Raw genomic sequence first — 71,412 nt, forward strand, 5'->3', positions numbered from 1 at the left:
AAATAATGGGCTATTGGCATACATCAATGCAGATCAAAAGAATGAAGAAGGGGGAAGGAAAAGCAAGTGTCTTTTTAAGAAAAAGAAAAGGGAGAAAGGATACACTTCTGTTTAATAAAGATATAGTAAGAACCACCAGTCATCTTTAACGAAGACTTAAAAAAATCTAACAAATCATTAAAGGCCAATACTCTTAGATATGAGGAAAAAACCCCTTAAATCCAAGGTTTCTCTGCTTATTAGACAAACAAAAATAAAATGAAATATTCAGAAATTAAAATATGAGTAAAATATAATTATTCAAATGTGAACATAAAGAAAGTCAGGTCTGGCAACATTAATATCAAGCAATGCACAGCTATACAAGTCAAAGAGTATGAAACTGTTAATTGCATTCCTTTATCTCCAGGCCCTTGGACAAGGAAGGTTGTAAATAGATATTAGCAAGATGTATTGTGGAAGTGGAAGTAATGGGCAAAATGTACATGGGAAGGGATGGCTTGTGTGCCAGGGCCCCTGGAGTGCAAGATCATTTTTTAACTAGAGAGAACACCTATTTTATCTTCCCAACTCACCTTCTGGGATCTGCTTCCTCCTCCTTCCTCTGTACACCCTGAACGCCTTTCTCCCAGCTATGATTCCTGCTGCTGTGTGATCCTGGATCCTACCCACAGTTGATGGGAGCCAACCTGAGCCCGGCAAACCACAGTACCTTGCCTCCTGACTTGCTTCCTTACTTTCAGGGAAGGCACCTGAACCAAGAAGGTGATGTCTTCAATGATGTCTTTTTTAACACTGAAGAAGAAGGCTGGTTCCTCTTTGATGATGGAAAAGTAAGATGGAGGTTCTCGGCTGCTATTGGTGGTCATGTTTCCTACCATGAGAAAGAAACTAGTCTATAATGAAAGACAGTGACGTCATATATTTAAAAAAATAGTTTCCTAGTGGCATGTGAATTTCTGGTTCCATTTGAACCTCAGGCCTAGCTATATACCTGCACTTCCCCTGTTTCAGTTATGTAATTTTTCCTTGAATCATCTATCCCTGTAGCTTCCTAAAAATTTCCCTTTTCTGCATTAGCTACAATTGGGTTTCTGTCACTTGCAACCAAAAGAGTTCTGGCTAATACAGTTACCTTGTTAAAGTTTTAAAATAGTGGTATGTCCTGACATATGATATTGTATTAGTCTACTGAACTGAAGTGTTAAGTTAGGTTTCCAGGTCCCACAATGAAAGGGAGCATACAATTAAGCTGAAAGCAAGCTGGACAACATGGTAATTTGGTTTGAAAATAAACGTCACCAGTTAGTGATTTTTTTTTTTGAAAATTACTAATATTTTTGGTGTACTGCTAGGCAGTTTTGCAACCTTTTCATATGTCTACGTTTTTCTGATTTTTTCCTTGTTTTTTTTTTTTTTTTTGCGGTACGTGGGCCTCTCACTGTTGTGGCCTCTCCCATTGCGGAGCACAGCCTCCGGACGCGCAGGCTCAGCGGCCATGGCTCACGGGCCTAGCTGCTCCGCGGCATGTGGGATCTTCCCAGACTGGGGCACGAACCCGTGTTCCCTGCATCGGCAGGTGGTCTCTCAACCACTGCACCACCAGGGAAGCCCATATTTTTTCCTTGTTTTTGCTTTTTAAAATTTTAAATATTTACTTTCAGAATTTAAAGTCAATTATTTTTCTGCTAGGTTGCTTGTAGTAGCAAACAGTTGGAGCAATCATAATATATAATAATTAGGGATTAATTAGAACAGACAATACTTCCTAAATAGGGCAATAGTTGGTAACACAAATGTCTAAAAGTACACTGTAAGAACATAAGTGACCAATAAGATTATTTTATGCTTTCTTTTATGTTTGAATTTTTTTATCTTATGAGAAAAATCAGCTTATGGTGTATCAGAAAATACAAGCAAACAAAAGAAAAATTTAATGCCTACGGCTTAATCACACCCACCTGGGGACAACCAATGTTATCACCTTGGTGTATATTCTATTAGAAACTTTTATAATTATATATATATATAAATATTCTCACATTTATTCATTTAGAAAACCTTTTCTATAAAAATGGGACTACATCACTTGTGCTTTTTTAAAAAACAACTCAATGAGGTATAATTTGCATGCAATAACATGCACTCATTTTAAGCATACATTTGATTTGTTCTGACAAATTTATACACCCTTATAACCACCACCATAATAAAGATATAGGACATTTCCATCATGTCAAAAAGTTCCTTTGTGCCCTTTCCTAGGCAATCTCTCTCTCTCCCTGGGCCACAGGCAAACAGTGATCAGCTTTCTGTCACTACAGATTAGCTTTGCTTTTTCTTTCCTTAAGGTTTCACATCCATGGAATCACACAATATGAACTCTTTTGTGTCTGACTTCTTTCACTCAGCATGTTTTTGAGATTCATCCACATCATTGTGCTTATCAGCATTTCATTCCTTTTTATTGCTGAGAAGTATCCCATCGTATGAATGTACCACAATTTGTTTATCCATTCACCTGTTGATGGACACTTAGATTTTCAGTTTTTGACTATTAATGGAAAAAGATGCTATGAATATTTGAATAAGTCTTTGTTTAGATATATGTTTCCACTTACTTTAGGCAAAATATCTAGAAGTGGAATTGCTGGGTCGTGTGGTAAGTGTCACATATAATTTTGTAAGAAACTATCAAACTGTTTTTCAAAGAGTTTATTCCATTTTCCATTCCTATCAGCAACGTGTGAGAATTCCAGGTGCTCCACAGTCTCACCATTTTTACTGAGTCTTTCATTTTATGGGTATGCACTGATACCTCATTGTAGTTTTAATTTGCATTTCTTTAATGACCAGTGATGTTGAACATCTTATCATGTGCTTATTGGCCACTTGTATAGCTTCTGTGAAATGGCCATTCAAATCTCTGCCCATTAAAAAATGTGGGTTGTTTGTTCTCTTACTATTGAGTTGTAAGACTTCTTTACATATCCTGGATGCAGGTCTTTACCAGATATATTAAATATTTTCTCCCAGGCTGTGACTTACTTGTTCTTTATTTTTTTTTAAAAAGATCACTGTCCTTTGAAGAGCAGTTTTTAATTTTGATGAAATCAACTTACCAATTTTCCCCTTTATGCTTTTTGTGTCCTATCAAAGAAATCTTTGCCTACCCCTGAGGTTATGGAGATTTTCTTCCATTTCCTTTTCTAACTTCTGCAGTCTAGCTTTTACATTTAGGCCTATGATACACTTCAAGTTCATTTTTGTATATAGTGTGACGTAAAGGTTGAGGTTCTTTTTTTTTCATACAGATACCCAATTGTTCTAGCGCCATTTCTTGAAAAGACTATCTTTTCCCCATTCAATTACCTCGGCACCTTTGGCAAGAATCAACTGCCCACATATGTGCAGATTTATTTTAGAACTCTATTCTGTTGGACTCATCTATTTGTGCATCCTTACTTCAGTACCACACCGTCCTGACTGCTGGGAAACCTGATATTGAGTTACACAATCCACAAACTGAGAGGGAAATACTACTTGTTGGGGTTGCTTAAACATTCTGTCCATCCCCCCATGGTGTGACTTTCCCTGGCGAAGGCAGACTTCCAATGCTACTCTTACTGGGATCCCAACAGACAGGGGCAATTCATCCTGACCTGTGAAAGATGGCCTTCATCCCTAAGAAGCTCATGGCATTCTACAGTTTACACATCAGCTTCACATCCTCTGTCTCACTCATATACTGATTCAGTCCTCTCACTAACTCTCTTCACAACCTCCCTATGGGGTGGGCTACTTAGAACCTGATTATACCCATTTTATAGATAAGGAAACCTAGACTTTAGAATTATCACCATGACACCTTCTCAATAGTTGTGGAACCCTGAAATTCTAGTTTAAGTAACACAGAAAAGCAAAGGCCATCTGACTTCATCAACTTAGCAGTCTGCTCTAATTCTGCCTGTAAAATTCTTGGGTGAGTGGCAGGTCACAAAGGTAAGTCACACCTGTGCTACACCTGTGCCCTCCCCCCCCAAACCCCCAACGCACACAGACACACACACATACATATACACACACATACATACACACAACCCCTGAGAGACTTCTAGGCTATATTTGTCTCAAATGACTTAAGTGCCTAGCCTAGTGACAGTGCTTCCTACAACACAGTTCAGCATTTGCTTGTGGTCCTGATTCTGGGTAACAAGACCAGTTAACCCTTATTGTGAGCTCCGCACAATCCCCAGTCCGCTGGACAAGGACACAGTGCTGGCTCTAGCAGCCCCTTGGCTCGGAGGCAGTGTGGTAAAATCGCTCCCTATCTCCCCTGCCAAGGGTTGCTGTTTAATCAGAGGACAGTTGTCACTGAGAAAGCTCCCCACCCCTCAGCTAGCAGGCAGGAGAGCTCTGGTGTCTGGGTGGTGGCACCCTCACAGGCTGTTGGGGACAGAGCTGCAGGGGACTGAGGTTAGGAATGAAGCAGTAAGAAGTTCAAAGGAAGTAGCAGGATATAAGGGGTTTTGGACAAAGTAGAGGTGGCGTGAGGGGCTTCAGAATGAAGTTAGAAGAGGGCTGCAATTGTCCCTCTGTGTGACCTCAGGCAGGTCCCTTTCTCTTTTTGGGCCTGTTTTCCCATCTGTGTAATAGTAAATTAGGTTGCGTGATATCTGGGGTCCTAGTAAGCTCTGAGTCTACTTGATTCAGGGAGTTGGAAATGCAAAGAAAGGAGGTTACAGGACAGTTAGTGATGTTGGCAGAGGTGGACAGAGAAGGGCTGATGGTCATGAACAGGGATGGGGGATGAGCAGAGAGTAGGGCAGTGGAGTGTCCAGGTGCCTCATTTTCTTTATGGAAGGAGAAGACAGTACAAGTGAAACTGGCATACTGGGCCCGTTAGAAGGTGGTGAGGCATTTACTGATGAGGCATCTGTAGTACAACTGAAAGAACTGTTGACTTGGTCCAGGGCTTCCTGGCTGTAAGCCTCAGCTTTTCAACAGTAAGCATAGCTACAATAATTGCCTGGAAAGATGCTGTGAAGGGCAAATGATACAACCTGGAAAGGGCTTTTTGCCAACTCTAAAGGCTGGCCGAATAGGGCTTCAGTATCATTAGTCATTAGATCCTTTCTAAACAGGAAGAACCGCAATACTGCTCCCCGTCAGCTGAGTGAGTGGATGTTTTCTAAGTACATGCCTCCAGCCCCACCTCCATCTCGTGTGTGTGTGTGTGTGTGTGTGTGTGTGTAATTTGAGCTAACTGGTGATCCATGGAAGGCAGTGAAGGGTCAGGGGTTGCATCCATGTGCACAGGTGAGTGAGCTGACACAGGAAAACAGTGACCTCTTTGAAAGAAGAGTGCATGGGAAAGAAGCTTCCATCTCCAGCTCACCCATCCTTGGATGGGGGTGGGGACGTGACAGTATTTTCTGGTGAGGATTTTTTCAAACACCCAACTCTTAAAACCTTTTGAGTTACAACAGCTTGCATTTCTGCTTTGTGCAAGGAAATGACCCTGATAACTCCACTAGGACTTTGAATGACCCGATGTCTGCAACAGTGAGGGCAGGTGGCATGGCCTCCAAGCTGCAGTTCTCACGGGGTTGGGATAGGGCAATGGGGTGGGTGTGGGACATCAGCACCTCTCTTAGGGTCAGAGCACTAATTTGAAGACAGAAAAGTGTCCTGTCCCCCAGCTTTGATTTGACTCAAAGAATGCTATATTTATGTTGAATTTCATAAAGTATTGAAGGACGTGTGATATTTATGATTGTCAAAGGGGAACTGGCTGAGAAATTCTGGTATGTGCCATCCTGGATGGGTCAGGTAATCATGGGTTGAATCCTGGTTCACTCACTTTTCAATTGTGCCCTTGAGCAAGTCTTTCATTTCTCTGAGCCTCTTTGTGTATAAAATGAGAGACAATCATACCCACCTCACAAAACTGCTCTGAAGATGAAAAGGGAAAATGAATAACAAAGTCTTTCTAAACCTGAGGACCTGAACAGGTGTGCCTGCAGTGGGGTAGAGGACTTTTGACTGAATACACACACAAGGAGCTTGGTCAGGGTGGAGGCAGACTGAAGAACGGTAAAGTGGTTGGACTTTGGAATCAAAGCCTTGAGATGCTGCCCATCCCTCCAGGCTGTGTGACACAGGCAACTGCTTAACCACACTCATCTCGAAAGGGAAGAGTACCAACACCTCATAGAACTGTTAGGATGAAATGAGTTGTCTGATATGTGTCTCATGGCCCACAGTTAAGTGCCAGAAGAATTACTACTGTTAAGATCCTGGACAGTTCACTTCAGTCTTCCATGTTTCTATTTCTCCTAACTTCACCTTAGTTCTGGAAGCTGTGAATACCTCCTATGGGCAAAGCTCCATCCTAGGTCCAAGATGCACCAGAGGCTGGAAGCTCAGGCAGGGCTTTGCATCCTTTCCAGATCTGTGGTCTTACTGTCACCTGCTGGGACCTCAGACAATGAAGGGAAGTTAAACTTAAAGCCCATGAACCCAGGTAGCCCATTTTGGAGGAATCTGCATAAAAATGGTCAAATAGGCAAAAGTTTTAGTGCTTGGAATGGGTAAGCATCAGTTATGGCTCAGCACATGACTGAGTCTGTCTGTCCTAAACCCAGTGGTCAGAGCCATCAGGCCTTTCTGGAAAGGCTGCAGTTCCCTGAGAAATACATGCACCAAGCCACAAAAGATGGGATGAGCTACTTTACTGGATGGTAAGCTTTCACGACGCCAAAGGAAAGAGAACTCAACTGAACTTTTCATTCCATAAAAGACTCAATAAACCTGACACTCTCGTTTTAGTGAACTCCTTACTGGTACAGTCATTTCATTTCATTAAAATGCTCCTGCAAGAATGCAATCTTTCTAAATGTAATGAAATGTTAATGAATACTAAGTCTGACAACATTAAATTTGGTAGTGATTTAAACATTAATAAAATAAAATAAAATACTCCTGTGGTATATACTGACGTGATAAATCACAACCTGAAACTTCATGCTCTAAAGAACCCCAAAGAACAATATAGTAGTGCAGCACGAAACCACACGGAACTTCGAGAGCTGATTTTTGATAACCCTAAATTGCAAAATAGCTAGTATTTATATAGCCCATACTATATGCCAACTACTATTTTTAGTACTTTACATATATTATGGTAATCCATCACAACCACCCTATGAGGAAAGTACAAGAGTAGTTACTCCACTTTACAGATGAAGAAGCTGAGGCCCAGACATTAAGCGATTTGCCCAAAGTCACACAGGCTGTTAGGCTCTCAAGTCTGTGCTCTTAGAGTTGATTAATGTGGAACCTTTGGCTAGTGATCTTTGCTATTTCTAAAAATGAATTTAGCTTTAAGGATATGTGGGAAAGTGCTTTATGTTTATTTGTACTTAGACCAATAGGTAAATAATGAACTCTAAGACTGGTCAGTGCCACCAGAAGGTCAGAGAAAGTGGAAGGGGAAGGTCACTTCCAGTTCGGGAGCTGGGTAGAGGGTCAAGGAAAGTTTCACAGCAGTGGCATGAGGCAGGCCTTGAAGGATAAAAAGCACTTGTGTCGGGCTTCCCTGGTGGCGCAGTGGTTGGGAGTCCACCTGCTGACGCAGGGGGCATGGGTTCGTGCCCCGGTTCGGGAGGATCCCGCGTGCCGCGGAGCGGCTGGGCCCGTGAGCCATGGCCGCTGAGCCTGCGCGTCCGGGGCCTGTGCTCCGCGGCGGAAGAGGCCACGGCAGTGAGGAGCCCGCATACCGCAAAAAAAAAAAAAAAAAGCACTTGTCTCTTACACTTAGCAGGCGCTTACTTAATAAAACACAAATATTAATGAAGCTAATGACTCAGATAACACTAGGAAACAAACCCTAACCAAGATGCACACTGCACACGTGACAATAGCCATTCATTCCAATATCCAGTTAACTCTAGTTTCTGATTCAGGCTTGGCTGTCTACAGTCCTAACACCACCACCATAGATCACAGAGGCCAAAATCTAGTATTTTGTCTCTTCCTATGATAAACATCATTTATTGTCATGTCTGTATGCAAAAACACAACAAATCATCTTTGTTAAAAAAAAAATACAAAGCATTCTTGCTATGGATCCAGGCAAAGGTATGACTAACAAAAATTTCCTAACAGAGGTCACTGAACACTGAGGTGGACTGATTCTGGAAACTACAGTAAGTGTCTTCTCATTACACTATGAAGCCAAATTAATCAACTTTGATGATGATACACTTAAAGTGTTAAAACCAAATAAGGCACAAAATAACTCAAAATTTATTCGTACAGCAACAATCTAGAGAACATATAATTAAAATATTCTGCTGAATGTGAAATTGTACCATATTTATATCTTAATCAACATTGTAAGACTCAGAATTATTACAGCCTAAAAGATACTATCTTTTTCTAAAAAAGCAGACTGGGAGATATGGGGGTACAGGAAGGTGATTCAGATTTAAGATTCAAGTATGTTAAAAAAAAAAAATCTCTTCTGCCCTAGATACTAGGCTTTTTTTCTTTGGTTTCAAAACTGGGTCAACAATCTACAAATGTGATGTTAATGAATACAGCATAAACACCTGAAAAAAATCTGATTATACCAGCAGCTTGGTGACATATTGGTAAAGCTGTTCTGTAAATGCTTCAGGGGAAAACTTCTCTTTCACCCTGGCTCTTCCGGCCAGTCCCATTGTGGCCTTTAAGGAAGGTTCATGGATGAACCTTTCTATTGCTTCTGAGAAGTCAACTGGGTCAGGCTCACACAGAAACCCTGTGACGCTGTGGACAATGGACTCCAAGGGCCCGCCTGAATTAACAGCAATGACTGGGCACTGCATGTACATGGCCTCCAAGGGAACGATGCCAAAGTGCTCATTGCTTGGTGTGTAAAGCACACACATGCAGCCGTGGAGGAGTGAGATTTTCTGTTTGTCCGAGCAAGACCGAAGGAAAGTCACGTACTGGCCTAGGTCAGACTGCTGGACCATTTTCTTCAATTCCTGGTAGTGTTGTACATTCTCCAGGACTCTCTCATCATAACCACCTGCAATGATCAGATGAACTTTGTCCCAATCTTGGGATGACAATCTTCCACGCAGCTTTACTAGGGCTTCTAGTGCCAAAGTCAGATTTTTCTTCCTTTCATATCTGTTGATGGAGAGGAGTATGAATTTTTTCCCCTTGGGGACTATGTCATCAAGCTTTTCAAGAACAGCTGAATCAAAGCTGGTGATATTCAGAGATGGGTAGAGGACATCGGGGTCTAGGTGAGACAGGGACTTGAACGTTTCCTTAAAAATGGCAGCTGTGAACCGGCTGTTGACCAAGATGCAGTCTGCCATGCCTGTGGTGTATTCCTCTACCCAGTCGATTGGGGCCCTGTATAGGCGTTTAATAAAAGAATCTCTCCTGGTGAGAAGCAGATCTGGGAAGTGACAGTAAAACAGGATTTTCTTACGCCGTCTGGCCAGCTTGAACACTGGGATACAGGCAGACACCTAGCCAAAGCAAAAATCAACAGCAGATGAAGTGACTGGTCAACTAAACTTCAACCAAATCAAAGAAACAGATACCTACCCTGCCTGCTAGTCTGTGGGCCCTTCATGGGCAATGTCTGGTTCTGTGTTGTGTGCCCCCAGACTCTCACCTGGTACAATGCCTGGTATACAGAAAGCTGGCAGACAGTTTCTGGATATGTGCTAAATATTTAAAGCTGCAAGTCCAGTGCTTTCCTCTAGAACAGCACTGTCCAATGGAAATAAAAATCTAGTCACTACACTAACAACTTCTTAAAGGTTAAATTAATTTTAATGTATTTTATCTAAAATACTATCACTTCAAAATGTAATTAATACTTAAAACGTTGATGAGATCTTCTATTGTTTCTTTTTCACATTAAATCTTTAAAATCAGATGTGTATTTTACACTTACTGCACATCTCAGTTCAGACTAGCCACATTTCAAGTGCTCAACAGCCACCTATGGCTAGTGGCTACCACACTGGACAGAGCCACTCCAGTATCTTCCTCGTCCTAAGGAAGTGAATGGATGAACTATAGTAGTTTAGAATGTAGGCTCTGGAATCAAGATTGACAGGGTTTGAATTTCAGCTCTACTAGCTAGCTGTGTGACCATGACCAAGTAATATACCTCTCTCTCTGGGCCTCAGTTTCTTCTTCTGTAAATTGGTGACAATTCCAGTTAAAAAAAAAAAACCCATATAGTTTTTGTCATTTTTAGATGCACTGGTGCATGTAAAACATGTAAGAATTTAGTACACACTATGTTCTCAGTATTTATTGAAATGTTAACCATAGTCATTACTAGAGACTTTCCTGTTGGGTAATCTTTACAAGTCAATCTCCGGCTCACTTAACACCTGAAAAAGGTGAGCTTTAGGGATATTGAGGGATTTATCCAAAGCTACTTAGAAAATAGCTGATATGGAACTTGAATTCAGGTCTCCCACTTCCAAGCTCGGTTTTTTCTCTATCCACTACAGTCTCAGCTGCCTCATGCTTACTAATTTTACACATGCAGGATATTTGGTAAATGTCCACGTTTCGCAAAAAGAAATAGCTTGTACACAAGCAAGGATGATCAAAAGTAACTCAGAAGTAATAATTAAACAAATACAAATACAAACGTGATGCCATTTCCACCTATTAGTTTGGCAAAGATTAAAATGCTGATAACATCCAATGTGAACAAAAGCATGGAGTAACAGGCTCTATCACTGTGGGAGAGTAGAATGACAGAATAGTAGAATGACAGAAGGCAAATTTGGCAAAAGCTATTGACATTTAAGATGTACAACTCTTTGATCTACCAATTTTGACCTACCAATTTTATTATTATGAATTTCAAAGGCTATGCTTGCAGAAGTACAAAAAAAAAAGGCATAAAGATGTTCATTACAACACTGATCTATTCACAAAAAACTGGTCACACTGATACTGTCCTTTAGCAGAAGAATGTATAAATGATGGTACAGTCAAACAAAAGCAAATTTTCCAGCCACTATGAAGAATGAAGTGAATCTCTAATATTGATATGTAAGGATGTCTCAAGTAAAAATTTTTGGTGAAAAAGAGCAAGTTGTCCAATAGTAGGTGTGTCATAATCCTAATTATTACAAATAAAATATGTCTATGAACAGACATAATATGCTGGTATAGCCACAGACAATTTCTGAAAGCATACAGAAGAAACTGTTAACAGTGGCTATCTTTAGGGAGTGGAACTGGAATGGGGCTTTTACATTCTAGTCTTTCTTATTATTTGAATTTTTAGTCCTGAGTGTTACTTTTTAAAATAAATATTTTTGGGGATAAAAAAACAAAACACAGAAAGAGTCTAGAATAGCTAGAGCCCAGATCCAGGTGGACATTATCTACCAAGGTAAAGAACCTGGACTTTTCTCCAAAGACTAATGGGGAGCCATGTTAAAGTTTTAATAGAGACATGACATGTTTAGCTTAGGGTTTCATTAAACACATGACACTGCTGAGGAGCGGAGTGGCCTGACAGCAAATGCTACAGTGGGATGCATGTGGCTTGGAACTAGTGTTGAGAGAAATAATGCAAAACAGGGAAGACATACAAAACAAGACTGAAGGCTGACTTCTAATGCTTGCGTTTCTTAGAGAGAGCACCAAGGCCCATATGCTTCAGAATCTCCCGATGATCCAGTGAAGATGCAGATTTCGGGGCCCCACCTCAGGGGCCCAGGATGAAAACACCTGAGGGTGGGGCCAAGCAATCTGCCACTTTAACGGGTCCACACTAAAGTTTGAGAACCACAGTCTCACTCCCACTTTGATCTCTCCAGATCAGTTCCGATCTTTCCGAACCACAGACAGGGAGAGGTCAGCAGAGGTCATGCGGCGCGCGCTCCGTAGTGAGAAAAAGAGGGGCGGCGAGGGCCGGTCGTGGCCACCTCACCTGGTCGCACACTACCACGTCGAACTCCTCGTCGCCAAGGAACAGCACGTATAGAGCCAGGAAGATCATGCGCACGTAGGCGCAGATAGCGGCGCCGCGGCCGCCCCAGCCCAGGCTGCGAGGCAGCCAGTCCCCGGCGCAGCGCACCGGCAGCTCGCTGCTCTCCGCGAAGCAGTGGCCGGGGTCGTAGTGCGCAGTCCAGATCTTCACGCTACATCCGCGCGCCCGCAGCGCCAGGGCTGCGTCTACAACCAGCCGCTCGGCGCCGCCCACACCCAGGTCCGGGTGCAGAAACAACACGGACGGCTTAGGACCCAGGTCCTCATCTTGGCCCTGCTCCTCCGCCATAGCCCGGGAGCCGCACCTTCACCTCTCACGCTTAAACGCTTCCGCGCATGCTCCTTCCTTCAGCTTCCCAGATGGCCCAAGACGGGGACCGACCACGCCCCGCGGCGCGTGCGTCGGTTAGGTCACGTCAGCGCAAATATGTAGGTGCCTAGTAACTGCCGGAGTAAATTTCTCGTCTCATCATGGCTAGATCCTCCCATTGGTTGAGACTGGACTCTAGGAAGGACGATGTGATCCAAAGGAAAAATACATGAGGTCTGTAATTCCCATACAGCAGCTCACAGGGTCTCCTCTTGCAAAATTCCTACAGGCATATCGTAGGACAGCCCAGACGTCCCTGGAGTCAGCGAGGACCCTGCCAGCAGGTCTGGGGGCGGGACCTGAGTCAATCCCTCCGGCCGCCGGGCTCTACCGCTTCTCCGCTGTCCACTTCAGCTTCCTGCCACCCTCCTGTCTCCAGCATGGTTTGTGGCCCCAGCCGTCCCTCCTTGTCCCGGGTTCTCCCAGGCGCCGAGATTCCTGCCTTACGCTTTGTCCTGCTTCCGCGGCTCCCTTGTTTTCCCCAGCCCCCCGTGCATGTCCCGGTCTCGGCCGTCAGAGCCTGGGGTCTGGGGGCCGGCCGGCGGCGCTCACCAGTCTCTCTCCTTGTCTCCCTCTACAGCCTGGTCCGACCCCCAGTGGTACTAACGTGGGCTCCTCAGGGCGCTCTCCCAGCAAAGCAGTGGCCGCCCGGGCGGCGGGATCCACAGTCCGGCAGAGGTAAGGATCTTGCGACCCTCTCGGCTGTGGGCTCCGAGGGACAGGGCCCAAGAATTCGTTGGTCCTGAGAAGGAGATCCCGGGATGTTAAGATTCATAAGGGCAGAACGAGCTAGCTGCCTGTGATGCGACCGTAGGGGTAGTTAAAGACTTCTTGGTCTTTTGCGTCTCGAGAGGGAGGCAATATTTTCTTCGCATTGCTCAGCTTTGAGTACCACTCTTGAAAAAGGAAAGTTAAACTGGAGTAAGGTCATAGACAGCATTGAGAAAACCGATGTCATTAAAATGGTGTCTTTAGAGCTGAGCTCTCCACTCACATTTCTATCTGGAAGTCCCATACACACTCGGTCTAACATGACTCGCCTAATGCGCAGCTCAGTCTTTCCTTTCACCTCAGCTCCCGCCGCCAATTATATCTCCCTACGTCCATAAAGCACTGCTGTAAACTCGTTCACTCAAAGCCAGAACTTCAGCGTCATCTTGGATTCTTTTAATGCTGTCTTTATCCAGTACGTTTATATTGTACATGAAGAACTTCTCATCCGTTTTTTCCTTCTCCATTTCTACTGCCTCAGTTTAGCCCTCAGTTTCTCACATCTAGAGAATATTCTACCTAACTCGCCTCCTCTCCAGATCATTTCCCCTCTAATGCATCTTCTGCTCTGATTCTGGCACACTGCTGGTTAGTTTCTTGTTGCTGAACTTAAACACGGTGGGGAGGGGGAGAGGGTTACCAAAGCTCTTGGTGGTGGGTTTTTTTTTCCCCCCAGCCTAATTGCTTCTCTTCTCTCTCTCCTGTGATCCAGCAACAGTGAGCTTATTACTGTTTTCTGAACTCACTAGACACCCCCCCCATCCCCACCCCTCCGGCCATTTGTGTATATTCTCCAAGACTAGGCTCAGGGATTATTTCCTCTTGAGGCCTTCCCTGACTCCAAAGGCAATAGCAGCTACTAGTCTTCTTTTTTACTCCCAAGCATTTTGTTCATACCCTTCTAATAGCATTTATGTTTCCATGTTTATCTCCTTCATTAGACTTTGACAAAAACTGCCCATCAGCTCTATCCTACCATAAGGCTGACACAATAAATGATGAGTGAGGGAAGGAATCAAGCCACCCTGTAATCTTGGGATTTTTTTGAAGGAACCAGTGGGGGTTTTATCTAGAGAGGAAAAGACCTTGAAAAGATACACAAAAACTATTCTCAAGGATGTGAAGAGGGATGAGACTTCTCTTGTTGGCTACAGTAGGTAAATCTAAAACTGATGATTTGAACTTACATGAGACAGATTTCATCACAGAGCAAAAACAATTCCAGTAGAACTGTGAGAAATGCTAAGATGACCCTGAATGATTGTGAGTTCCCTGTCATCAAGATGTTCAAGGTAAGGCTGGGATGGACCAGCTGGAAAGTGTGTCAGGCTGTGGTGTAGGTTATTTGGGCCTGGGGTGCTGTCTTGTTCCCACCCTGGATTTCAAAGATTCTTTGTGCTGGAATGGAAAACCTGTCCTATCGGTACAGTTCCTTGGGGAGTGGGTCTAGTTAAGGAGAATTGGTAACACTGTGGCAGAGAAGTTTGATCATCTGAAAACTCTTAAAAAAAAGAGAAATCTTGTGTTTATCAAATAAATGAAACAAGTATTTACTTAATAAAAAAAATTGAAGTAACTGCTGCACAAGTGAAATGGAGAAACAAACATTTGAGGACAGATGCAGCTTATCAAGTTGGGGGTGTTGATGTCTTTTAGAATTCACTACCGCTGGGGCCAGTGTAACTCAAAAGACCATGGTTGTATGTACTGAGACACCCTACAGAGTTCCCATCTAGAATCTTGGCACTCTTCTAAGTGTTACTTCATGAGTGTAATGTAATAGGTATTGACTGTTCAAGAATATATTCCCTCTTTGTGAGTCTGTAAGAAAAAGTTGAAGCTAACAGTTAATAATAGTGCTGTGGATTATGTAGTCCACAGATTTGCATTCTGTCTCATGTTCAATGAGGTAATAGAAGTAGAACCTTGAGAAGTAACTATGGGATTTAAGGTCAGGCCAGGGTTGGAGTCCTTGCTCTGTTACTACAGGATAAACGGAAGTTGCTAGGATGAAAAGGAGCAATAACACATGGTAAACTGTAAAGCCTTAAAATGCTTCAGTGTTCAGGATTTTCTTTTTTGAATTTCTTTCTATACAGCAGGTTCTTAGTATCTGTTTTATACGTATTAGTGTATACATGTCAATCCCAATCTCCCAATTCATCACAGCACCCCCCCCCACGCTTCCCCCCCTTGGTGTACGTACATTTGTTCTCTACATCTGTGTCTCTTTCTGCCTTGCAGACTGGCTCATCTGCACTATTTTTCTAGATTCCACATATATGCATTAATATATGATATTTGTTTCTCTTTCTGACTTCACTCTGTATGACAGTCTCTAGTGTTCAGGATTAATGGGAATCAGGCATAGTAAGGTGATGGACTAGCTGGGGTATTAAGGAAGTCATCAAATAGTTATTGAGGGTACATGCCAGGCACTGTTCCAGTCATGAGGCTGTATCTGTGGACAAGCTAGTCAGGGTTTGACCTCATGAACCTTATATTCCAATGTAAGAGACCATAAACAAGGCAAATAAATAGATAATTTCAGGCAGTAAGGCCAAGAAGAAAAATAAAGTTGTGTGGAGACTAGAGGGTGGGTGAGGATAGGGTGTTCAGAGTAGGTGACAGGTAAGTAGAGACCTAAAAGAGACAAGGGAGCAAATTATGCAATGGTCCGGGGAGGAATAGGCTTCCTAGACAGGAATAGTTAAGTGTAAAGACTCTGAGGTGGGAATGAGCTTGGCTTCTTTGAGGAACAGCCAGAAGACCACCATGTTAGAACAAAGTATGTTCAAGGTTGGTTATGAAAACCATTGCGTTAGGGTATAGGAGGAGGGAGCAGTTACACAGTGGCCAGAAAGAAAGGGTAAAATAGACCCCAAAAAGAAATTTAGGAGATTAAAATGGGCTCTGTTAACTTCTACCTAGCTTCCCAATAGGGGGGATGGGAGGTATTTTGAGTACATTTTTGGTATTTCTAGGTGGCCTGAATCCTCTGCTATGTCTGTGTGCCAGCAGATGTAAGAAATCTTCAAAGAGCACAGATTGATTCCTTGGGGGCTCCTGGAGATTTTGAAGACAGGAACTGGAGTTAGGTGGGTGTGGGAATAGTAGAAAGTACCTGGGTCCTAGTCTTGGCTCAGCCGATGACTTATTATGTCCACACTGGGTTTATCATCTAGCTCAAGTTCCTTTTTATGAACGAGGAAAATTTCACGTACCTACTCCACCAATTAGATGATGTGTATCTGTGTGTGTGAAAGCTCTTGTAAGTGTATGAATTACTCTGTAAATCCCTGTACAGTTTACAATCAGTTTTCCCATAGAAACAGTCATACAGATGGAGTTAGAAGTTCCCAGGTGACCATGTAGCCCATAATTAATGTGTCTGAAATGTAATCTTTATAGTACAGTACATCAGAATCATCGTTTGACACTAACTGTTTTTAGATTTCTAGCATGAACACAGCTCTTTTTGCTGGAGCCCACACTGAAACCGGGACTCCACTCTCCCACTCCATGCAGCAGGGCAGCCTCCCTGAGCTCTAGGCCAGTGCTTCTTGCATTCAGAGTGTGGAATCAAGTCTGTGGTAGGGTGAGGTGGGGATTAGGAACCAGAGTTGGGAGGCAAGAAGAGACGGTGGGGACAGGGTATTCACTTTTGGTTTCTCCCTGTTTGCCCGTCTTTTTTCAAAAATCCAGAACCAGCAGTCCATGGATAACTGGAATGGGATTTTGAGGGAGGGTGTGTTGGGATTCGGTTAATGGCGAGGGGTGGTGACGGGACAGGGCTTTCTCTCTCTTCCTTTCCCCTTCCCTAGAATTTCTGAGTTGGTGATAAATGGGCTGAAGGTTTCTTCTGCCCTGTCTCATACTTACTACTTATTTTTACGTGGTACCAGTTTTGCACTGAGGGGAAATGAGAAGTGGGATTGGAGGAGTGCTGTGTGGGAGAATAGCTGTTGGGGAGGGTTTCCTAGTGACCAAGGAGAGGAGGGAAAGGATTCCCTGGCTTCCTTCCTGGTCAGTGGCATTAGTGCTGTTCGCTGCTTCTGTGTGCCAGGGCTGCCTGCGCCACAGAGCTCACTTCACAAGCCTTGATCCCCTTGTGAGGGACAAGTTCTGGTTGGGTGTTTCCTGCATTTTTTTCACATCCTACCTCTGTCCAGGATCTATAGTTAGTATATCAAAATAATGAAAACAGATTGCAAAATAATATTTCATAAAATATATACTGTTTTGAGACTTGGATTACAATTACAACTTATGTTTTTTGTCTTTTTTGTAGAAAATACAGTAATTTAAAAACATTTTAAAGTAGTCATTTAAAAATCAGGTAATAAGGATTCAGGGTATTTTTAAGCAGGAGTTTTTTACTTGACTTCACAAAAATACATGTGAAGTGAAACTGAAGTGCACTGTCCAAATGAGGTGCCCATATGTGTGAGCAAGTGGATGGGCTCAAGTCAGAACTGGGTCCACAGCCGAGCGTGGCTGCCTGCTGGCTATGTGGCCTTCGGCACTTTGCCTAACCCTTTATGAGCCTCATTTTCCTCATTTATAAAATGGAGATGGTAAGTACTTTTCTGGGTTATTGTATGTATCAGTGTATGGTGGGTACTCAGTTCTTAGTGGTTATGATCAGTGGAGTAAAAGCAAGCAAAAGCAAGGAGGTATTAGCAAAGAAAAAGTTAATTTTTTGGTTCTTTACCAGTGTAATGGTAGCATATGTTATGATGCTCTGATAAGGGTTTCCAAGAAAAGGCCATTTGTCACATTTTTTCTCTTCACAGGAAAAATGCCAGCTGCGGAACGAGGAGCGCAGGCCGCACCACCTCAGCAGGCACTGGGGGGATGTGGCGATTCTACACAGAAGATTCACCGGGGCTCAAAGTGTAAGTCCTGGGAGCAGACCTTGTGTTTCTGTCCAGAATCACAGAGCCCTTTGGCAGCACTCTGTCTCTGCCACCAGTGGTGTTTGCTTTGATGAGATTTGTAATACACAGCAGCTTCCTTTGTGCCGGGTGGGTGGGGTCTGGTTTGTCCATATAGCAGCCAATTAGTTTAGGGCCTGGAATGACATCTGTTCATGGTTTGAGTGAAAGCAAGGGAACATCTTCATGTAGCTCTGTCAGAATAAATGATGGGAATAGAGAGAACTGGAGGGAAAACAGTTTAATTAGGTGAAATTGCTCATTTGGTGTTCTTGTCCCACACTGAGAAATAGAGGAGTAACCATTTGAATAGGAGCTAGGTGATTTTTCAAAGCTCTCCTGGAGGCATAGGCTGATATTATTGCAGTCTAATGGGAGTTTCTGCATTAGCCTGTGTTACCAAAAGTTCTTTGGCCTCCTTGTCGTTGGTGGGTGGTGACTGGACCTGTATCACTTCCCAAGTTCTAGGCCTGGGAATGCTCATTAGGTGATGGGATATGGGCATCTCGGGGAAGCCCTGTCCCCACGCCTCACCTCGCTTTCTGGTACTGTGAAACCTAATCCCACAGGTTTCTGACCAGGTAGGCTCTAGGACACCACTGCTTACAGCTGTTTCCTGACTGAATCCAGTGGATGAGGAATTGGAATAATGACAGCAGCTCTCATTCATATAGCACCTCAGGTTCAGAAGCCCAGATTCAGAGAGGCAAAGCTACTTGTCAAGGACAAACAGCCAGCAAGAGCTGGAGCCAGATATTCTGGGACTGTTAAATTCCATGCTCTTTCCATTCTGCCTGTTTGGTAACAGAGACACAATCAGATTTATTTGGATTAGTTTAATTAACTTGATCAGTAGCTTGACTTAGATCACAAATTTAATTTAGAAAGACTTGCCTAGAATTCTTGAGGTTTTGTTTTATTTATTGATTTTTTTTCCCCCCGTTATGACGAAGACTTACAAGGTGAGAATGTATTTCAGGAAATAATTCTTGGGGTTGGGGATGTGTGAGTTGGCAGCGTTTTGGTCCTTGTTAGAGGTAATTTTTCTGAATATTTCAGAGACAAATTTTGAAGCCCCTTGCTCTTCAGGGTATCCAGGGGACAACATTTTAAACCTTCTCGAGGTGGTGAAACAACTGTTCTCTTGTGGGTGAATCTGGCTTGTTCTTGCTTTGGGCTGTTGTGCAGCCAGGCTTGCTTGCTGCTGTTGTGAGTCCTAGGAATCGAGAGAAGCTATTCCTTTGCAGTGTCATAAACCACAGTCTCATACCAGAGAGAGAGGTTTTTGGTGAAAGGACATAGTTGGGAAATGGTATCCTCAAATTCACGTCTTGGAGCAGTCAGGTACCATCCTGGAGCTTGCTGTTGGCTCTTCCTGGGAGTTAGAATTTTTTTTCAGGTTGATAACAGTAGCATTTCCTGAGAGCTTACTAGAAGCCTACACCGTGTGTGTGTTAATATATTTAATACCTCAGCAACCCTATGAGAAAGGTGCTGTGATTATCCCCACTTTACAGACGAGGCAAATGATGTTTGGAGAAGGTGAGTCACAGGGCCACAGTCATATCAGCTTTATGCTTTATGGCTGATGTTACCTAACGGCGCTTTAAAGTAAGGCAGTATGATCCAGTGCATCGTGACGACCATCTCTTCCTAGGTACTTTTAAGTTTGTTTACTCCCATAATTGTACAAATTTTGGAAGAACAAAATAGTGTAGCAAGGACTTGGATCTCCATGCATTGATGATTGTCCACTAGTGGACTCTTGTTACCACCTGCTCCGCTGGGTTACTCTACTGCCCAAATTATAAAGATTCCTGGGGTCTTTTCCTGTGTCCACCCCCAGGTGTACCTGGGAGGTGAAGTGACATCTTGAATTCTCCAAAACTGTTGTTGGCAAGAGGAGTCAAAAAGACGAGGCCTTTGACTGACATCAGCATTGACAGGTTGTGTAAAATCAAGGAGTTCTAACTTTAAGAAACCCATGTACTAATTCTCAACCTGGAAAGCATTTGATTTAGGGAAGGGCTGATGAGTAAAATCTACTTCCTTTCTACAGTAAACTAAATATAAATCAAACTTAATGTTGCCTAGAATGTTTGCTCCCCTAAATATAGGAACCTTAAAGCAGTAAAATGAGCACAATGTGTGGAATCAGAAAACCTGAGTTCAGATCCCTCCTTTCCATTCTGGCTCTGTGTTCTTAGGCTCTATGTTCTCATTTCATAACATTAATATTTGTTTCATATGTGTCTTGAGCTTGTTAATCATATGGGATCATATATTTGAAAATGCTTCATAACTTATAATGGGATATTCATCTTTGTTATGCCTAGTTTATTGTAGTTAGACGATGAAGGTGGTCTTTATTAATTTGAAATAATAGTTTGGTAATTGGATCATTTGCACTTAAAGAGTTTGGGAAATTTTTTAAATTACTTTTTATTATGGAGAATATCAAATGCACGAAATTAAAGAGACTAGTGTCTCTAAGACATTAGATCCTTTTTTTGTATATATTTTAGTATGTTTCATTAAAAGATAAGGATTCCTCCTTTCTAAATAACCGCAATGCTGTCACCCTCAAAATATCCACAGTAATAATTTTTGGAATATTTTTAAATGTTGTAAATAATATTCTTCTACGGATCTTAGGTGCTTTCCCCTCCCTTTTCCCCTAGGCAGTCTTTAATATTACAAATATATTAATGTATTATTACTGAAACTAAGCCTGCCTTTTCTTATTTCCAGTGGCCCTGTTCCAGTATTGGTTATGAGTCTTCTGTTCATCGCTTCTGTATTTATGTTGCACATTTGGGGCAAGTACACTCGTTCATAGATTCCGCTACATCCATCTGTCTGTCATCTGAAGAAGAAAGGAAAAAAACCCCAACATATCTTGGACCAAAAGCATAGTGATTTTCTGTTCATGAGAAAGAAATTTTCTGTAAGCTTACTGTTTTACAGGGAACTTAATGAAAACTGATTTTAAGGAATCATTTTTTTCCTGTGGCTAATAAACTTTTAAATTCATATACCAAGTCTCATTGCTCATGCCTGGCTGCTAGGGCCCTTAGTCTCTCTACCTTTAGATTTACAAGTAAATATGCAGAAAGCATTTTGTGGAGATTGTTTTTTTGGTTGGATTGACAGTTTCTTATATGACCATGTAGTCATTCAAATGCACGATACTGTCAGTGGCCCTGGCTTGTTTTCTTCTAGGCATCTCTGTCTTGGTCATTGTTATTTTGGGTGTTCTGTGGTTTTCAAGGAGTGTGCCTATGACTCCATCAGGCAGATCTGTGTTCAAAGGCAGCTGGTACCCAGCGGAATCGTCAGAAATCATCCAGAAATCTTGGATGAAATGTTTGCTCATTCTATTCTTTGTCTCTAAAACCATACATAATATTTTTGCCTCTTCTTTCTGTCAGTTCTTAATTCTGTGGGTGTAGATGAGGGGTTTCAATCTATTTGTCACTTGTTGCTAAACCCCTTTTGAAAGAATTCATTTGATAAATTGGATTTCTTATATAAAATTTTGTTTTCATTTTGGAAATTAAAGACCTTAATAATCAGTGTGAGATACCATTTCTAAACTGAGTTGATATAATTCCAACCAAAAATAAAAATGTTTGACGTTTCACTTAGCTTATGCTGCCTTCTGGGTATGAGCATTCACTTTTTGGTAGACCATAGGAAATACCAAGAATAGCTCAAAGGTGCGCACTCCAGGAGTCTAGGACTCTAAGCCACAATTTCTAAAGATTGAGATCCATTTAAAACGCCCTAGTTGTCCGCCAGAATCACAAAATGATGAAGAGGTGTATTAGTTTAAAAAAATCAATAATTTGGAAAACATCTTTCTCTAAGCCTATTAAAAAAATTTTCTACAACAGTTTCGTAAGTGTTTTTCTTAAATCCTGGCTGAAAAGTAATTTTAGGTCCAAAGTGCCAAATTTAAGTGGTGAAAGTATGTATCTTTAAAAATGATTTCCTAGGGCAATATATGGGTGAGTGTGCTCTTGTAAATCCTAACAGATGGCAAATTATTGGGGGAAAAAATGATGAAAAACTGGTTCCCTTTGATCTTGGGAATTGATTATTGCATGAAATAAGTATCTTCATTTTGAAATCAGAGGAAAAAGTCTCAATTTTCATTTGGAAGAAATTAAAGATGATAGTAGCTATAATAGAATTTTTTTCTGATATTCTTGTTGACAGTACTAATAACAGTTAAAAGTTACACATTTAATTTGGAAAAGAAATCTGCTCCTCTGCAGGAGGGGTCTTTTTCTTTGGGGGAGAAGCTGAAGCCGCTTGGGGGAGCCATTTGGTTGTAAGGGGAGCACTCTTCACTGCACAGTGCTGCTGTTAGCCTCCTCTGCTTAGCAGTGGTCTCTAGTGGACTGATTGCTGAAAGTCACTGATTTTTCTGAGCTAGTGATTTATAAGAAAATGCTAGTTTTCAGTGGCAGAGCAAGATGCTTCATTCAGCAGAAGGAAAATTGGGGGTTGGGCATAAAAATGTACAACATTTATTATGTAGCTGTTTTTGGCTCTGATGAGACAATGCTAATACCATAGCTGAGAGTCTTAGTGTTCAAGCTGTTCCTTTTCCTCTCTTTTTCTTTTTTTCCAATTTTTAAAAATTGTGGTAAAATACACATAACATAAAAAGTACCATGTTGGCAGTTTTTAAACTGTGCAAGTCAGTGGTATTGAATACATTCAGATTTTTGTGCAGCCATCGCCACTATCCATCTCCAGATCTCTTTTTCATCTTGCAAAACTGAAATTCTAAGCCCAGTAAATAGTAACTCTACTCCCCCTCCCCCTTCCCCTCAGCCCCTGGCAACCACCATTCTACTTTCTGTCTCTATGAATTTGACTTTCTAAGTACCTCATATGAGTGGAATCATATAATATTTTTTCCTTTTGTGACTGACTCATTCCACTTAGCATAATGTCCTCAAGATTTGTCTACGTTTTAGCATATGTCAGAATTTCCTTCCTTTTCAAGGCTGAATAATATTCCACTTACGTATGTATCACATTTTATGTTCCTTTCTTTTTAAATAGGGATTCCTAGACTGTTGTTTCCTAGGGGATCATGAGCCATTTATAGTAATTTCAAAAACTTAACAAATTAGACCTTGACCTGCATTGAGGCTACCTTGGCCCAAAGAATCCTCAAGCTCCCTTGACTATGGGCTAAAATCTAGCCATTACTGAATGGACACAGCCCACACATGCTGAATAGAAGCTCTAAGTGATTAAAACTGGGAAAGTGAATTACATTATAACTGCAACTTGAGCTGAGCCTTATAAGTCACCGGGGAACAACCATATTAGGGAAAGCGCCCAAGAGTCCCTGAGGCTAGTGAGGGATGGAAAGACTAAGATCTCTGGGCCCAACAGTGCCTTGAACACATTCCAGTAAAAGAGTAGACGAGAAAAGATCTATTCCTGGGAGAGGCGAAACATGTTATATACCTTCTGTTTTCACACCTGTCCTAGTCTAGACTCCACTTTTTTTTCCAGGTGCTAATGTCCTCATAGGAAGAATTGAAAAAAACCTTCTGAAATGCAAATGTTGGCATCAAGTTAAAATGGATGAAAATGTCTACAAAGCTGGCTTCATTCAACAGGAAATACTGTACAGTATGTGGTGTTCCTATGCACAGGAACTCCAGAGCTGCACTGCCCCTCCCCTCAAGTGCTGCAGGAGGAGAGTTCCGGCCAGGACCAAGTTTTGCACAGGCTCCGGACGCGCAGGCTCAGCGGCCATGGCTCACGGGCCCAGCCACTCCGCGGCATGTGGGATCTTCCCGGACCAGGGCGCGAACCCATGTCCCCTGCATCGGCAGGCGGACTCTCAACCACTGCGCCACCAGGGAAGTCCCCAGGACCAAGTTTGTTTGACTCTCCTAGGAGGTCTAAACTTACTGCACTTACGACCCCATCTTCCAGGCTTGGAAGTGTTTCTGACCTGGGTTCAACTGCTGGCCCTGCCATTTACCAGTTGTGAGATCATGGGTGTCTCACCTCTGTTTTTTGGGTCTCATTTTCCTTAGCTGTAAATGACTATAGATATGATAGTTCCCACCAAATAGGAAGACTAAATGAGAAGAAAGATCCAAGAGTTGCTTTGTTAATTAGCTAAGAGTTAACACGTGCTTATTCTCAGTAATTTTGGAGATGTAGGTTTCTTGTTAAATCAACAACCTAATGAGGAATTTACTATTTGCCCCATTTTACACAAGAGGAAACTGAAGTTTAAACCACTCAGCTTGTAAGTGGAAGGGCTGGGATTTAACTCCAGATCTCTGACTTACCCACTGGAGTCACATAGATAGGATTATTAAGTATTTGGGTTGAGGGCTAGGGAAGGGTGTCACAATAGAGCTTACACACAGAGCTTTAAAAATAACACAACTGCAAGAAAAGCGCCATCATTTGGTGTACTCCAGACATTACATAGCTTCAGTTTGAGGTTTTGGTTCCGCAGAAGGAATTGGTTTCTCTATTTCAGTCCTGAGCTTTGTTCAGTCTATGGAACTCTTGTGTTTGTAGAGAAAGTGTAGTTGTTTATTCATTCAACAAACACTGATTACTGTGTGATATGCTTTTCTACTGGGGTTTTAGAAATGACCTGGTGAGGTGACTCATTGCTTTAAAAGGCTAGGCATTTGGATGTTAGGATCCTAGTCCCACTTGGGGCTAGTGGGGCTACAAGTCCTACATAACTGTTGATTATGGAGAAACCAGGCAGGGACCCCCTCAAGGGCCCCTCAACTATTGGTGAAATCAGTAGTTGGGACCACAGTTTAAGAACCAGTATGCTCATGGTGTGTGGGCAATGGTGCCAGGGATTGCAAAACTGGAACTACCTTCCAGGAAATCTATACTGTATGGCCACGTGTATAACAGAGGAAGACCGGGGAACCCTGGGATACTCTAGCTGGAAGGGCTGAGAGTTCACACTGTGTTCTCCCCATTGTACAACAGAGTTCTGGGGCCCCAGAGAGGAGGGGCTTGCCCAAGATTGTGCAGCAAGTCTGTAGTAGAGCAGAGGTCAGAACCAGGCTTCCTGTTTCCAGGCCAGGGCTCCACCTCCTAACTGCACTGTGAGCCCTATTTGGGGCCTCTGCATAAGCCAGCAGACCTCTCTGGAGGCTAGACTCTGGAACGAGGTAAGCCAAGTGATGGGCTTTGCTCAGTGGGCAGTGTTAATGAAAGGGAGAGGAGTAAAAGCAGCAAGGTTAGCTAGTAAAAATAAAATGAATAATGTTAGTAAATTTAGGAGAAAGTCAACGAGTTCCTAAGACTTGACAGAGAGACAAAATAGGGAGAAGCAGCCAGCAGAACTGCACTGTTTTGCACTCTTGTGACCACAAATGTTAGGTGAGCCAAGAACACAGCGAGATTGACCAACCAGGGTTAAAGTAAAGGCTAAACTTTTAAATACTATTCCTGGCCGCTCTGGCAACTAGGTCTCCTTCCCATGCTAAAGATAAAATAAAACATGCAAATTAACTGAATAGAAATCAAAGGTGTAGTCATAAACAGTCTAGATCACTCCATTTGGGTAAAGGGCTGGAAGTCTGTACCTCACAAAGCAAATGAAGACACGAGAAGAACTTGAATTACACATAAGAGGGTTAAATTAGCCCTGCGAAGTACTTGTTTTCCTCCCTATCGACGCTGGTCATAGGCGGTGCAGGTGGTAAATCCTGTTCTTGCCTGTCCCTATGGTCTCAAGCTGTTCTAACAGACAGTAGTTGCTGGGAAGAAAATGGAAGCTCATTCTCCCAGGGCCCTATCTAAACTGGTTTGGGCTGTAAAATTTAAACAGGGGTTCTCAAAGTTTAGCATGCACTGGAATCACCTCAGGATAATCTGCTTCTGCTCCATGGCAGATCTGGCTAGCCTCAGACTGGGCGTCCCAGCTCTCTAAAACACAAGTCACACAGTGGGGTTTATTCCAGGCCCATCTCAGGTACAAGTGTGTTAATTTTGTCCCCCTTTCTCTTTGAAGCTTTAACTATGGTGCTATTTGTTCTGAAGTCTCTGCACTGCATCTGGGGAAATCCACCTGCCTTGCGTGGCTTTGCATTTTGTGTATTTGTGACCTGGTGGTATGCACGGTCAGCTGGCAGTGGAGTGGAAGGCCCTGAGAGCCTGCAGAGCCCTGGTTCTCCCTTCAGTTCTCTTTGACTCAAGGCAGTACCTCTTTTCAGAGAGCATGTGCTGCCTGAATGAGCAAAACAAACTCTTGTCAGATTTCCTTTTGTGGTAGCCTTGCTGCACTGAAACCTTCAGTCAGCTCCAGGAGGCAGTAAAAACATGAAAGGTGCTGCAAGTCTTTCACGACTGTGCTGGCAGGGATTCCCTTACTGGGTGGGCCATTAGATACTGGCTTGGCACTCCCCCACGTCTGTCCATCCAGATGGTGTAAAAGGCTCTAGCCGGCACACGTCCCACCGTGGGAGAGCTGTCGGGTCCACCAGACTTGCGAACACTTCTATGAGACCCAAGTGATGGTGGGAGGGGCCAGCAAACATTTGCAGTGATGTGTGCATATCCTTTGCACTTCTTGTTGGTGCGTTTAGTAAACCGAAATTAAAGGAAATTTAGGTGAGTGGTGAGCTGTCATTCTCACCGATCTCTGAACCTGGTGCAGGCCTGATGGTCTGACCTTGCTCACTGCTCTTCCTCTTTTCCTCCTTCTCATTCCCCTCCTCCTCCTTTTCTTTTCGTTTTCTTCTTTCTCCTCTTCCCTTGACCCTCCCCCTCCCTTCTACCCTCCCATTACTCTCTTCTGTTCTACACAGCTTGAATATTCCTGGGCTATTGTTTGTACAAATACAATAAACTGTGCAAAGAAACACAATCCTCCAATGAAAGTTATTTAAAAGTAATTCTGATTTTCACTTACATTTTCCCAAGTTGCTATGGGTTGAATTGTGTGCTCCAAAATTTATATATTGAAGTCCTAAGCCCTAATACCTCAGGATGTGACCTTATTTGGAGATGAGGTCTTTACAGAGGTAATTAAGTTATACTGAGACATTCGCATAGTCCCTAATCTGATATGAACTGCATCCTTCTAAGAAGGAGAAGTTTGGACACAGGCAGCCATACAGGGAGAACACCTTGTGAACTTGAGGACATCCATCTACAAGCCAAGGAGAGAGGCCTGGAACAGGCTCTTTCCCTCATAGCCTTCAGATGGAACCAAACCTGTCAGCACCTCGACTTTGGACTTCTACCCTCCAGAACTGTGAGACAATGTGTTTCTATCGTTTAAGCTGCCCCGTTTGTGGTATTTGTTATGGCAGCCCTAGCAAACCAATACATACTAAAGGGGAAGCTAGTCCGTAATTCTCAGTGATGTTTTTAACCACCACCCTCCCTCCTGTCTTCCTAGTTCTCTCACGCCTGCAGCAGCTGTGGTACCTCTTGATCTCTAAACTCCAGAAACCCTTCCCCACCACTAGCTTGAATGACTTCTATTTTTCTAACACCTCTCCTGCTGAGCAAGAAATTAGCAAACTTTTATTCATTGCTCTGGTAACTTAACCTTGAGAAAGGTGGTGCCCCAAATTGGAAACACAAGCATTTTGGGTCACTGGAAGTGGATAGCCTTAATGTAAACGTAAATATGGCCTATTTCATGCACAAGGTGAGCACAATTTCTATTTGGATTGTTTAGTCCAGAGACTTGTTTATGTCATGGTGAACTGAGAAAACCCCAGTGTTCTGACTCAAGACCAAGAAGACCTTGGTTGGTGGTAAATTATTAGCAGGGAATTTGGTAGTGACCAGAGCTCGTTTAGCAGAGTGGATGGCATTCATACAGTAACCATAAGCCTGGACCAGTGAAGGCCTGGCACACCTAGCTAGGATTTGAGGGTATATACAGCAGCTTGGGTGTCCAGATTCAAGTTTTCACTTATGTGTATTATCCTTGCATTCCTAGAATGAGCTCCACTCTGTCACTGTAATAAAAGGAGTTAACATAGCAGGCTGAACACTGCTATTTTTAGAGGTTGGCCCCTGGCTGGTGGTCTGCAGACTTGGCATTTAAGGCTGATTGATGATGTGATTTCTCCTGTACACGAGCTTTCCTTCTGAGAGTCTGGAATTTTGGTAGTTGTGCCTAGGCAACCACTGCCAATAAAATCTTTGGGCACTGAGTCTTTAATGGGCTTTCTGGGCAGAAACATCGCACACATGGTTGCATTCTTCGCTGCTAGAGAAAGGATCATTCTTGATGTGTCCCTCACAGGAAGGAAAGAGTATAGGAAGCCTGCATGGATTTCTCCAGAACTCACCTGCGTCTTTTTCCTTCCATGATCCTATTTTGTATCCTTTTACTGTAATAAACCTGAGCCATGCTGTGAGTACAACTATGTGCTCAGTCCTGTGAGTCATTCTAGAAACTCAACAAACACGTGGGTGGTCTTGGGGAATCCCTCAAAGAGTCACGGTGTCTTGCTTTTTAATGTGTTGTTGCGTTGTGTCTGCTAATATTTTATGTTTTCTTTATTGATATTGTTCAGTTCAACTCCCATTTATCAAGCTTTTCTTCATGCACATTGTTCTAGACATTGACATATAGCAACTTCTTTAATCTTTTGAGGTGCCCAGGACAGCTCATTTTATAGGTGAGAAAGCTGAGGCCCACAGAGATGGAGTGACTCACTCAGAATCATGGAGCTCCTGACTGCACAGCAGAGCTGGGAACCAGGGCTATCTGCCTCTACGTTAGGGTGACCAGCAGTCCCAGTTTGCCCTCGACTGAGGGTTTCCTAGAGCATGGCACTCTGAGTACTAAAACTGCGACGGTCCTGGGCAAAATCAGGACACCTGGTCACCCTACTTCAAGTCCGCAGCTTTTTTTATACTTTATCCAACTAGATACTTCTATTTTCCTGAGGGAGAGCTTGTCCCCATTAGGAGGTGGCCTATTTAGACCCAAATTGGAAGAGCCAGACACCTGGTCTCTCAAGGAGACCAATTTCCAAAGACCTTGCCTTAGTGCCAAACACTCTGCACCTCCCAACCCGCCTTGCTCAGTCTGCTCTTTCCTCTTCTCCACCAAGTGCACCGCCCATCTCTGCCCACCACATTTTTCAGCATTACTGGTTTTAATTTCCTGCACCATCCCCTTTGCAAAAACTTCTTTCCTGATTTAATTACTATTTCTCTTAATTAAATTTCATTCTCTCGATTGTCGTTAAACTCCTGAAGTTGTTTCTCCAACGAATTTAACAGTGAGGCCCTGTGCTTAGAGATTAATTGTCGTCATTTTTCCCTCAAACACAGGTACTTTCTTACTTCTCTTCAATTATCTGTGGGCAAAAGGAAAGTGACCATCCTTCTTCCCAGGGCCTCTCTGAGAACAAACACCGCTGGGGGCTGCCGTGAGAGAGGGGGAGAGGGGGAGAGGGGGAGAGGGGGAGGGGGGAGAGGGGGAGGGGGGAGAGGGGGAGAGGGGGAGAGGGGGAGGGGGGAGAGGGGGAGAGGGGGAGAGGGGGAGAGGGGGGGGGGAGAGGGGGAGAGGGGGAGAGGGGAGGGGGGGAGAGGGGGAGAGGGGGAGGGGGGAGAGGGGGGAGGTGGGGAGAGGGGGAGAGAGGGAGGGAGGGAGGGAGGGAGAGAGGGAGAGAGGGAGGGAGGGAGGGAGGGAGAGAGGGAGAGAGGGAGGGAGGGAGGGAGAGAGAGAGGGAGGGAGGGAGGGAGAGAGAGAGGGAGAGAGAGAGAGAGGGAGAGAGGGAGGGAGAGAGAGGGAGAGAGAGAGGAGGAGAGAGAGGGAGAGGGAGGGCAGGGCGGTGGCGGGGGGGATGCCAAGTCTCTTGAATTTTTCTCCCACCTTCTACTGAGTCTAATCTCAGGGTAAGTAGCCAGAAAGCCCCAGGTGACTCAGGCGGGCTCGTGAACAGCCTGGCGGGGGTGGGGTGGTGGTGGGGAGGGGCTCCAGGGGCACAGCTCAGTTTTCAGAGATAATGGCTCCCTGCCAGGAGGGGTTTGGGATGGTGCGGAGGGATATAGGGGCTGCCTCTGGCCTCAAGCATTGCACCCAGCCAAGGTCTCTCAGAGGAACTAAGGCTGTGGCTCAAAGGAACAGAAACACTTCCGGCTAGAACTTCCCTTCCCTGGAACGCCCCTCTTAGGAAACCAAAGCTCCAGTGCTCTACCCTCTGATCACCTTTCTCACGGTCTCAGTACAGCAGCCTTTTGACCCTTCAGCCTCAAACTCCTGTTTTCCCAGCTCCATCACCCCAGACTCTCCTCTGTCTTTGTGCACAGACCCTTGAAAAACGGTGACTAGAGAAGGATGCATGGTTCCGGGTGGGGCCCAGTAAGCTTCCTGTATGAGCTAGTTGCTGCATCCTCTGGCCCTGTATGGGTGAAGCACCCGCAGAGGTACAAAGTACAGGCTCTGGGGCCCTCAGACCCAGCCTGGCACATACAGGCTGTGGGATCTTGTTTCTCCAATGCCCCAAGCCTCAGTTCCCTCGTCTGCAGATATTCAGATATAGTACCATGTGAAAGGGGTACAGGGCTGCCTTTTATTATATGTCAGGATTAAATGAAACAACGGAAGTAAAGAATTCAGCACAGTGCTTGGTGTGTAATTAGCCTTAAACAACAAGCAGTATTACTCACACTGAGTAGCATTTGCTCCTATATGTCACAGAATCCCCAGCTTTTAGGACTGAAAAGAAAACTGAAGTCCTTTAAGCCCTCTCATCTCCCCAGCCATTTGATTATGACATTTCTATTTGGTCTCTGACTCTGCTTGGGTACCTCCTGGGATGGCGAACACTGCTCTGGGGAATCCCTGCCTTCTTTGGGTTACTCTATAGATGTCAATTAGCTCTGTTTACAGGTGTGATGTATTTAAACTGCTTTCCAGTTGCAGGGAACAGGAAGCTGTCCCCTATTCAACTACAATAATGTAGGCTGCCAGAGAACAGGACACAAATGATCATTTGGAAGATAATTCAGCAAATAACTCAATGACATACTCACAGATGAAGGATTCAGGCTCTAGACTCTCTGCCTACCCAGTTCCTGGGAGGGGCGGGGTCCAGTCCAGCTGAAGATAAGGTCCTGAGAATGAGGTAGAACCCAGTTAATTCAGACACGTTTTATAGACAAGGCCTCAAAAATCCCGAAGGAACTTTTTTTTTTTTTTTTTTACATCTTTATTGGAGTATAATTGCTTTACAATGGTCCAAAGGAACCTTTGAAGTCACCCTTCTCCTGAGTTCACAGGACTCACAAACAATACCATCCATCCCTGGTTATTCATGCTCATTAAACGTCAGAATAAAGAGCTTAGAGCTCAGGAGGGGCTCCATCCCCATTACTCTGGGGCCGCTTAGCTGCATTTATGATGAGAAGGCCCTGGGGTGTCTAACTACCCGATTTGCTTAATAAAGTCCTCCCGGTCCTGCTGATGTTACCAGCTTCATGTCGCACATTCTTGTGCTATTGGGGTGGTGCCAGAATGTATTTAAATATCCCATTGTGTTTATTTCATTTTTATTTAAAGGAAATGAATTTCAAGGTTTAAAGCAGATTTTCTAATGCAAATGCACCTATGCAGCTAGGTGTGAGGAGCCAGAAGTAAGGGAACGGTTACAGTATAGGAACTGTAGGAGGCATTCAAGGCTCATCTAGCTGGAGGTCCTGTTCTCCTGTGAACTGTGGCTTGTGAGACGGTGGATTCTCATTGTTAGCAAGTACATATTTGTATAAACCTGAATTTTCATTTAGTGCTTAATAGATTTAATTTTACCTTAATGATATATTTTATTTCTTTTTTTTGGTATAAATTTACTTATTTATTTTTGGCTGTGTTGGGTCTTCATTGCTGTGTGCGGGCTTTCTCTAGTTGGGATGAGCGGGGGCTACTCTTCGTTGCGGTGCGTGGGCTTCTCATTGCGGTGGCTTCTCTTGTTGCGGTGGCTTCTCTTGTTGCGGAGTACGGGCTCTAGGCGTGTGGGCTTCAGTAGTTGTGGCTCACAGGCTCTAGAGTACAGGCTCAGTAGTTGTGGTGCATGGGCTTAGTTGCTCCGTGGCATGTGGGATCTTCCTGGACCAGGGCTCAAACCCGTGTCCCCTGCATTGGCAGGCGGATTCTTAACCACTGCGCCACCAGGGAAGCCCCAATGATATATTTTAAATGGACTCCTAGAAGGTTTGGATTGGACCTTAGAACTTAATTTGACCAATCCCTCCTGTTACAGATGAAAAAATTGAGGCCCAGAGAGGTTAAAGTTTTTTCCCCAAATCACACAGGTAGTAATAAATGTAGGGCTGGGATTCAAGTCTAGATTTTAAAATTTCAGATGGTATTGGTTCAAAACTCACCCCACGTGCAGTGAGATAAGCTTCTTTAGCAGTCTCTCTGGCATAAAAGGGAAGTGTTAATGTTTCCTCGTCCTCTAGCTCCGAGATCCTGTTTATTTGGAATTAGCTTGGTGGAAGGATCAACTTGCCTGCTCACAGCTGCTGTCCCTTCTCATGCCACATTGAAGAGGAACCACAACCCCCTCTCCTTGACCTCCCCTCACATGCTGCACACACGGCAGCTACATACGTACAGCAGACTTTATATGAAACTTGAGGAAACAGAGGTTTGTGTCACCATGTTGCTCGTTTCCCTTTCTTTTTAGAGCACGCTTCTGTAGGATTCATCCCAGAAATTCCCCCATTTCAAAGCACAGAGTAACATAGCTCATCAATTCCCTTTCACTCAGGACTACGTTTTGCTGCAACAGAGACCTGTAAAACAATGCCTTAAATAAGGTTTACAATTTTTCTCTCATGTAAGTCTGGAGGTAGGCATTCTAGGGCTGGTAAGGTAGTGCCACAATCTCATCAATGTCCTAACCTCCTCTCATCTTTCCATTTTGCCATCCTTAGCACAAGCCTACTGTCCTCAAGCAAGATCACCTCAGGACTGCAAAATGACTGCTGCAGCACAAGTCATTACATCCAAGTTTCAGGTAAAGGAAGAGGAAAGGCCAATAAGGGGCCTGCCAACAGAGTCAGTGCCCTTTTCAGGGAGCATTCCCAGAAGTCTCATACTATAGTTATTCTTTCATTCAATTGGCCAGAAGTTACTCTCATGGGCACTCTTCTCTGGAGGGAAGCCTGGGAAATCTAATTTTTCAGTTGGCACATTGCTACCTCCAACAAAATCAGGGCCCTGTGTAAGTAAGAAGAGAAGAATAAATTTTGGGTAGGCAACCAGAATGTCTGCCACAACCCCCAACTCAGGTCTGGACCTATCTTTGCATCCCAATGACTCATTATTCTATTAAACCTAAGAGGCCATCACAGGGCTGAAGGGAGGGAGCTGGAGTAAAAGAAATGGCTGAATCTTTCATCTGCTGTCTTCACTGACAGTCTCTGAAAGTGGATGGCAACAAAGAGATTTATTTGCCCACTGATACGAAATCTACCACCCTCCTTAGAAGGCAGAAGCGGTTACAGTTGCCTTTTATTTTCCTATTGCTACACCCAAGGATTGTTGTGAGAATGCAAAGACAGATATGAGACAGCATGTTATAAACTATAAAACACTATTCAGCAACAGAAATGATCGTTTATCATTATTATAAGTGTTGTCACGTCTTCTAAAGCCGTGCGCTCAGCTGAAGAAAAGGATTTTCTGAGAGAGAGCAAGAGAGCCAAAGAGAAAAGGAGAGAAAGAGTGAGGGGGAGGGGTAAGGGAGAAGGGAAATGGGGAGAGAGAAGAGTGGAGGCCCCTTTTCTATCAAAGGCAGAACAAAAATATATTGACATAATTGAATCCTATGTCTGACCCAAACACATATACAACTACCTGGGAGACAGCATCAAAGTTCTTTGCTCAGGGCTCTCTGATTATTTAAAAAATATCTCCCTCATTTTTAAGCAATATATGTATATTGAAGACTATTTGAACCATATGAAAAGGCACAAGGAAGTTTTTCTTAAAAACCTGCTTTATTGATAAATAATTGACAAAAACTGTGCACATTTCAAGTGTGTAATTTTATGTATTTTGACATAAGTATACACCCATGAATCCATCACTACCCTCAACATAATGAACACATCCGTCACCCCCAAAAGTTTCCTATGCTCCCTCTCTCCTGCCCCTTCCTGGTCAACCCCCTTCCTGCCAGGAATCAACTCCTCTGCTTTCTGCCACTCTAGATTCCTTTGCATTTTCTTGAATTTTATACAAATGGAATATAAAATTCCATAAAAACATGTACAATGTATGTACTCTTTTTTGTTTAGCTTCATTCACTTGGCATAATAATATGAAAACAAAAAAAAACAAAAAAATGCCAACAAACCTCACAACTTACAGAGACGTATAATTAATGACATAACACAGATCCACCAGGATTCAGAACAATTAGCCATATTCGCTTCAGCTCTCATTTTTTAATGTGATTTATACAAGAAAAAAATTGTAACAATTTGCATAATTCTATGAATAATTATAAAACAAACCCCTGTGGGCAACAAGTGAACGCTGTAAGCACCCTGTTATCTTCTGTGTCCCCTCCCTGACACCCATGTCTTCCCCCCCAATTCTAGGTCATCACTATCCCCACTTTTGGGAGACTCACTTTCTTGCTTGCCTTTCTGGTTTTATGACCTAGGTATCCGTCCCAGTAATGGTAGAGTTGAGCCACCTGTTTGTGAATTTTATATGAATGAAATATACTGTTTGTCTTCTTCTGTGACTTGTATTTTTTACCGTTATGTTTGGGAGATTAGCCATGTTGTGTCATGTGGCTGTGGTTTGTTCATTTTAATGGCTGTATTCAATTTTATGAATATACTGCAGCGTGGCATGGCCCACACTAGAAAGAAACCTTTTAAATGTGATCATCACTGTTTGGCCTGTGTTCGCACCCAAGCCTTGTACCCAACAGACAGTCGTCATAGGATAGAAACAAGTGAAACACCCCAACTCCTGCTGCTAGTCCCCTGACCACCACCCTGTGTCCATAGAAAGTTAATCCATTAATATTCACATATGCAAATCATAAATATTTACAACAATATCTTCTGTCCTGACATAGTATTCTTTCTGAAGAAGCAAAGCACAAAGCAGCTTCTAAAAAAAAAATCATGAACTTTATGTAATTTCATTAGTCAGCCCAGGCTAATAAAAAAGTACCACAGACTGGGTGGCTTAAACAACAGAAGTGTATTTTTTCTCATAGATCTGGAGGTTGGAAGTCCAGGATCAAGGAGTCAGTAGGTTTGGTTTCCACTGAAGCCTCTCTCTGGCTTACAAAGGGCTGCCTTCTCCCTGTTTCCTCATGTTTCTGTCTCCTCTGCCTTCTCACTGTATTCCCTCTTTCCTTCTGTTTCCTAATCTCCTCTTTAAAGACCCCAGTCAGATTAGATTAGGACCCATCCCAATGGCCACAGTTTACCTGTTTCAAGGCCCTGTTTCCAAATATGGTCATGGTCTGAGGTACTAGGGGTTAGGACTTCAAAACATGAATTTCAGCCCATAGCAGTTGCATTGATCTTAATACAGCCCATAGCAGTTGCACTGATCTTAATACACCTAGTTATATTCTCCATGGGAGAAAGAAAAACAAGGATGAGGTCAGACACTCTCCTTCTACAGCCTGCTCTTCCCTTTTCACTCTTTTCCTCAGGCCTTCAATCCAGAACGTCCTAGCTCACTGCTCCTAAACGATGCTCTCACTATAAATTGCATAGAAACATAAGACATCAAAACCTAGTTTTACGTTTCTTTGTGTATAAGAAATAGTAAGAGTCACTGAAGTCGGTGCTTGCAGTCTGAGACTTTTCTAAAAAGAGTTCAGTGCATTATTCAAGTTGAAAAAATAATAATTTGGACCTTAGCCTGTCTCCAGCAGATGGACGACGCTGCCCGTCCCCTGCCCTTTCTTAAGAAGTTCCCTTTATTCTGTGATACCCTAAAGTGTCTGCTGGCATGGTGGTTTACAAGCACCTTCTCACGTGGTGAATAATTAGGTCCTAATCACCACCCAGTGAAGTAGAGAAATAATTTGAATCCCTGTTGTACAGATGAGATAACTGGAGCATAAAGAATGTGGGATTTTCAAGGTCACACAGCAAGAAAGGCACAAAGCCAGCTTCCATTTCTCAGTCTAGGTAATATGAATTCCACAGTTCCATGTTGCCTTCTCTCCCCAAAGTGGCGGTCCATCCACCAAGTTTTTGTTTCAATTGAGGTGCAGTGGTGCTAGTCATTGGGAGGGGGAACAACTGAAAACACTATGATGACTCAGGGCAGTCAGTAAGAAAATGGACTTTCTCGGTGAGGCAGAGATGGGGAAGTAGTCATCTCTTTCTTCTGATAGCAGGGCGTACGTTTTGTTTTTCAATCGGCATGCTCACTGGATCCTTCTTATTACCCTTTGCCTTTCATGCTGTTAAAGCTTACCCACAAGCATTTTTTTCATTCCATCTGTATTTAGTAGTTGTTGTTCTACTACAAAGAAGACTTTCCTCTCTTCTCCATCTATTTGTGTACTCATTTATTAATTTATATCACTATAGTCTCACGGTTTCTTATTTTATTCAGTGAGTTTTTGTTTTATTCCACGGGTTTCGATGACCAGACTGTGCTTGTTCAGTGGGAACCCCTTCATTCTGGCTCCTGGGTCCTCTTGACATGTTCCCATAAGTCCATGAGCCTATCCTTACTTGGCACAAAAAGGTGTTCCACATTCTCATATTTTCACTGCCCCAGCCTTAAACTCACTGTATTTTGAGAACTGGTGGATACCACCCAGTGTTAAAAGTAGAAGTCTTGAACCACTGTAGGAGCCAGAGGAGACAGTGATTTCTCCTCAAATTATGACCCTTCTTGACCTTCAGATGAAAGGATTAAGAGGATGATTGCCCCCACGTGCTTGTAATTCATCCCAAGGATAAACAAATCTACTGTCTTAAGTTTCTCATGATTTCCATTTCATGGAAGAGAATTTCAAACTAAGCCTCAGAGACACTAGGCGGGAAATGGGAATTCAAATCTGTGGGATAGGGTAACGGGAGATCAATACGGAACGGACTGCCGCCCTTACTAACAGTGACCCTGACCCACACAAGCCTGTGTGTGGGAGGAGCTTGGGCTCCTCCCAAGGAGCCTGCAGAGCCGGCGGCGAGCAGGAAGCCTCAGAGTACAGAGGACCATGTCACTCTTAACTCCCAGATGGTGAGAGGTAAGCCTCTGTCCTGGGGACACCGGAGTGGGCGGGGTGTCCTTTCTACACTCACAGGTGCAGCCAGAGCTGACTCTAAGATAAGACAGGTTTGATCATGGCTCGTTTTCCTTTCCATTAAAAATAATTTCAATTAGGAAAGACTTTAAGTTTACAGAAAGTTACAGATAAAAATGTCATAAGCACCAATGTACCCATCACCAGACGGAGGAAATGTTAACATTAGCCTTAGATCCTTTTAGAAAGAAAATAAAGCTACAGATAAAATTGAAACCCAATTGCCCTCCCTCTCTCTCCAGAGATAACTCTCAAGTTAGTACGCAGCTTCTCGGTGCTCAATATTACTTTGTTTTCACGTGGGTAAACACCAATATATAGTATTGCCTTGTGTACTTAAAACATTTCATAAGCAGTATTGTTACCCACGCTATGCAGCCAAGGCTCCAGGCGCGGAAACTGTTTTCTTTTTTTCAATCATACAGGTTAGTTGTTTTTTTATCAACAGGAAGCCACGAAGGCCAGAAACAAAACCAGACTGAACCAGCTAGGTCCAAGATGGCGGGCAAAGTAGGCTAAAGGTCACTGCTTTCCTTGCCTTGATTTATCTCTGCGTTTCCATACCAACCCCTGAAAGCTGAAAGATACTTACCCTGATTTATCTCTGTGTTTGTTTCAAAAGTACCTGGTGTTTGGCAGAGATGCTTCGCGGGCTGTACTTTGAGAGATACACACTGGTCAACCATCCCAAACCAGCTCTGACGACCACGGGAACACGCCTGCGCAGATGAAACCAGGGGGCTGTCCCAGCATTACCTTCGCTTCATTACCTTGCTAACATCTCCGCCCAAAGCGGGGATTTGTGCTCTGCTAGGCACAATTTGTTCCACGTGCAAAGGAGCGTGGCAGACTGCGCATGACCTGGCTGCCCCTGGAAATCTCCACCCCTTTCCTAGAGCCCTGATGACCTTCTCCCTCCTAACCCTAAAATTCCCTTACTCCCCTCTTTGGGGAGAAGGTGCTTCTAGAGTTTGAGCTTCCCTTCTCCATTCTCTGGCCTTTGGGTAAAAGCCTGTTTTGCTTGCACCAAACTCAATTTCATTATTGGGAGCTCGAAACTGAGTGGGAAAGAACTCCCTGTCTGATAGGGGTTGGGGGAAGGGAGAGCTTAGGTTTAGCTAGGGCACCAAGAGTGGGGGGTCTCACGTCTAATTCAGTAACATTACCATACTGCTTGTATCCGTTTTCAACTGGCTTTTTTTTTTTTCGGTACGTGGGCTTCTCACTGTTGTGGCCTCTCCCGTTGCGGAGCACAGGCTCCACACACGCAGGCTCAGCGGCCATGGCTCACGGGCCTAGCCGCTCCGCGGCATGTGGGATCTTCCCGGACCGGGACACGAACCCGTGTCCCCTGTATCGGCGGGTGGACTCTCAACCACTGCGCCACCAGGGAAGTCCTCAACTGGCTTTTGATTTTCACCTAACAGTGAGATTTATTGATATTAATAATGTAGATCTAGTTCATTCATTTTATCTGATAGTATTTTGTTGTATGACATTTTTATAATGATATATGATATTACTCTTAATAGTCCTAATGCTTTGTATATTGGATTTTCTTTGAAGATAATAAACTCACCTGGAATAATGACAGTTTTGTTTCTTACTTTCTATTCCTAAATCTTATTTCTATTTTTAGTATAATGTTGGCTAGGAGTTCAAGTGGGGATTATTTTCTTGTTCTTCTTCTGGTTTAAAAGAGATTTTAAGGTTTGCATTTTTAGGTATGATGCTTGTGGTAGGTTTTTGGTAGTTACCTTTTTACCAGGTTAAGGAACCTACCTCCTAGTACTATTTTGCCCAAGGTGTTTTTTCCCAAAGTCCATTCATGACTGACTTCATTATGTTTCTTTTTCTGAACCTATTGACATGATTATATAATTTTCTCCTTCTAATTTCCCAGTTTAGTAAATTACATCAGTAGATTTCCTAATGTTAAAGTATTCTATATTTTTAAGGAAAAGATAAGATAGAGGACCGTCCTCTATTTGATCATGATGTATTTCTTTTTATACATTGCTCAATTAAGTTTGCTATCCAGCTGTCTATCTATGTATGTATTTAAAAAATTCTTGTATTTGGGTACATGTTTGAAGTGGGGGGCCTGTATATATTTCCCCCCTGTCTGGTTTGTTATCTAGACTATATTGGCTTCATAAAATAAGTTGAGGAGTTTCATCTTTATTTACTGTCTGGAAGAATTTATATATAATTGGAATTATCTGTTATATGAAAGTTTAGAGGATCCACCTGGAGAGCCATCTGTAACCTATAATTTCTTTGTGGGAAAATTGAAAATCTATTAATTCAAGTTCTTATTTTGTTATAAAAACAATTGGGTTTTCCATTTCTTCTCAAGTTAGTAATGGCAAATATGGTACTTTACATTGGGGCAGACAAACTATGGCCTGTGAGCCAAATGCAGCAGCTTTTTGTTTTTGTAAATAAAGTTTGATTGGAACACAGCCATGCAATTCATTTATATATTGTCTATGGCTGATTAGGCTGTGCTCCCCTAATCAATCCCCAGTACCTATCCTCTATCTCCTTGAATCTCAGAGCTTTTCTATTCTCAGTATAGATGGAAGAGTTTAAGAGTTAAATTTTCAACTCACTTCATCCAACCATTTACTCATCCATCCATCCTTCCATTCAGTGACTATTTACTGGGTGTCTACATTCTCAACATTATTCTAAAGCACTGGGGATATAGCAATGAACAAACAATTCCATGCCCTCATGAGGCTTACATTCAAAGATGGAGACTCAGACAATAGACAAATAAGATAGTACATATACAATATGCCTGGTGTATTTGGGAGAAAAGTAGAAAGTCTTTGGCTACCGTTTCCATTTCTGTAACATTCTTTGGTCTATTCAAGTTCTTTTTGTATCAATATTGCATTTTCTATATTTTACAATTTAACAGTTTCATGTAGGTTTTCAAATTTATTACTGTGGAGGGTTTCATTCTTCTATTTTCAACTTTTTGTACCATTGTCTTTTGTAGATAACATATTGTTGGATTTTATTTTTTTAAAGCCCAGTCTGACTCTTTTTCTCTTCTAATTGGGACAGTTAGCCCATTTATATTTATTTTATATAGTTAAACTTAGTTGCCATCTTTTTTCATATTTTCCATTTATATGTCTTATTTCTTTTTATTCTTACTTATCACTGGGTGTATTGAATTTTCTTCTGCTGGTTTAAAAGTTATACTCTAGACAGATACACCAGAAACACATCTACGCGTGGAACAACTCCTACGGAGCGCCTACTGAACGCTGGCAGAAGACCTCAGACCTCCCAAAAGGCAAGGAACCCCCCACGTGCCAGGTTAGGGCAAAAGAAAAAAATAAACAGAGACAAAAGGATAAGGACGGGTCCTGCACCAGCGGGAGAGAGCTGTGAAGGACGAAAAGTGTCCACACACTAGGAAGCCCCTTCGCGGGCGGAGACTTCGGGTGGCAGAGTGGGGGAGCTTCGGAGGCGGAGACTGCGGGTGGCGGAGACTGCGGGTGGCGGAGTGGGGGAGCTTGGGAGCCGCGGAGGAGAGCACAGCAACAGGGGTGCGGAGGGCAAAGCGGAGAGATTCCAGCGCAGAGGATCGGGCGACCGGCACTCACCAGCCTGAGAGGCTTGTCTGCTCGCCCGCCGGGGCGGGCGGGGCTGGGAGCTGAGGCTCCGGCTTCTGTCGGAGCACAGGGAGAGGACTGGGGTTGGCGGCGTGAACACAGCCTGCAGGGCGTTAGTGCACCGCGGCTAGCCGGGAGGGAGTCCGGGCAAAAGTCTGGACCTGCCGAAGAGGCAAGAGACTTTTTCTTCCCTCTTTGTTTCCTGGTGCACGAGGAGAGGGGATTAAGAACGCTGCTTAAGAGAGCTCCAGAGACGGGCGCGAGCCTCGGCTAAAAGTGCGGAGCCCAGAGACAGACATGAGACGCTAAGGCCGCTGCTGCCGCCACCAAGAAGCCTGTGTGCGAACACAGGTCACTATCCACACCCCCTTCCGGGGAGCCTGTGCAGCCCGCCACTGCCAGGGTCCCGAGATCCAGGGACAACTCCCCCGGGAGAACGCACGGTGCGCCTCAGCCGGCCTCTGCCGCCGCAGGCCCGCCCCACACTCCGTGACCCTCCCTACCCCCCCGGCCTGAGTGAGCCAGAGCCTCCGAATCAGCGGCTCCTTTAACCCCGTCCTGTCTGAGCAAAGAACAGACGCCCTCCGGCGACCTACACGCACAGGCGGGGCCAAATCCAAAGCTGAGCCCCTGGGAGCTGTGAGAACAAAGAAGAGAAAGGGAAATCTCTCCCAGCAGCCTCAGAAGCAGCGGATTAAAGCTCCACAATCAACTTGATGTACCCTGCATCTGTGGAATACATAAATAGACAACGAATCATCCCAAATTAAGGAGCCCTGTGGATGAAAGGCTCTTGGTGCTGCAGCCAGGAGTCAGTGCTGTGCCTCTGAGGTGGGAGAGCCAACTTCAGGACACAGGTCCACAAGAGGCCTCCAAGCTGCACATAATATCAAACAGCGAAAATCTCCCAGAGATCTCCATCTCAACGCCAGCACCCAGCTTCACTCAACGACCAGCAAGCTACAGTGCTGGACATCCTATGCCAAACAACTAGCAAGACAGGAACACAACCCCACCCATTAGCAGAGAGGCTGCCCAAAATCATAATAAGTCTAAAGACACCCCAAAACACACCACCAGACGTGGACCTACCCACCAGAAAGATAAGATCCAGCCTCATCCACCAGAACACAGGCACTAATACCCTCTACCAGGAAGCCTACACAACCCACTGAACCAACCTTAGCCACTGGGGACAGACACAAAAAACAACAGGAACTACGAACCTTCAGCCTGCAAAAAAGAGACCCCAAACACAGTAAGATAAGCAAAATGAAAAGACAGAAAAACACACAGCAGATGAAGGAGCAAGATAAAAACCCACAAGACCTAACAAATGAAGAGGAAATAGGCAGTCTACCTGAAAAAGAATTCAGAATAATGATAGTAAAGATGATCCAAAATCTTGGAAATAGAATAGACAAAATGCAAGAATCAGTTAACAAGGACCTAGAAGAACTAAAGATGAAACAAACAATGATGAACAACACAATAAATGAAATTAAAAATACTCTAGATGGGATCAATAGCAGAATAACTGAGGCAGAAGAACGGATAAGTGACCTGGAAGATAAAATAGTGGAAATAACTACTGCAGAGCAGAATAAAGAAAAAAGAATGAAAAGAACTGAGGACAGTCTCAGAGACCTCTGGGACAACATTAAACGCACCAACATTCGAATTATAGGGGTTCCAGAAGAAGAAGAGAAAAAGAAAGGGACTGAGAAAATATTTGAAGAGATTATAGTTGAAAACTTCCCTAATATGGGAAAGGAAATAGTTAATCAAGTCCAGGAAGCACAGAGAGTCCCATACAGGATAAATCTAAGGAGAAATACGCCAAGACACATATTAATCAAACTGTCAAAAATTAAATACAAAGAAAAAATATTAAAAGCAGCAAGGGACAAACAACAAATAACACACAAGGGAATCCCCATAAGGTGAACAGCTGATCTTTCAGCAGAAACTCTGCAAGTCAGAAGGGAGTGGCAGGACATATTGAAAGTGTTGAAGGAGAAAAACCTGCAACCAAGATTACTCTACCCAGCAAGGATCTCATTCAGATTTGATGGAGAAATTAAAACCTTTACAGACAAGCAAAATCTGAGAGAGTTCAGCACCACCAAACCAGCTCTACAACAACTGCTAAAGGATCTTCTCTAGGCAAGAAACACAAAAGAAGGAAAAGACCTACAATAATGATCCCAAAACAATTAAGAAAATGGGAATGGGAACACACATATCGATAATTACCTTAAATGTAAATGGACTAAATGCTCCCACCAAAAGACACAGATTGGCTGAATGGATATAAAAACAAGACGCATATATTTGCTGTCTACAAGAGACCCACTTCAGACCTAGAGACACATACAGACTGAAAGTAAGGGGATGGAAAAGGTATTTCATGCAAATGGAAACCAAAAGAAAGCTGGAGTAGCAATTCTCATATCAGACAAAATAGACTTTAAAACAAAGACTATTAGAAGAGACAAAGAAGGACACTACATAATGATCAAGGGATCGATCCAAGAAGAAGATATAACAATTGTAAATATTTATGCACCCAACATAGGAGCACCTCAATACATAAGGCAAACACTGACAGCCATAAAAGGGGAAATCGACAGTAACACATTCATAGTAGGGGACTTAAACACCCCACTTTCACCCATGGACAGATCATACAAAATGAAAGTAAATAAGGAAACACAAGCTTTAAATGATACATTAAACGAGATGGAGTTAATTGATATTTATAGGACATTCCATCCAAAAGCAACAGAATACACATTTTTCTCAAGTTCTCATGGAACATTCTCCAGGATAGATCATATCTTGGGTCACAAATCAAGCCTTGGTAAATTTAAGAAAATTGAAATTGTATCAAGTATCTTTTCCGACCACAACGCTATGAGACTAGATATCAATTACAGGAAAAGATCTGTAAAAAATACAAACACGTGGAGGCTAAACAATACACTACTTAATAACGAAGTGATCACTGAAGAAATCAAAGAGGAAATCAAAAAATACCTAGAAACAAATGACAATGGAGACACGACGACTCAGAATCTATGGGATGCAGCAAAAGCAGTTCTAAGAGGGACGTTTATAGCAATACAATCCTACCTTAAGAAACAGGAAACATCTCGAATAAACAACCTAACCTTGCACCTAAAGCAATTAGAGAAAGAAGAACAAAAAAACCCCAAAGTTAGCAGAAGGAAAGAAATCATAAAGATCAGATCAGAAATAAATGAAAAAGAAATGAAGGAAATGATAGCAAAGATCAATAAAACTAAAAGCTGGTTCTTTGAAAGGATAAACAAAATTGATAAACCATTAGCCAGACTCATCAAGAAAAAAAGGGAGAAGACTCAAATCAATAGAATAAGAAATGAAAAAGGAGAAGTAACAACTGACACTGCAGAAATACAAAAGATCATGAGAGATTACTACAAGCAACTGTATGCCAATAAAATGGACAACCTGGAAGAAATGGACAAATTCTTAGAAAGGCACAACCTGCCAAGACTGAATCAGGAAGAACTAGAAAATGTGAACAGACCAATCACAAGCACTGAAATTGAAACTGTGATTAAAAATCTTCCAACAAACAAAAGCCCAGGACCAGATGGCTTCACAGGCGAATTCTATCAAACATTTAGAGAAGAGCTATCACCTATCCTTCTCAAACTCTTCCAAAATATAGCAGAGGGAGGAACACTCCCCAACTCATTCTATGAGGCCACCATCACCCTGATACCAAAACCAGACAAGGATGTCACAAAGAAAGAAAACTACAGGCCAATATCACTGATGAACATAGATGCAAAAATCCTCAACAAAATACTAGCAAACAGAATCCAACAGCACATTAAACGGATCATACACCATGATCAAGTGGGGTTTATTCCAGGAATGCAAGGATTCTTCAATATACGCAAATCAATCAACGTGATACACCATACTAACAAACTGAAGGAGAAAAACCATATGATTATCTCAACAGATGCAGAGAAAGCTTTTGAAAAAATTCAACACCCATTTATGATAAAAACCCTGCAGAAAGTAGGCATAGAGGGAACTTTCCTCAACATAATGAAGGCCATATATGACAAACCCGCAGCCAACATCGTCCTCAATGGTGAAAAAACTGAAAGCATTTCCACTAAGATCAGGAACAAGACAAGGTTGCCCACTCTCACCACTCTTATTCAACATAGTTTTGGAAGTTTTAGCCACAGCAATCAGAGAAGAAAAGGAAATAAAAGGAATCCAAATTGGAAAAGAAGAAGTAAAGCTGTCACTCTTTGCAGATGACATGATACTATAAATAGAGAATCCTAAAGATGCTACTAGAAAACTACTAGAGCTAATCAATGAATTTGGTAAAGTAGCAGGATACAAAATTAATGCACAGAAATCTCTGGCATTCCTATACACTAAGGATGAAAAATCTGAAAGTGAAATCAAGAAAACACTCCCATTTACCATTGCAACAAAAAGAATAAAATTCCTAGGAATAAACCTACCTAAGGAGACAAAAGACCTGTATGCAGAAAATGATAAGACACTGATGAAAGAAATTAAAGATGATACAAATAGATGGAGAGATATACCATGTTCTTGGATTGGAAGAATCAACATTGTGAAAATGACTCTACTACCCAAAGCAATCTACAGATTCAATGCAATCCCTATCAAACTACCACTGGCATTTTTCACAGAACTAGAACAAAAAAATTCACAACTTGTATGGAAACACAAAAGACCCTGAATAGCCTAAGCAATCTTGAGAACGAAAAACGGAGCTGGAGGAATCAGGCTTCCTGACTTCAGACTATACTACAAAGCTACAGTAATCAAGACAGTATGGTACTGGCACAAAAACAGAAATATAGATCAATGGAACAGGATAGAAAGCCCAGAGATAAACCCACGCACATATGGTCACCTTATCTTTGACAAAGGAGGCAGGAATGTACAGTGGAGAAAGGACAGCCTCTTCAATAAGTGGTGCTGGGAAAACTGGACACCTACATGTAAAAGTATGAGATTAGATCACTCCCTAACACCATACACAAAAATAAGCTCAAAATGGATTAAAGACCTAAATATAAGGCCAGAAACTATCAAACTCTTAGAGGAAAACATAGGCAGGACACTCTGACATAAATCACAGCAAGGTCTTTTTTGAGCCACCTCCTAGAGAAATGGAAATAAAAACAAAAGTAAACAAATGGGAACTAATGAAACTTAAAAGCTTTTGCGCAGCAAAGGAAACCATAAACAAGACCAAAAGACAACCCTCAGAATGGGAGAAAATATTTGCAAGTGAAGCAACTGACAAAGGATTAATCTCCAAAATTTACAAGCAGCTCATGCAGCTTAATAACAAAAAAACAAACAACCCAATCCAAAAATGGGCAGAAGACCTAAATAGACATTTCTCCAAAGAAGATATACAGAGTGCCAACAAACACATGAAAGAATGCTCAACATCACTAATCATTAGAGAAATGCAAATCAAAACTACAATGAGATATCATCTCACACCAGTCAGAATGGCCATCATCAAAAAATCTAGAAACAATAAATGCTGGAGAGGGTGTGGAGAAAAGGGAACCCTCTTACACTGTTGGTGGGAATGTAAATTGATACAGCCACTGTGGAGAACAGTATGGAGGTTCCTTAAAAAACTACAAATAGAACTACCATATGACCCAGCAATCCCACTACTGGGCATATACCCTGAGAAAACCATAATTCAAAAAGAGTCATGTACCAAAATGTTCATTGCAGCTCTATTTACAATAGCCCAGAGATGGAAACAACTTAAGTGTCCATCATCGGATGAATGGATAAAGAAGATGTGGCACATATATACAATGGAATATTATTCAGCCATAAAAAGAAACGAAATTGAGCTATTTGTAATGAGGTGGATAGATCTAGAGTCTGTCATACAGAGTGAAGTAAGTCAGAAAGAGAGAGACAAATACCGTATGCTAACACATATATATGGAATTTAAGGAAAAAAATGTCATGAAAAACCTAGGGGTGAAACAGGAATAAAGACACAGACTTACTAGAGAATGGACTTGAGGCTATGGGGAGGGGAAAGGGTAAAAAAATAAAAAATAAAAAAAAAATAAAAGTTATACTCTATTTTGTGCATCTGATGATTGCTTTAAACTTAAGACTAATATATATTTAAAAACTTTCCCCTATTAATCTGTTAAACTTGTCAGTATTTATGTCTTTCCCCTAAAAAGACAAATACTCTAGTCTGCTCTCATATCCTTCAGTTTCTTCCCCACCCCCTTCCTATGCCATCATTATATGAAAATGATTTTGTTTCCTTTTTCAATCATGCTAGATTTTTTTTATTACCTTCCTAGATTTATGTGTCTAAAATTTTGAGTACTTTTTCCAAAATTATTTTCAATGTGTGGTAACCCTTTTGGTACCTTGTATGCCTGAGAATGTTTTTTACTACCCTTCATATGTTAATGCCAATTTTTGGATATAAAGTTCTACCTTCCAGATTATTTTCTTTCAATTAAAAAAAATTACTTTCATCTTGTATCCAACACTTCTTCTGCAAAGACTAATGCTTCTCTGTAGATAGTCTACTCTTTCTCTAGGTATTTCTCTGCTTTGTCTAGGTAGGTATTCTCTACCCTTGGAAGTCTTTTCAAATTTTACCTTTGTCTTTGGGACAATTAAAAAGAATATTACTACAATCTAAGTATGGGTTTTCATTCTCTGTCTACTTTCAATGTGACATCCTTCATCTTTCCTTGATTCTAGAAAATTAATGTCCATTTATTTGTTCAAATATTTTCACCTTTCTGTTTTTGTTTTCCTCGCTCGTTAGAACTCCTATTTGGATGTTGAAAATTTTACATCTAATCTCTTTATTTCTTAGAATTTTTTTCTTATGTGTTTCTTTAAAAAATTTTTTTTTTCTGTTGACATCTGGAAGAATTCCTCATTTTAATCTTTCAGTTCACTAATATATTCTTCAGCTAAATCTGTCCTATCATTTATCTGCATCTGTCTGATCTAATGTGAATATTTCCACTTGGTTTTAAAATAATTTGTTGTCCTTGTCTCATTATCCAAATATTTATTATGTTTATTTTAAATTTTTGGTCTATTCTTCTGTTTCATATAGTCCACAGTGTTCTATTTGCCATTTTTATTGTAATTTTGTTTTGTAGTCTTTTTTTCAGATGTCTATTTTTTTTCCCCAGTGAACTCATGCTACTCTGGTAATGTCTATTGGGGGATTTCCAACAAAGAGTTCTAGTCTCTATCTGTCCCTGTGAATATAAAGTGTGGGTAGTGGATAGTGTAACCACAGGTCCACTATTGATCACTCCTGATTGCTAACTCCTCATAAGGCAACCCTTTGGTTCAGGGTTTCAACTTTAAACCTTTCAGGACAAGATGCAACATAGTATCTTGGATTGGATCTTGGAAAAGAATAAGGACAATAATGGAAAAAGCCTGGCAAAATCTGAATGTAGTTTTGTTAATAGTGATGTACCCATGTTAATTGTACTGCAGTTATGCAAGACATTAACATGAGTAGAAACTGGGTGAAGGGAGTACAGGAAACTTTTCTGCAAATCTAACATTATTCCAAAATAAAAAGTTTTTATAAATATTTTTGATAAGTGAGCTGGACACTCATGATATGTGTAATTATCTATAGGTGTATTTCACTTTAAATGAAACATTTAAAAAATGTAACACACACACGTGCACACACACACACGTGCACACACACACACACACACTCATACCCCTTAAAAACCCTTTCAGTCGAAGCACCAGTGGGAAGACAAAACCACCCTTGGTTGTAATCCTCCGGCTTTGAGGTTCTGAAAGGGGAGGGTTGGAAGAGTGAAAGCTCAAGGCAAGCTGGTCCATCTTCACTTGAAGTTGCCCCACAGTTCACTGATGCTCTTCTTATTTTTAAAAGTTCTATTCGGGCTTCCCTCGTGGCGCAGTGGTTGAAAGTCCGCCTGCCGATGCAGGGGACGCGGGTTCATGCCCCGGTCTGGGAAGATCCCACATGCCGCAGAGCAGCTAGGCCCGTGAGCCATGGCCGCTCGGCCTGCACGTCCGGAGCCTGTGCTCCGCAACGGGAGAGGCCACAACAGTGAGAGGCCCGCGTACCGCAAAAAAAAAAAAAAAAAAAAAAAAAAAAAAAGTTCTATTTTCTCAAGTTCACTAACCTTTTTTTCTGCACTGTCTAATCCACTGTTAATCCAATTTTAAAATACTGTATTTTAAAATCTCAGACATAGTTTTCATCTCTAGAAGTCTTATTTGGGTCTTTTGAATATTCTCCATGTCTACTTAACTTTTTGAATGTTGGGAGTACAGTTCTAATACCTGCTAAGGTCTTTCTCTGCTGATTCTAACATCTGTGTTACTTCTGAGTTGGTTTTCATTGGTTGGCCTCACTATGGGTCACATTTCCCTGATTTTTTGCATGTCTGGTAATCTCTGATTGGATATCAGACATTGTGAATTTTACCTTGTTGGAGTTGGATATGTTGTATCCCTATATATCTCCAGTTTTGACCTTGGATATAGTTAAGTATTGGAAACATTGTGATTCTCTCAGGTCTAACTTTTACAATTCGCTAGGTGGGTCTAGAGCAGCACAGTTTGTGACTAGTCATTCCTCACTGCTGAGGCAAGACCCTCCTGAGCACTTCACCCCATGTGCCGTGAATTATGAGCTTTTTTAGTCTGACTGGTGGCTGTAGGCACTGTTCCCAGTCCTGTGTGAGCACCAGGCCTTTTTTCTTCCAGTCCTTTCAGGTGGTTCTTTCCTCCACTTCAGGTAGTTTCTTCACATGATGTGTCGTTGATGCATGCACGGAGGGTTCTATGCAGATTTCTGAGGTCCTCTCACTGTGCGTTCTCTCCTCTCTGGTGCTCTGTATTACGAACTCTGGTTGCTTTGGTCCCCTGGACTCTCAGCTCCATCTCCTCGACTCAGGGAGTCTGCAGGCTCTGCCTCAATTCCCCCTCAGGTGCCACAGCCAGAGAACTGTCATAGGCAGTACATTGGGACAGTTTGCTTCTGGTCTCTCAGGCATGGTTGTCTTCTGTTTTGTGACTTCTATGTCTTGAAAATCACTGTTTTATGTACTGTCTTCCTTCCTTCCTTCCTTTCTTTCTTCTTTCCTTCCTTTCTCTCTTTCTTTCTTTTCTCTCTCTCTCTCTCTCTCCCTCTCCCTCCCCCTCCCTCCCTCTCTCTCTCTCTCTCTCTCTCTCCCCCTTTCTCTCTCTCCCTCCCTCCATCTCTTTCTCGCCCTCTTCTCTCTTTCTTTCTTGTTTCGTAAAAGAGGGTAAATTGGTCCCTGTTACTCCATCTTGGCTGGAAGCAGAAGTCCCACATTCTTTTTTTGTTCCCTCATTTAAACAGTGTGTTTAGGGAGGTTTCTGTGGTGAGAGCAAAGAGGGGCCAGGACAGCTATCCCAGTTTCAAAGCTCAGTGGCTCCCTCTGCCATTGTTACCACAAAGAACTCAAAATGTGGCCTCTCTGTGTAGCCACTTAGTCTCTCAGAGCTAAGCTTTCTGCCCGCAGACAGTGTTTCCTAGAGCTTCACAGGCCTTACTCTCCAAGGTGGACAGGGCGCAGGTTTTTTAAAATAGAGAAAACAAAAGATTGTGTTGAAGGGGACACCGTTTGTGAAATGGCAGGGCTGAGGGAGATGCCAGTGCAGATGCAGAGGTGAGGTGGAGGCAGAGGCCAAGGCCCAAGAGATGAAGATGCCAACCTGGGGCCAAACGCAAGGCCACATGACAGCCATGTCTAAGGAAAAGTCCATTCATTCACATACTCCATGTCTGGGCAGGGGCAGGCACAGAGTAGAGGAGGCAGTCATGTACAAGAAAAGGCCCACATGTGTCTATGCAGGATGTTGAGCAATGGAGAAGAACTTGGTGTTTGCAACACTTACATTCTTTTGCAGGGCTCCCAGGAAGGGCACTGTGGAGAGGCTGCCTGCTTAGGAACTACATTCCCAGTCCCCTTTGTAGGTGGACATGCGGCTTAGAGGCAGGCCACAGAAGGCGCCACTGATGTTCACCTCCCACGCAGGCTAATCCACATGCCTCTCCCCTTCCAGCTGGTTGGAATGGAGACCCCTGGAGACAGTAGGTGACAATGGCAGAGCCTGCAATATCTCGGGACTAGCCCACCTAACTAGGGCATGAACAATTTTTGCTATCATGATGGTGAAACTGCAATGTTATGCTAAGAACATTTTCAGTAATGAAGTGACTTGATCATTTGGTAAATTGACCTTTGACAATCCAATTTCCAGCAAATTCTTCCTTGAGGGTATATATATATATATGAATAACTTTGGCTTGCTTCCTTTAGAAAGACCAAGTGGTGTTTTGAGTAGAATAACACACCAGTTTTAGCTAAGAGCTGATTTTACTCATAGATTTGCATATTTTATAGTTTTTTTTACCCTGTGGTTAGATGAGGAAGGACTTGCCTCCATTCTTGTCCTTCCATTCACAGTATGCCAAGCCCCCTCTCATGCTCCCCCTACTATTACAAGGAAGACAACTTAAGAGGAAGAAACCAAGGGAACTAGAGAGAGGGAGAGATGGCAATCACAGAGGAAATTCACTCAGTGTTGTCAAACCTAGACTAACGTAGATGAGAGAGACTCAAGGGGAAAAGAACATTTTGCCCCATCCGTGTGTGTGTGTGTGTGTGTGTGTCTGTGTGTGTGTGTGTGCGCGCACACACACATACTTGATTGTTGAATTACTAAAACATGTCCAGTAATGTCCTGTCCTTCTTAATGTTAGAGGCATAACAATGGACTTATAGGTCTAACTCCTTTATTTTATAGATGGACAAGCTGAGACCCATATAGACACAGGGCTGCTCAAGGTCACTGTTCATAAGTTGCAGATTTGGGCTTTCCCAAATTCACTTGATTCAGACTTCACAGAGGCCCCCTCCCACTCCTCATGCCCAAATGCACATTCGAGCTATGGAACTTGCCTCTCTGTGAGCTGGTGAAAACCACAGGGCGAGCCTGCAGGGAGATAAGCTCCCCATCATCACTAGGCTGCCACCCAAACAGACTGCACAGTGCAGGGAGAATGACATGGCAGAGAGAAGCTTCCCACACAGGGCCCCCCACCAGTGCCCCCCTCCGTTGCATTTTTCAGGGGAATCCCTCCTGTCTTCAGCTGGTGGCCCCAGGAGGCAAAGGTCTTGAGTCACTCTGGCCGCAGCACTGGGCTGGTGACCACAGAGGGTGACCACAGGTCTGGGGAGCTGAGGCTGTCTGGAAAGCAGTTTCTCTTTTAATGTCTCTCTAGAGGCGGTCCTGTCTGCCCTTCCCAGCCTCCTCCCAGGCTGACTGCTCTCAGCCACGCTGTGACCCTATCTTCCCTGGAGCCCATGTCAGTGGCATGCAAATGTTCCAGGACATTCAGGAACCTCTCCAGCCCACTGAGGCTACCTCTGTGTGTCTCACATGTCCGGGGCCTTTCGCTATTTCCAGAGAACACCAGTTGCTTTCGTACGTCTGTGCTTTAGTACAAGATGTTTCTTCTGTCTAGACTTCTCTCTCCAACCCGGACTGCTTAGAACACTCCCTCCTCATTCTTTTATTTTTTACAATTATTTATCTTTAAAAGTTGGGTAAAATATACATAACATAAAGTTTAATATTTTAACCTTTTTTTTTTTCAGTGACGGTTCAGTGGCATTAAGAACATTCACGTGGTTGTGCAACCATCACCACCATCTGTCTCCAGAACTGAAACTCTGCATCACTTAATAATTCCCCATTCCTTCCCCCAGCCCCTGGCAACCACTGTTCTACTCTCTGTCTCTATGAATTTGACTACTTTAGGTAACTCATAGGGGTGGAATCATACAGTGTTTGTCCTTTGTGACTGACATTGCACCTAGCATAATGTCTTCAAGATTCATCCATGCTATTGCATGTGTCAGAATTTCCTTCTTTTTTAAGGCTGAATAGTATTCCATTGTATGTATACATCACATTTTGTTTATCCATTCATCTGTTGATGGACACTGGGTTGATTCCATCTTTTGGCTATTGAGACATAATTTGTGGCCTAACATATGGTCTGTCCTGGACAATATCCCACGTGTACTCAAGAAGAATGTATATGCTGCTGTTGTTGGGCAGAGCGTTCTGAGTTATGTCTGTTAGATCTAGTTGGTTTATTCAGTTGTCCCAGTCCTCTAGTTCCTTACTTGTCTTCTGTCTGGTTATTCTATCCATTCTATCGAGAGTGGGGCATTGAAGTCTCCAACTTTTATTGTAGAATTGTCTATTTCTCCCTTCAATTCTTTGTCAGTTTTTGCCTCATACACCTTGATGGTCTGTTACTGGGTGTGTAAATGTTCCTCCTCATGCTTAAGCCTCTATCCAGACACTCCCTCCTCGGGTGCCCTCACCCCTGCCTCCCTCTATCCTGGGCAGGGTCACTCTCCTCTGTGCTCTCACCATAACTTGGATACACCTCTGTGTCCCACATTCTGCTATCCTGAGTAACTTACATGTTTCTCGTCCCATTTAGTTTGTCTTGGAGGTCACAGAGTTTTGTCTTCTTTATGTTTGCATCTTCAGAATCTGGCACAGTAGGTGCCCAGTGAATGTTTGTTGAACGGACATTTGTCATTGAATGCAATTGTTGCGTCATCCATGTTCTTCCTGGGATAAAAATAACTGTAGTCAGAAATTCTCAACACACCATTGCTTTTGGTATCAGTAACGTATAGCCTCCAAGGTGCTTGTTCTTCTCCCTCGTTTGATCCGCACCCCAACCCTATAAGGGAGGTAGGGCGGGGTTTACAGCTCCACTCTACGGGTAAGGAAACTGAGACTCAGAGGCTCAGGCTGAGCGTCTTGCTAGAGGTCGAGATGGCAAGAGGCAGAGCTAGGACTTGAGCCCAGGTTAGTCTGGCTTCTGACCAGGACTCCTTTCTCTGCCCACTGCCCTGGTGGGCTTGGCTCTTTGTGGCTGCCCTGGATGGGATCACAGCCTGTGTGTGTGGAGGCCGAGCCTCTTTTCTCTTGGGGAATTTGAAGTTTGCCTTTGGATGTGTTACGAGGAGTTCTGAGCGTCTCTGAGATACACCTCATGAGATTATTTTAGAGATAGTGAATGCTGAGTATCTTGCTTGCTGAGGCACAGCGGGGAGCTGAGGCTCCAGTCTGGGCTTCCCTGACTCCAGGTTTGATGTGCTTGCCATTTGACCTAATGTACCCTGGGCAGTCTTAGGATAGTCAAGAAGCTTTTTCATGTTTTGAGCTAAAATAGGTCCAGTGTGTCCACCCTCCCACTCTGGCCTCTGGAGCCCTTCAGAGTGAATCTGCTCTCTCTGCTCCTAACACCCTTCCAGGGATGTGCATGTGTTTCCCTGAGTTTTTTTTCCTCAGGCTGTACAGCACCAGTGCCTTCAAGTTCCTCCACTGCTTTTCTAGAGACCTCCCTCTCCGGGCCACCTCCCTCCCTCCAGTTTGTCTATTGGCTGGGTCTGAGTCACAGGGAGAGCACACCCATAACAGGGCATCACTGGGCTGGCAGGGAGACTGCAGAGGCTCTAACTGCAGCTTCCTCAAATGGACAGGCAGCTGGCTGTCAGGCAGAGAGCGGGGGTGTGGGGAGGAGAGGCAAAGAGAGCCCTGGCGTGTGTGATGGAACAAAAATAGAGGGGCTGGGGTTACTGTGGGCCAAGCTTCTTCCCAGCACATGTTTGCAGGGAGACTCTGGTTCAGGTGAGCCCACCAGGTCCTGTGCTGGTTGTAGGGTGAGCCCCCCCGGGGGGGGAGCGCTGGATGCTCCCAGGCTGTTCTGCTTCAGTGGTCGGAGCAGGGTTCGGAATGATGTTTAGCAGAGTCCGTATTGTGGTCCTTGAGACCTCGGGCAACTGGAATTCTGTTTATAGCTCCCTTCCTTTCTGTTCCCGGGGTGCTCTAGAGATGTCTGGTTTTACTGGTCCATTGACTGGATGTGACAGTGAGGGGATAACAAGGACAAGGGATGACTAGAGGGGGTCCAGTGAAGGCCTCCTGGTTAATTTTCAAGTAAATGATGGTAATAATTACACTTACCTTATAGGATTGCTGAACATATTAAAAAAGGCAATGCATATATATGCTTTGTGCAATCCCAGCTCTGTACAGGGCAACTACACTTAGTACTCACCCCGTGAGGGCACCTGGTGGCTCTTAGCAATGTTTCCCTCATGACCCTTTGGGGGCCAGAGTGACATCTGTCACCTCCACGCTCTGAAAGCATTTGTGGGCTGAGAACTGGACTGAACAGCAGGGCTGGATTTTAGCCCTGGCTGTAAGTTGCTGTGTGACCCAGGGAAAACTCCTTCCCCTCTCTGGGCCTCTGTTTTCTTTCCTGTTCCATGAAGGACTTGGGCTAGAAGATCTTTGAGGTCCTTTGGCCTACAGAAGCTGGGGGATCTGGGCCATGGGCCAGGGTGCTACTTTCTGATGCTCTGGACTCTTTCTTTAGGGAAAGGAACCTCTCTCCGCTCTACCTTTTGCCGAGCTGGTCTGCTGGTTTCCTAGACTGGTCCAGCAATGCTGGACATGGGTCTGGAATGGGGGTTCTGAGGTCAAGACGGTTTCCCTTGCATGAGGGCAGGCGCCAGGACCAGTGCCTCCTTGCTGCATTGCCTGACAACACCCCCAGGAAAGGGGTGCTGCCTGGATTGCTTTCAGTGACCTTGCCCCACCTGCCCCAGACAGCCCAAGCCATGTCCTCAAGTCACAGGGAGAGTTTAGCATGTCTTGCTGTGACACATGGCCAGAAGGCAGTAAAACCCAAGCCCTCCTGGTGGGCAGGTGATCTTCATAGAGCTAGCCAGGCCTGACTCAGAGCCTCAGCCTGCCACCCTCCAACCAGCTGTTCCCTGGGCCACCATACAGAAATCACGCCATGGGGGATGGCATCGGGCTGCAGGAAAGCGTGTCCCTGGCTCGGGGGCCAAGGAGAGGAATGCAATATCAGCCTGGCACCAACTGGTCCGAAAGAACAGCTGACTCTCCGTAGGGAAAGCTGAGATGAAGTCCCAAGTTCAGGACTGGCCGGTAGCCCCAGGACAGGGATGGCTGATAGTCTGAGCAACTGCTGAGGAGAGAGCTGGACCAGACCCTCTGAGGCCACGCTCCTAACTCCACCCTCCACCTGACGGTGCATGACCTTCACTTGATTCCTGCCCCCTTCTTCGGACCTCGGCTTCCCCATCTGGGCTGAATATGAAGGTCTTAAGAGAACAAATTTTGTGGTGTCTTTACTTAAAATTTGGGGACCCTGTTCCTCCAGCCTTTAGCAGAAATGCTACTACGAAGGGTGAGTGTCTGACATGTCATTTTGTGCTGCCTGGGACGTTCTCCCTCTTCACCCAGACTCCCCTTTCCTTACCACGTCCTAATCTGAGCTGGTACACATTCTCCTGTTTTCTAGAAGGAATACTACCTTAATTCTGGATTATACGGAATGACAATCTAGACATTTCAGCGTCTAGTTGAAGATGGGCTAACCAAGGAGGTTTTATTTCTAGTTCCAGCTCTCCCTGTGAGGTCTTGAGCAATTCTCTTCCCTGTCTGGGCCTCAGTTTCCTTCTTTGTAGTGGGAGGTGTTTGAGGCAGGTGATCCCAAGACTTCTTTCCAGTTTTGCCTCAGGGTCTCTAATTTCCCCTTGGAAATTTAACCTTTTTTTTCTCTGTTTGTCTCAAATGACTGAGACAGTCAACAGGGATTAAATGACTGAGAAGCAAAACAACTTGGCTATAAACCGTCTCAGAAGGACAAGGAGACCTCTCACCCTAATGTGGAGGGCAGTTAGAGAAATGCAGCCCCACTCCCGCTGGTAAAAAGAGATGGGGTGCTTACTGTTCATATCTCACCCACGGTGGAGGGTTTGCAAGTGATCACACACAGACACATCAGGGGAGGGAGGAGGTGCTGGGTCAGCAGGGGAGCCTGGAGCATGTTTGTCCCTGAAGGAAAGTCAGGCAGAGAAGTATGCTTGGCACCAGGCCTTGCTGGGATTATCTTCATCACAGAGCCATAATTTGTTTTTCCACAGCTCTCAGGATTGTATAAGGGGATTCCAGAAGCTTCACGTGAGCAGTGAGTACCCAGTATCCTGGGGCTGCCTGCCAGTAAGACGACCTCTCTCAGTGTCTGCTGCCACCACCTGCTGATTGGGAGCTGGCCGCTGCCTGGGGCCCTCGTGAGAGACTCGTCCGGAAGCTGGTGTTCACCTCTCGGGCATTTGCGAGCCTTCACTGTGGAGCTGTCAGCATGCTTGTGTCAAAGGGCTTCACCTGCTTGTGCCAGTGGAAGGGCCACACTCCAGGAGGCCCTCCTGTCACCCTGCTCCGTGGCCGACAGCCTGCGTGCAACTTTGAGCAGCTGGGTCTTTAGATTGCTGCTGGAGGGAAGCTTAAGCTTCTGCTGCTAATGAGCTGGGCTTTGAACAATGAGCAGAAGAATAGGAGGAAGAGCTTTCCCGATGCAAAATTGCATGGGAGGAGCCATAGCAAATTTGGGTAATACAAAGTAAACCAGTTTGCCTAGACTAGATCAAAGGTCCCATGTGACTGCCCCCAGACCTGTGATGATTAGTGAAGAAGGGTCATCATTCATAGCAATGGGGAAAATAAAGTCCACAGAATGACTTTTGTAAAACTAAGGTAGCTTCTGGAATTCTTCTTTATTTTTAGAGATATCCTTGCTGCTTTTTAACGTTAAAATGTTTTTTTCCTTATAAAATGATGGTGATATTAGATGGTAGTTGGTTTTAAAAAATGTACCTATCTGATAATCCTATGTTAATTCTCTGTGATTAAAAAAATTGTTTTTATTGATCTGTGAATTCCAAAATCTAGGAACCAGTGTACTCTCAGAGGACTTGGATAGAGGGCGGTGGGAGACAGGGCAGAAGTGGTAGGCAAGGGCCTGGGGTGGAACACCCTCATCTATAAGCAGCAGGGGACCATGTGTATTTCATCCACTGTGGAATCCTCAGCATCTAGCACATGGGTCAGTAAACATTTTCTGTAAAGGGCCTGGTAGTGAATATTTGAGGTGTTTTGGGCCATACTCCCTCTGTTACAGCTACTTGACTCTGCCTTCTTAGCACAAAAGCTGCGGTAGACAATATGTAAATGAGTGAGTGGGGCTGTGTTCCAATAAAATTTTATTTACAAAACCAGTTGGTGGGCCTGATTTGGTCCAGGGGTTTTAATTGACTAACCCCAATCTCTGCTAGATTGATAAGAATACTTATCCTGTTCAGTAAGTATTTATTGAATTGATGTAAATTGTTTCTAGAGGGCAAAGAGGAGACATTGGAAGGGTCTGAGGTAGGATGTGTAAGGACCACTGCAGTAGACTGTGTAAGGTGGATGGGGGAGCATGGGGTAGAGCCATTGCACTCGGTAAGGAGCAGTTACAACATCCCAGGCCTGGAGTTGGGAGGGCTCAGCTTGGAGCAGTGCAGTTGAGAGGGAGTGAAGGTGTGAGAGTAGCTTAGCTGATATTTAAAGGGAGTAGGAAAAGCCATGAATGGCTGGAATTTAAAGTCCCAGTTCCTTAAACTCTGCTTTTTATGCCCCAAATCATGCTTCTAGAAGACAGAGCTCTAGTCTATCTGAAAAAGCCTGGCTCTTCCAAACCAGAATCTTGGCTTTTAAGACGCTTCTTGCTATGAACTTCAAAAGCCAAGAATTTGATTCTTTGCTTTCCCTTTACATTTCAGCTATGCGGGATTTGTTCTGAGGCGGTAAGTCCTGAACGTCTCAGCCTCCTGATTTTGTTTGAATGGGAGAAACGCTGTGCATTAAAAAAATGAAAATGCAAATGTACTTGCTAGTGTAAGGAAATATTTTTCTGCTGTATTTGGTACTAATAAGAGGCAGGAAAACTTTGGGAGGGTATGACTCTTGGCAAAGGTATGATGAATCAGTTTGGACATCTGTGGTGATGAGGGTCATTCAGCGGGGATGTCTGGTGGCCACCCAAGTTCACCCAAGTGGTGAGTCTGGCTGAGCATCCTGGAGTGAGCTGCGAGAGTAGAGGAATTCTCTAACAGTGGGAAGAGCCAGAAAATCTGAAGTGTACCCTTTGAAAAATGCTATCATTCATGAGCAGAAGACAGTGTTGAAGGCAGTGGAGGGGCCCCCAAATGCATGGAGCGTCAGGATTGGGTCATGTCGCTGAAACCAAGGAAAGAGAAACTCTCCAGGGGAAGGGCTTGGTTAGAGAGCATCAAACCCTATGGTTTCTCTTTTTGGTTCACTCATTCTTTCACCAAACATTCAGAACTGCCTTCCCTGTGCTGGCTCTATTTTGGGACATTGGGATATAAACTCAGACCCAGCCCCTGCCCTTAGAAATACCTGACCAAGTGAGGGAAAGAGATGCAAACACAATTGCAGTTCATTTTAAGGCCTCCCACAGAAGTCTGGCTAAAGTATACCCCTTAGACCTCCCTATACACGGAGTAAAGGGAGATGGAATTCTATTTACCACAAAGCTGTTCAAAGATGGAAGGAGGATATTTTGGAGGTATCAATCTGTCATCCTGTCACCCAGGATGTTCAAAGGTTGCTGGATGACCATCTGGTGAGATGATTACAAAGGGGATATCAACCTCATCTATGGCCTTTCTTCCAACCCTGAGTTAGGAAGCAAATCTTATGACTCTGCTGCCCTTTCCCTGTTTCTCCAGGTAGACTGTCAGGCAGCTGTGGCTGTGAATTCTGCTTGAGGGTTGCATTTCTAGGAGTGGAAAAGTAAGGAGAATAGCGCTGGGCATAGCAGGGACCCTGAGTCAGGCGGCAGAGCCGTGCGGTCTAGTTCCAGCTCTGTCGCTGACTCACTGCGAGACCCTGGGTGAATCCTTCCCTTCTCTGGGCCTTAATGTCCCCTTCTGTACCACTGGGGGAGGTCGATTAGGTGTTTTCTGTGGTCTCTCCCACTGATTCTCATGCTGACTCTGGGAAGGACCATTTGGTTTGCTTGCTTGTTATAGCTGTACTAAGATACAGTTCACATACCACACGATTCACCCATTTAAAGGGTACAATTCAATGGGTTTTAGTATATTCATGGAGTTGTACAACCATCACCATAACCAATTTTAGAACATTTTTATCATCCCCAGAAGAAACCCCATGCCCTTCGGCCATCAACTCCTAACCGCCCCCGGCCCTAGGCCATCACCAATCTTTCTATCTCTATAGGTTTCCCTATTCTGGGCCTTTCATGTAAATGGAATCATATGACAGGTGTTTTTTTGTGCCTGGCTTCTTTCATTTAGCACATTTCCAAGTTTCATCCATGCTGTAGCATGTATCACTATTTCATTCCTTTTTTTGTTTTTTTTTTTGCTGAATAACATTGCATTGTGTAGATACACTACATTGTATTTGGGTTGTTTCCATTTTTCAGCTGTTATTGAGTAATACTGCTATGAGCATTAGTGTACATGTTTTTTTACGTGGAGGCATGTTTTCAGTTCTCTTGGGTACACACCAGGGAGGTGAATTGCTATATGATGCCTTCTCTGATCTTATATCCTGCACTACCCCTTACACTCCCTAAACTCCAGCCACAGTGGGGCTCTATCCACCCCTAAGCCGTGCTTTTAGGCCCCCCACGCTGTTGCCTACATTGCTGTTACCTCTGAGAAGCTCTTCCCTCTCATCATTTTGGGTTCAAATACTACGTGTTATTCAAGGCGTAGCTCAAATATCACTTCCTCCACTGCTGCCTCCTGTGAGAGTCATGTGACCCCAAGGGCCCATCTATTAACACTAGTCCTTTCCATTGTGGACTGCAATTATTCTGTGCCCAGGTCTTATTACCTTCCTAGACTGTACCCCTCCTGGCCTCATCTAGACTCTGGTTTTTGGATTCACTTTTATATTCCAAGTGCTCGCACGTAGCAGACCCTGCATAAATGTTTGAATAGGAAGCATTTGATGTGTTCTGTTATTTAATGATTTGAGGCGATACCTCTGCACCCTCTAAGGCTGTCAGGATCGTAAGAGCCCTTCCCATCTCCTCAGAATGAAGACACATTCTCCAGGCAGCACCTGGGGAATAAGGCTGAGTTGTCTTCAGTTTCTCTGGACCATTCCCCCCGTCTCCAGGCTGACATGGGCATCTCAGCCTTTCCTCACATTTAGCTTAAATCTAATGAATTACTCTGAAAAACAGGGTTATACATTTTGGATCCTGACTTCTTTGAGCATTGCTCATGACTTTGAAATTTATAAACATAGACAGCTGTCTTCCCAGATGACCTACCAAATCATATTCCCCTAGAAAGCAGAGCTCAATTAGATATTTAAGGCATCAGATAGTGAAATGGGCTAGATGACTTCCTGCCCCATGCAAGGTGGGGTGTGGCAGCGATCAATAGTCATCTGGTCTCACACTGAACATTTCCAACAACAAGTAAATAACTTCTGCCCAGGGCCACTTGAAGGGTAGGAAAGCTCTTTACACTACACTAAAATCTGCCTTCCTGCAGCTCTCAACCGCGGTGCCTGGCTTGGGCCCCCGGGGCCCCTCAGATGATTTCCACTCCTTCTGTTCTAGCACAACCCTTCAAGTTTTGAAAACAGGACTGTGGCTTCTGTGTTTATCCTTATTCGGACAGAATAGCCCCGGTTCCTTCAGTAAGTTCTTAGTACATAATAAGAAACAGTAAAAATAATAAATAGTAAACAATCAATTAATAATAAATGTTTTCAAATAAGAAAAATATCATAATACTGCAATAAAAAGTGACAATATTAAAATTGCAGGCTTAATATCTGATCCCCAAGCATTCAGCATATACTGGGCATCGCGTCAAGCACTTAACATGGATTAACTCTTTCTAGTCTCACAACAGCCATATGAAGTGAGGACTATGATGGTTCCCATCTGACAGATAAAAAAACTGAGGCTTGAAAAGAATAAGTAACTTGAACACCTCACCTAACTAGGGGTAGAGGTAGGCTCTGAATGCAAGCAGTTATTCTTGAGTTCAAGGTCAAATTTCCATGTGCCCAGCCTTACTGCTGGGCCCTGCCAGGTGACCATGACTTCTCCAGAGAGCTGGTAGCAGGCCTTGATCTCCTGTGGCCAGGAGACATGGGTTCCAGTGTGGACACTCCTAACTTGGGTGTGAATCTGCATGAGGTCCCCTCCTTGCCTGAATCTTCGTAACTTCATCCATTAAACATGGAACTAGCTGGTCTGAAAGGTTGCCAGTGGCTTGTGGTTTGAATATTCCAACCTTTCCCGAATGCATTGAACTCTTCCACATCTCTGGGCCTTTGAACTTCTGGTCCCATTGCCTGTAAGTTCCTTCTATTGTCTACTGCTTGACAAATAATTCCTCATCTTTTGAGACCTGGTTTGAATTATTGCTACTTCTGTGTAGCCTTCCCTGAACCGCAGGGAAGGTCAGCCTCCTTAGCCCCTGTTCCCTAAACACTTGCATAAATCTCTGCTCTAGAACCTGCGATGGTCTCCTCAGATGAACAGTGACCTTCTCAAGGACAGAGGCTTGTTTATTCATCGTGGCAACCTCAGCACTTAGCACAGTGGGGTACAGTACTTGTCTTTCTAAGGACTTCAGAATGGCCGAGTTGGTTCGGGTGCCATTTCACCGTCACATCTGCTAGATGGCGCTGCAGCCCACAGCAGCGTCACCCCAAGGTCTCCTGCAAAACCGCAGGTCCTGCCAGTGGGGGTGGTAGCCTCAGGCCAAGCTGGGAGATCACTTAGCCAGAAGCCCAGGAAATGTACAAGTTTCTATTTTCTCCTCATCTGTTCAGTTTTGAATGCTGCTGGGATTGAGCCCTTTATCTTTCCCATTCCTGAAGGAAGGCAGGGGCTGCACCCTTCTTCCCTCCTCTGCTGCCTCATAGCAGGAGAATTTAGACCATTCCTTTCCTCTGTCTTTGGACTGTTCCAGGTTTATTGTCCCATGTGTGTAGGACCTGCAGGTTTCTGCCACGTGTCATTCTCACCTACTCCTCTGAACAAAGGAGGGCAAAGACACAGTTAAGAACCTCACAGTAATATTTCTGACCCAAATGGACTTCCATTTCTGATCCTTTTACTGTTTATTTGAATCCACTTTGTTTTAATTTTTCTATTTTCGTTTATCTTCTTTCTACTCTTCAGTGTCTCAGCATGCCCTATACTCTGTCCTTCAATAGAGGGATAGCAGAGGTAAAGGCCACTGAATCTGGGTTGCCTGGGTCTGAATCTCGCCTTTGCTACTTGTTGTATGACCTTGGGCAAGTTACTTGACCTCTTGGTGATTCAGTTTCCTCACCTGTAAGATGGGGGTAATAATAGTACCTATCCAAAAGAATCGTTGTGAGGATCAAATGAGTTCTTAGTGCTTTACTTTGGAAGGGGCCAGTGAACACTAAGTGCTTCTAAGTACTTATTATAGAGCTAACACCTGGAATTTGTTCATTACCTGTTGAATGTACCTCTATGTTAGGTTTGAGTCCCACGAAGGCAGGGGTAGGGTTTGTCCTGTTCACTGTCCCATCCTTAGCCCCCAGAAGAGTGCCTGGCATATGAGAGAGGCTTAATTAAAATTTTGAAAGAAATAAAATCCTGTTTTGCTTCTCCTTTACGATAAAAAAACTGAAATGATGATTTATAATTGCTTACCCATTTAAATTGGTTAGAATTTAAAATTAAAAATACTTAGTGTTGGCTAGGGCATTAAATGGGTACTTTCATTTATTGCTGGTGGAGTGTAAAATGGTTGAAGCTTTCTGAAAGGCAATTTGACAATATGTAGAAAGAGCCTGAAAAAAAGTTGACTCAGTAATTCCACTTACTATTTTTTTAATCTGAGTGCTCAGATACACACAAAGTTTTAAGTACAAGGCTGTTCCTAACAGCAGTATTTATTCTTTTATTTTATTTTACTTTTAATTTATTTTCTTCCCGTGTTATTGAGATATAACTAACATGCAGCACTGTCCAAGTTTAAGGCGTACAGCATGATAATTTGACTTACATACATCCTGAAAGAATTACCACAAGTTCAGTGAACATCCATCATCTCTTAGAGATATAAAATTTTAAAAAAGGAAAAAAAAATTTTTTCCTGGTGATGAAAACTCTTAGGATTTACTTTCTTATAATTTTGCATATACAACATACAACGTGCTAATTATATTAATCATGTCGTACATTATATCCATAGCACTTATTTATCTTATTACTGGAAGTTTGTACCTTTTGACCATCTTCATCCAATTTCTCCCCTCCCCACCCCAGCCTCTGGTAACTACAAATCTGATCTCTTTTTCTGAGTTTGTTTGTTTTTGAAGTATAATTGACCTACGACACTATGTTAGTTCCTGGCACACAACATAGTGATCCAATATTTCTATACATTTCAAAATGAGCACCACCAGCAGTATTTATTCTATTAAAAAATCACTAATGCTTGAACAGAAATATTATGTAGCTATTAAGTGATCTCTTCTGCGGGATAGTTTATAATGTGGGAAAACATTCCTGATATAAGCATAAGTGATAAAAAGTAATCTACAAAACTGGTTATACAGAACCAGGGTCCATTATTTAACCTCACTAGTCCCCATTTCCTTATCTATAAAATTAAAATAATAATAGTGCCTATCTCTTAGGATTGTTATGAAGTTTAGTAAAGCGTTTTTTATTAGTTCTGGCATGTAACAGCTCAATAAATGTTAGATATTGTTATAAAACATTTATGAGAAGAACCAGACTGGACGGAAATACAGCAGAGTGTTAATGGTGGTTAATCTCAAGCGGTGGGATTACAGGAGTTCTAATTTTCTTCTTTATGAAATAAAATATATGTAAAGCAGCTAATAACATTCTGGACCCTAGTAGGTGCTCAAAAAAGCTAATCCTAACCCTAGCATTATTCTGTCCTCTATTTTCTCTCTCGCTCGCTTTAATGACGGACAGGTATTACTTTAAAGTTTAAATAGCTTTCAGCTTTAAAGTAAAGCTTTATATGTATTTTACACATAACGTAAATGTTACAGGATAAGCTTCACATATATGTTAAATATACAGCCCCAATGCCAGTTCTTCATAGTTGTTAATTAATTAACAGCCCTGACTTAACACGCACTCTGTGCCAGGCCTAGTGAGAGCCACTTAGGTCATGTGGCAAGGGGAGCTGACTTGCGACCTTTGCCTTCAGCTGGGAGCCCTGGACAACCAACTCAGTTCTGCTTGCATCCTTCCCTTTGTGAGACGCTCACGAATATTCCTTCCCTGTGGCCACTGTTGTTTTGATAACACATTCCTTTTAATGACTCAGTAGTTTTCTCTTTCCCCATTTTTTCCTCAGACTTTCCTTTTTCACAATAAATTCCATTACTATCTTAACTGCCTTCTCCTGATTTTATCCGCCACCACACTCTCCTTTCCCATGCAAAACAAATAATTCATCTCTCCCTTGTAAATGAAGTCAAGATTGCTGATAATAAAAATGTCTACCTCTTTCAAGTCCAAATAAAAAATATATGACTAAGTTGGGATTACAAACCAGAGAGGAAAGGATGACTAATTTGATGAAAGATATTGGGAAATCTGACCAACTATTTTGGAAGAAAAAAACGAGATTCCTACGGCATACCGCACAAAAAAATCAATTCCAGATGGATTAAAGAATCACAGCTAGGAAAACCTAAAGAAGATATTGGTGAATATCGCATCTCAGGGTGGGGAAAACCTTTCTAAAGACTTATGATATACAAAGGTATATGTGCCAAAACAAACATAAAACATCTCCTCCACTCAAGAAAGTCTAAAACAGAAAAGAAAAACATATTCGCAAGATTTACAACAAAGATGGATATCCTTAGGATAGAAAAAGTCTTTACAAATCAATGGGAAAATCTAAATAAGTCAACAGAAAAATGGGCAAAGATAAGCAAAATTAAAAGATAAGTGACAGACCAGGAGAAAATTTTTATAGCATATAAAACAGATAAAGTATTAAGAAAGCATTAATTGTTTAAAGAGCTCCTGTAAATCAATATTACAAAAGACAATGAAAAACCAGCTAAGTCTCTGAACAGGCAAATCACTGAAGAAGAAGTAAAAATATCAACAAGATATTAAAAAATGCTCAACCTCACCAATGACCAGGGAAATGCAATTCTTTTTTTAAAAAGTCACCTTTCTACCTAACAAATCAGCAAAAATTAAAAAGTTTAAAATAACCAGAGTTGTACTATATATGAGGGATGCAGACGCTTTCATACTCTTACTGGTGAAAGTATATAAATTGGTAAGATCTTTAGGAGGACAATTTGGCAGTAAATTTTAAAAATATTCATCCCCTCTGAATATTCGGAATTCTCTGATCCAAATTCTGCTTTGGAGGATATATTCTTAGAAATACTACACTTGTGCCCAGAGATGTATGCAAAAAGGTTCTAACTGTTTATTGTAGTAAAAAGTGAAGGAAAAGATATTCACATATTTTAGAGAATGCTAACAGAAGTGCACACAAATGTATGTATGCATAGAATTGTCACTGTAGTTTTGGAAGGACTTGGAAATATCTCAGATGTCCAATAAAAGCAGATTATGTAAATAAATTATGTGTATCCACTTAATAGACTACTACTCAGCCTGTAAAATGAATGAGATAGGCCTATATGTACAGATAAAGATGTTCATAATAATAAAAAATGAATAAAGTAACCATTACTTTAAAAAGTAAGTTGCACGAACATATCTATGAAACAGAATCAGACTCACAGACACAGAGAACAGATTTGTGGTTGCCCAGGGGGAGGAGGGTAAGGGAGGGAAGGATTGGGAGTGTGGGATTAGCAGATGCAAACTATTATATATAGGATGGATAAATAACAAGGTCTTACTATATAGCACAGGGAACTATATTTAATATGCTGTGATAAACCATAATGGAAAAGAATATGAAAAAGAATATATACATATGTATAACTGAATTACTTTGCTGTACAGCAGAAATTAACACAACATTGCAAATCAACTTTACTTCAATAAAATTAAAAAAAAAAAAGCAAGTTTCAGGACTTTAGGTGATGTCTGATCCATTTATATAAACATAACCATGACCCCTGCAATCAAGCTGTGTGCCTCTGCTTGGATGGGTGGGGGCCCTGTTGATGGAGGCTAAGCCATGACTGCTGGCAGAGCTGAGAGGCAGCCCCGGTTACCAGCATCCTCTGCTTTTAACCCATCACTGTCAGGGGAGGGCTCTTGCCTAAGGATTCTTTCTCTCTTTAGTCTGCTGGGTGGATGTGGGACTCCCTTTGCTTGTTAATCTGGTTTAAAGAAAGACATGACCCCATTAGCAAATTCTGAAGGTTTCTTCTTATTAAAAGAACGGGATGGCCACTATTTCTCCATGAGCATAAAAAAGGACAAACCAGAAGAAGCTCCCTGAAGACTTGTGGCTCCATACCAGGAAGTCTTTCCCAACAAAAATAGTGGATTGTAAGTGGTTAGGCAGGAGGACCCTCTCTATCAGAAGGAAGGAGAGAGAACAACTGAGGATGAACCATGAACTCAGTTTGGACAGGTCTTTCTCTCAAGGTCTTCTGCCTCGTATGAAGTTGAAATCTGCTTTTTTTGAGGTTCTATCCTAGGTTCCTGGAGGTCAGGTCCCTCTTTCTAAGGAGAACCCTTTAGAAACTCAAAGAGAGTGTCCTATCTCTCTTTCTTTTTTACTTGATATAGGTCTTTTATTTTTTGTTTTTAAAATTTTTATTGGAGTATAGTTGCTTTACAATGTTGTGTTAGTTCTATTCTCTCTTGTATCAGCTTCATGAGGTAGAATCCCCCGTCACTTGAGGGGTTCAAATGGAGGCCACAGTGCCATTGTTAGAGAAGCTGAAAAGGGAACCCCCATGGGTGAGAGACTGGACTAGATGATCCCCACTAACCCATGGTTTCTTAGAATCTTCTTAGAATCTATGAATCTAAGACTTTCTGGTGAAGGGCTGTGTTCATCTGCATTATCCACTTGCCCCTGTGGCCTTTTTCTCTATGAGTTGCATGAAGGGTATCAGGAAATATGAATAGAGAAGGAAGTTCTAAATGAACGGGCTGTGAAGAAACGTGTCGCAGTCCCCAGTAGCAAAGAAAGAGGTCCTCAGTGACTTCATGTGACTTCAGTACTTGACCTTGAAAGGCCAGTAATTCTTCTCAGTGATGATTCCCACAGGGAGACTTTTTCTCTTTTGAGTTGAGATGAGAATGGCTCTGAATCTATATGAGGTTCCACAAACTGCCAGTGTGTGAGGGATAAAAGACTACTAGTCAGGGGTTTTGCAGGGAGTCAGATGGTTGGGGTAGCCACATGGGTGTTGACCAGGAATCAGAGCAGTCTTGATCACTGTTGGCCCAATGGTTCCTCTTTGAAGAAAAAGATGGCTAAGTGATAATCACACAAATTATTGATGTCTTATTTTCCATTTAGATTTCCTTCAGTCAATTAGAAGATGAGACTGGAGAATATTCTCACAAAGTATACTAAAATACAGTTTTGTGAATTTTCTCTAAGATATTTGAATTTCATTTCTCTGAATAAATATAACATTTCTTTAGATATCATAACTTTTGCAGATGTTTATTTCATTTTAAACATGTTTCATAGGAACTGAATACTTTTGAGATGTGAAGAGAGCAAAAAGAGGACAATACACATGTAAAATTGTAATTTTAAAAAATTGACCTAGTACTACAAATAAAATAAAACCAAAGACCAGTTATTTACTTTACAGCCCTGGTCGAAACCCAGCTGTAAGAATTTTGAAACACTGATGAAGCAATCCCTCCCTCTGTTCTTTGGATCCCATCCCCTCCTGTCTTCTAAGGAACTATCAGTAACCTTTTCTCTCCTATGCAGTCAATCATTCTATTTCAACTGGATCATCCCATTGATATGGAACCATGATAAATCCTTTCCCATTTAAGAAAGCATCTAATGCTCCACATCCCACCCCAGTACTGCCCATCTCTCTCCTCTTCTTTCACAGCTAAATGCCTTCGCAGAATTGTCTATACTTGCTGCCTCATTCCCTCACCTCCCACTCAGTCCTCAACCCTCTACCCTACCTTCTGGTCCCATAAGTCTACCAAAATTGTTCTTAATAGAGTCATCAAGCATCACTACTTCACTGCATTCAATGGCTGTTTTTAGTCTTTATTTTACTTGACTTCTCAGCAGTTCTTGACACCATTGACAACTTGGTCTTTCTTGAAACTCTCCTCTAGTGATTTCCAAAGTGCTACCTTCCTGGTTCTCCCCTCACCTCTCTGGTTGCCCATCAATTCCCCATGAATCCACACTTTCAACATTGGTATTCCTCAAGTTCTTATCTAAGGCCCCTTTTCTCCTTTTCATTCCATAGTGTCTTCCTCAATGACTACCTCTATCAGTCTTTAGGAAGACAACTGTAATTTATTTGTCTTCAGTCTGGATGTCTCCTTTGAGCTCTGGATCTGAATATCCGACTGGTCACTTGCCTTTGCTTGGATGTCTCAATGGCTTCTCAAGGTCACATGTCCAAGATCGAATTCATGATCTTCTTCTACGTACCCTTAATCTGTTCCTATCTAAGTGAATGCACGGCCCGTCCATGTGCTTTCACAAGTCAGAAAACTAGGCTTCATCTCTGACACTTCCCTCCTGTTACTTTTATTCTGTGAATATCTCCTGAAAGTACCCACTTCTCTCCATCTCTACTGCATTAAAAATGCAAAAGGAAAGGGGTTACTTTGACAGGAAGTGAACTCGTCATTGGTGGTGGTATACAAAGAGAGTCTGGTTGGCCCCTTGGCGTGAATGATGCAGCAGGGGCTAGATAACCAGGTGATAGAGAGTGTTCTCTCACCCTCTCTCACCTGTCTAAGCTGTGCGGTGAGGGGTCAGGCCTCCATTCTCTTGGACCGCTCCTTTCTCCTGCTTGTGTAGGCACTACTCCACAAGACCTACACAGCTCTTGGCCATGAGGCCAATTTCTAACCAAAGTCTCTTTTAGAAGAGGGCTGCGTTCTTCTGAGCTGCTAGTCTCTCCAGACGGAATCCAGTTCAGATGGGAAATCTGAGGCTCAAGAGCAGGGCAGGGACTTACCCCAGGTTAAACAATGAGCCAGAGGTAGAGCTGAGGCTATGATCCAGCCTCCTGCCTTCCAATGCTTTATTTTCTCATTATTCCCTGCTGCCCCTCCCTCAACAGTCTGCTCTGTCTCATTTAGGGCTGGTGAGTAATAATTTGCACCAGACCCTGGCAGATGACAAATTACACCTGTCATGCAGGAAGGATGCTTCAGTGCTGCTCTGGGCTAGGGTGTCAAAAGACAAGAGCTATTTGTTTAAAATACAAACAAGGAGACTGGAGACAGAGTAACAATGTCCCAGTGGATGCCTTATTTTTCTACCCTCATACCTGAGGATCATAAGTCCAGTTCCATAACCATAATTTTTAATTTCAGAGGCAAAGAGAAACCAAAACAAAATCAAAGCAACCACCACCAACACTATCACCACCAACAAAACCTCAGTGTTTGTCAGTGGGATTTTAATTTGCGAGTTGTCGATTCCAACAGCTAACTGCTAGGTATGGTTGAAGAGGAGTCAAAGGTATGCTTCATAATATTTGGTTCTGGGGTAAAGAGAACAAGTACAAGCCAAATGAAGTGGGTCTGAAACAGCTATATAATAGGACTTTGACTTATAGTCTGTAGGCTTAACCTGTAGCCCAATGTTCCAAAAATCCTTTTGATCTCTTCTATAGTGTTTGAAAAAAAAAAACCTTCATGGTAAGAGGTCATCAGAAAAGGTATAGAGATAGATGGTTGAAAAATGGAGAAAATTCTCAAAGACTGAACTGGATCCAGAAGCTCCTCCATCAAAAAAAATTTGGATTTTGCACAGCTGCTCATGAATCTATTTTTTGCTAAGTCTAAAATGACTTTCTACCAGTTATTAATGTGTATACACTGATGTAAAGTTATAGTATATAACAATGAAAGATACACATGGCATTTTTTTTACTTATTCCATACATATATCCAAAGTGAAATATTCATTATTTTCTTACCACTTTCAATTTTTAAAATTCTCTGCTTTTATTTCTCTCATAGCAATATGTAAACAGTCATGTCCTGATGTTAATACCCTCAGGTGCTGGGAAGAGTCTGGGAAGAGTGGGTGTGGATTTGATCTGATGCATCC

The 71,412-nt window shown here is 42.9% G+C and overlaps 2 protein-coding genes and 3 long non-coding RNA genes across 5 annotated transcripts in view; 2 read left to right on the forward strand and 3 right to left on the reverse strand.

The window, feature by feature from the left end:
• Nucleotides 1-7,021: 7,021 nt before the first annotated feature.
• On the reverse strand, nucleotides 7,022-12,405 carry ALG2 (ALG2 alpha-1,3/1,6-mannosyltransferase). The gene is made up of 2 exons (XM_079926283.1): nucleotides 11,981-12,405; nucleotides 7,022-9,533 (listed from the first exon to the last, which is right to left on the reverse strand). Exons 1-2 carry the CDS (start codon nucleotides 12,326-12,328, stop codon nucleotides 8,631-8,633), a joined length of 1,251 nt encoding a protein of 416 aa, XP_079782409.1. The 5' UTR covers nucleotides 12,329-12,405; the 3' UTR covers nucleotides 7,022-8,630.
• Nucleotides 12,406-12,685: 280 nt separating this feature from the next.
• On the forward strand, nucleotides 12,686-21,154 carry SEC61B (SEC61 translocon subunit beta). Its single transcript, XM_079926284.1, has 4 exons — nucleotides 12,686-12,792; nucleotides 12,990-13,087; nucleotides 17,977-18,078; nucleotides 20,869-21,154. Exons 1-4 carry the CDS (start codon nucleotides 12,790-12,792, stop codon nucleotides 20,954-20,956), a joined length of 291 nt encoding a protein of 96 aa, XP_079782410.1. The 5' UTR covers nucleotides 12,686-12,789; the 3' UTR covers nucleotides 20,957-21,154.
• LOC307188748 lies at nucleotides 20,849-38,143 on the reverse strand. The gene is made up of 3 exons (XR_013829055.1): nucleotides 38,020-38,143; nucleotides 31,156-31,236; nucleotides 20,849-20,983 (listed from the first exon to the last, which is right to left on the reverse strand). It is a non-coding gene; the product is annotated as an uncharacterized lncRNA (long non-coding RNA).
• Nucleotides 37,270-38,182, forward strand: LOC307188749. The gene is made up of 3 exons (XR_013829056.1): nucleotides 37,270-37,370; nucleotides 37,876-37,948; nucleotides 38,050-38,182. It is a non-coding gene; the product is annotated as an uncharacterized lncRNA (long non-coding RNA).
• A 15,505-nt stretch (nucleotides 38,183-53,687) lies between these two features.
• Nucleotides 53,688-71,412, reverse strand: part of LOC307188747 — a 292,437-nt gene continuing 274,712 nt past the window's right edge. The window contains exons 6-7 of the long non-coding RNA XR_013829050.1: nucleotides 63,634-63,729; nucleotides 53,688-53,824 (exon numbers count right to left, since the gene is read on the reverse strand). This is a non-coding gene — a long non-coding RNA (uncharacterized lncRNA). The remainder of the gene's footprint in view (nucleotides 53,825-63,633; nucleotides 63,730-71,412) is intronic.

Source organism: Stenella coeruleoalba, assembly GCF_951394435.1.
Source record: "Stenella coeruleoalba genome assembly, chromosome: 7".
Taxonomy (NCBI): domain Eukaryota; kingdom Metazoa; phylum Chordata; class Mammalia; order Artiodactyla; family Delphinidae; genus Stenella; species Stenella coeruleoalba.

What these genes read in the sequence shown, in the direction of transcription:
- ALG2 (XM_079926283.1), bottom strand. Translation starts at nt 12,328, where the DNA reads ATGGCGGAGGAGCAGGGCCAAGATGAGGACCTGGGTCCTAAGCCGTCC. An exon ending in ACGTGGTAGTGTGCGACCAG is followed by an intron (nt 9,534 to 11,980) that starts GTGAGGTGGCCA and finishes TGCTTTGGCTAG; the next exon opens with GTGTCTGCCTGTATCCCAGT.
- SEC61B (XM_079926284.1), top strand. An exon ending in GGATCCACAGTCCGGCAGAG is followed by an intron (nt 13,088 to 17,976) that starts GTAAGGATCTTG and finishes TTCTCTTCACAG; the next exon opens with GAAAAATGCCAGCTGCGGAA. An exon ending in GATTCACCGGGGCTCAAAGT is followed by an intron (nt 18,079 to 20,868) that starts GTAAGTCCTGGG and finishes TCTTATTTCCAG; the next exon opens with TGGCCCTGTTCCAGTATTGG.